Below are 72,089 nucleotides of genomic sequence, written 5' to 3'. Positions count from 1 at the left end.
TCTTAGTAAACAGAACTGCAAACCCTTATGATGTGTAGAACAGGGACTTCCCTGGTGCGTCAGCGGTTAAGAATCCGCCTGCCAATGCAGAGAACACGGGTTCCATCCCACAAGCCGAGGAGCAGCTAAGCCCGTGTGCCACAGCTCCTGAAGCACGTGCGCTCACGCTCTGCAACAAGAAAAGCCACTGCAAGAAGCCCGCGCCCCGCAAGCAGAGTAGCCTCTGCTCACCGCAACCAGAGAAAGCCGCAGCACAGCAAAGAAGATCCGGCACAGCCATAAACCTTCAAAAGAAAAAAGATAAGTAGAACAAATATTCCTCTTTGTTTGCAGCTCTGTTTACCAAGACCACCTGGACAGCTCTCAGGGAGGGACTTGCGTGTCCATTTTCTAAGGAATTGGAGTGAGATGGCCAGTTTCACCTTCTGCTCTCTGAGGTCTTATCTTAGTGGGTTTCAAAGCTCTGCTGACAAAGATGGTCTGTGTTTCTAAGAAAAAAGTTGAGATTGTTTTTAAAAGACAATCTATATCAGGGCTTCGCAGGCTGGCAGTCACCAGAATCACCCCGGGAGTCTGGGACGTGCTGGAGACCAATGACTCTGCATCTCTCAAAATCAATGTTTGAAAAGCCTTCCAGGTAGTTTCAGTATGGACGCAGGGTGAGAAACAGTGGTGTAGAGGGACTCACCTCCTGGTCCAGTGGCTAAGACTCCGTGTTCCTAATGCAGGGGGCCTGGGCTCAATCCCTGGCCTGAGAACTAGACGCCACATGCTGCAAGAAGATAGAAGATCCCAGGCACCAAAAGAAAGATCTGGCGCAGCCAAATAAATCGATATTAAAAAGAAAGAAAGAAATAGCGGAGAACCGTTATTTCATAACTTCAGTGGGCATACACCACACTGGGGATTTCCTGAGACAGGAGTTTCATTCTGGCAGGTCTGGGAGGAATGAAAGTCTGCATGTCTAATGAGCTTCAGAGATGGGGACACTATGAACCCCAGGCTACACATAGGATGCCCAGGGTCTCTAGAGGTACCTCGTCAATTATGGGCATTGAACTAAGAATTCTCATCAATAAAGTACAATTCAAAGCCAGGGATAAACCTTTGCAACATTTTGGGCAAAACCACTTTTCTTATCATGTGTGGGAGAAGACGGGGGTAAGCAATCAGAGCAGATTGAGCAGAAATCAGAACAATTTTCCATATCAGTTGCATTTCTCGGTAAACATGGCTTCAACTGATGAATCAGTAAACAAACTGTGGCATATCCTTACACTGGAATGTTATTTGACCATGAAAAGGAACGAAATCTTGACGCATACTACATGGATAACCCTTGAAAATATTATGCTGGGAATTCCCTGGTGGTCCAGTGGTTAGGACCCCATGCGTTCACGGCCCAGGGCATGGGTTCCATCCCTGATCAGGGACCAGGATCCCACAAGCCACACAGTGCAGCGAGAAAAAAAAAATGCTAGCAAAAGAAGTCAATCACAAAAACCACATATTATATATTCTATTTACATGAAATGCTCAAAATTGGCATATTTATAGAGGCAGAAAACAAAATAAGTGGTGGCTTAGTGCTGGAGGGACAGGGGGAACGGAGAGCTAGCTGACGGGCATGGAGTTTCTTTATGAGGTCATGAAAATATTCTAAATATTTGTGAAATATTCTACAATTGACTACAAAAACCCATTGATTTATACACTTTAAATGTATAGTTGTATGATATGTGAACTCTCTCTCAATAAAGCTGTCAAGAAATTACTGAAAGAAGATCTCTGCAGTGCATATAAGCAACCGGACATACAAAAAGTATAATATATATGACATATATTATTTTCTTCACATACAATCTTCATTATATAGATATATTCTATATAGAATATAAATACAAAGATGATATAAAGACTTACAGGAGCAAGTCTATTTTTTTAAAAAAGGCAAACAACAACAGGAAACCAGAGGATATGCACAGGCAATTTACAAAACAGGGACCCAGAAGGCCAATATACACACGGAAGGAGGTTCAACTTCTTTGGAAGTCAAGGAAATAAACACTAATATATCAACTGGATATCAGTTCAGACCCACTGAGTTGGAAAAAGAACTGCAAAAATTAGTATGATGACAGTCTGTGTGCGTGCTAAGTCACTTTAGCTGTGTCCAACTCTCTGTGACCCTGTGGACAGTAGCCCGTCAGGCTACATTCTTCCATTATTTTGCATATTAGTAAAAAACTTCAACAACTTATATGCCACCACTAGAGAGACAGATAACTTTATTGGGGTTTATTCATATCATGGAAAATTAGCACTTAAAGTAAATGACTTTGAGCTACCATATGTAATATAATCGGAGAAGGCAATGGCAACCCACTCCAGTACTCTTGCCTGGAAAATCCCACGGATGGAGGGGCCTGGTAGGCTGCAGTCTATGGGGTCACTGAGAGTCAGACACGACTGAAGCGACTTAGCAGCAGCAGCAGCATGTAATATAATATTTAAAATATGATTCACCACCGCAGTGAGAAGCGCATGTACTGCACTAGAGAGTAGCCCCCACTCACCACTAGAGAAAAGCCTGCAGCCACGAAGACCCAGCACCGCCAAAAATAAATGAATAAATAACATTATTTAAAAACAAATGTGTGGATGTATAGCAGAAGCCAACACAATCCTGTGGCTGTCTCTCAATTAAAAATAAATTAAGAAAAAAATAAACATTCCTTAAAAAAAAAAAGATTCATGTTATCTCCTAGAAATAGTTGAAAGAGAGCAAAGGTACAGGGGACAGTTAAGCTGGCATTCGTATGTGGCTTGGACCTGGCACTCCATCCCTACTGCTCAGTTACCTTGGCCAAGCCAGTCACAGGCCACGCCCCATCTGCAGGGGCTGGAGCATTGGCTCATGGCCAAGGAATCGGGGTCACAGTGGAAAGAGAACAAAATGACACATGGTGGACTCCCAGGGCGGATCAGTGGTTAAGACTGTGCACTTCCAATCTCGGGGACACGGACTCAATCCCTGGTCAGGGAACTAAGATCCCGCATGCTGCAAAGCCAAAACATTTAAAAAAAAAAAGAAGAAGAAACATGGATTCTGTCCAGGTCTTTTCCCGGGCATCTCAGTTTTATTTTGGGGTTATTTGCCCCTGAATCCCTTTTCTCCGCACCTTACAGACCACCCTGTTGGTACTCCAACCTTAGAAGGGCTTCACCCAACACCATTCTTGTTTTTTTGTCTCCTGGACAACTCCAGGCAGAACAAGCAATTGAAACCAAGTATCAATTTGTCTTTTTCTCCCCAGGTTCTTTCCTTCTTGAAGTTCCCTAAGGTGTTCAGGGAACTGAGAAGCAAATCAGACATGTGATTTGATTTCTCAAGAAACTTGACACTATCTACAGACAAAGAAATGGATGCAGGGAGAGATTAAGTAACTTGGTCAGAGACCCGTAGAGCCAGAACTTAAATCTCTACCCAAACATGTTAAGTCTTGAAAGGAGGTGTTGACTCCACTTAAGGGCCCAGAAGCTCATTTTTTTAAAGATTTTTTTTTTGATGTGGTCCATTTTAAAAGTCTTTATTGAATCTGTTACAATAGTACTTCTGTTTTGCTTTGGGTTTTTTTCCACCACCAGGCATGCGAGGTCCTAGCTACCTGACCAGGGATGGAATTTGTACCCCTGCATTGGAAGAAGTCTTGACCACTGGACCGTAAGGGAAGTCCCAGGGGCTAGCTTTTAGAACCTGGTGATTTCTCTTTAAGAAAAAGAATACAGGGGACTTCCCAGGTGGTGTAGTGGGTAAGAACCTGCCTGCAATTCAGGGGACACGGGTTTGATCCCTGGTCCAGGACGATTCCACCTGCCACGGAGCATCTAGGCCCATGTGCCATAACTGCTGAGCCCTCAAGCCACAACTACTGAGGGCTGTGTGCCTAGAGGCTGTGTTCTGCACCAAGAGAAGTCATCACAGTGAGAAGCCCTTGAACCACAAGGAAGAGGAGTCCCGGCTCACCAGAACTAGAGGAAGCCCGAGTAGCAATGAACACCCAGTACAACTAAAAATAAATAAGTAAATAAATTAAAAAGAAAAGAATACATAGACTTCCCTGGCTGTCCAGTGGTTAGGGGCTACACTTTTGCTGCCAAGGACCCAGGTTCGATCCCTAGTTGGGAAACTAAAATCCCACAAACCTTGCAGTGAGGCCAAAAAAAAAAAAAAGGATACAAATTTAAGAAAACAAACTTAGGTAGAAGGCACTTGTACAAGTAAGGGTCTTGAAGCTTAAATTTTATTCACTTCTTGATAAAACAGCTTCTAAATGGAAATCACACAATCTCCAAAGATAATGAACCAGCAAACCAGGGGGAAGATTAGAATGCGAAAAATTTTTTCCCCCTTCGCTATGTACCACCCTCCTTGTTGAAACTTCTCTAAAGCACGGAAGGTCCATCCTCCAGAAGTATTTCTGCAAAGATATTCCTAGAGTCTTTCTGGAAAACAAAAACGCAGGTATTTTTGCTTTTGCTGGAATGTCAGTGTCAGAATGAGATGGAGAAGAAATCAGGCATCTAATGAAGACGGACCAGGTGGGAGCCCAATGTCAGGGAAGGGAAAGGAATCCAGAAGCAACAAAATCCAGTCAGGTGTTTAAGCGGATACAGGACAGAGTCAAAAGTAAAGCCTACCAACTTACAGTCTGTTTTGAGTTACAACATCAGGATGAAACCTAGATACGGGACAATTGTGCAGCACAAACTTGGCTCAGCTCCTAAGAACAGCGTGACCTTCCCAACACTTGACCAAAGAGCCACTGGAACAATAATGCTTTTTTTTTTTTTTTAAGGCTGCCAACTGCCTGGGGCGAACTCATTTCCAAAGAGTGACCTCTGGTGGACAGGAGGGTCATCGTTCACTGGAACCGGGAATTTCCTGACGAGCGTGGTAAACCCATTTCAACTTGCGTTTTACAAGAGTCTTCTGGGATTTTGTTTCAACTTGTGATGTTTTAAACTTCTTTTTATTAATGTTTCTTGTTTCAATAATCCTCATAAGCAAGTCACTCACAAGACATATTTTGTATGCTTATGTAAACGTTCAGCACCACTATTACAACTACTTGTAAACAGTTCTTTTAACAAAATTGTGGTTTTGAGTAACAAAACTTCTAAGGAGACACTTCTAAATTCTTTTTTGTTTTCTTTTTTGGCCACACCATGTGGCTTGTTGGATCTTAGTTCCCCTACCCGGGACTGAACTGGGGTCCCAGCAGTGGAAGCGCAGAGTCCTAACCACTGGACTGCCAGGAATTCCCTGAATTCTTGATAAATACAACATTGTGCATTTCTCAGATTTATTGGTTCTATTTAATTCTCTTTATAAAAGAATCACAAATATTGGTTATAAAAGTAATCAGGAAATGATAATGAGGTCAGAACCATAAATTGCAGCCTTCCTTTTGAAGGCTAACTTGGCAGGGTCTATTACAATACAAAACACAAATCTTTGTGCCAATCATTGCTCTTCTAGGACGTTATTCTCTAGATTTGCTTACATAAGTGAACAGAGATTCACATGTGAGGATACTTACTGAGGCAATTATCATAATTAAAGAAAACAATCTAAGTATTCATCTATAATAAACTATGGAATAGTCATATAATTAAACATATGCAGATGTTTAAAGGCTATGGGAAATCCATATTTTTTAATATTAAGACTTTTAAAGGAAACTTTAGAACAGTATTATGTTCTAAAATCCCATACATACATGAACAAGGGCTTCCCAGGTGGTGCTAGTGGTAAAGAACCTGCCTGCCAAAGCAGGAGATGCAGGAGACTCGGGTTCAATTCCTGGGTTGGGAAGATTCCCTGGAGTAGGAAGTGGCAAACCACTCGAGGTTTGTTGCCTGGAAGAGTCCATGGACAGAGGAGCCTGGCGCGCTACAGTTCACAGGGCCGCAAAGAGTCAGACACGACTAAGTGACTGAACACAGCACACACACACACATGAACATGGTATATTTATGCAAATTTGCAGAAATAATTATTGAGTGATTACAGTTTTGATCTTTCCAATCACTGATTTTGCTTCACTATGAACAGCCATTACTGAAAGGAGATGACATAACCTTAAAGTTAAGGACACAAACTCTGGGGACTTCTCTGCTGGTCCAGTGGGTTAAGACTCCACATTCTCAATGGAGGAGGCACAGGTCTGATCCCTGCTCAGGGAACTAAGATCACTTGCCCCTTGAAGCAACAACAACAAAAAAACACACACAAACTCTGAAGGCAACCTGCCTGAGTTCAAATCCTGGTTTTATCAACTACAGTCTATTAGGTAAGTTCTTTAGCCTCTTTGTGCCTTAGCTTTCCCATCTGTATATGGGCTGATAAATTTTGAGGATTAAATTAATTCATATATACAAAGTTCAGGCTTCCCAGGAGGCACTAGTGGTAGAAAAATAAAATAAAATAAAATCCTTCTGCCAAAGCAGGAAACACAAGAGACCCGGGTTCAGTCTCTGGGTTGGGAAGATCCCCTGGAGCGGGAAATGGCAACCGACTCCAGTATTCTTGTCTGGAACATTCCATGGACAGAAGAGCCTGGTGGCTATGATCCATGAGGTTGCACAGAGTCAGACATGACTGAGCACACACACAGAGTGCTCAAGGTACCAGAGTAGTAAGCTACAAGTACTTTACCACCAGCATTTTAATATGCAGTCTTTAAAATTAAGTGTTCATATGTTCAGGGAAATTGGGTGGTCCTAGGAATTTTCTGTACTATGTTTGCAACTTCCTGTGAATCTACTGATAAAATTATTTCAAAATAAAGGTTTTTTAAAAGTTGCTTAAAAAAAGCAACTGATGTAAAAGATGGTCAAGACATAATGTTAACTGAAAAAAACCCAAGATGCATAGTAATCCCTATTTTGTGTAGAAAAACGGGAAGGGGAATAAGTATATATTTGCTTATGTAAAATGAAATTCTAGAATAGCACATTAGGAATGAATAGCAGTGGCTACTAAGGAAGTGGGCAGATGGACTTTAATTTGAAACGAAGGGACTGTTTCCCAAATATTATTTTAAAATAAGAGCAGTAACAATAAAGAATCACAGATAACACTTCCATCAAAGCATAAAAGCATTTCCATTTCCAACAAGTTGAATAACACCAACTTGACAAAGCACAAGTACGATGATGAAGTATTCTTCCAATGGGCTCATTTGCACTCAACATGTTAAAATTCAAAGATTTTTTTTCCCTTAGTTTTTTGTTTTTGGTTTCAGGAGGGTTTTTTTAATTATTAATTTTTACTGGAGTGTAGTTGCTTTACAATGTTGTGTTAGTTTCTGCTGTACAGAAAGTGAATCAGCTATATGTTCGATCCCCTTTTTTGGATTTCCTTCCCATTTAGGTGACTACTGATGCATGAGTAGAGTTCCCTTGCACAGTAGGTTCTCATTAGCTCTCTATTTTATGCACAGTATCAATCATCCCTTACTTTTTGAAGGGAGTCGAAGTCACTCTTTCAGCTTCAGCTACACAAGGGTTTTGGAGTTGACAGCTGGCATGCAGACAGGGAAAATCTAAGGACTGAGCAACTGAACTGAACAGAATAGAATGACACTTCTAATTGGAAGCTTCTGAATTGAGGAAGGTAACTTAAGGAGGCTCTAGCATAAGAAGCACACGTTAATGACTTCCCTGGGTGGCCCAGTGGTTAGGACTTACGCTTTCACTGCAGGGGGCCCAGGTTCAGTCCTTGGTCGGGGGAACCAAGATCTTGCAAGCCACAGTTCAGTTCAGTTCAGTAGCTCAGTCGTGTCCAGCTCTTTGCTACCCCATGAGCCGCAGCACGCCAGGCCTCCCTGTCCATCACCAACTCCCGGAGTGCACCCAAACCCATGTCCACCGAGTCGGTGATGCCATCCAACCATCTCATCCTCTGTCATCCTCTTCTCCTCCTGCCCTCAATCTTTCCCAGCATCAGGGTCTTTTCCAGTGAGTCAGCGCTTCACATCGGGTGGCCAAAGGACTGGAGTTTCAGCTTCAACATCAGTCCTTCCAATGAACACCCAGGGCTGATCTCCTTTAGGATGAACTGGTTGGATCTCCTTGCAGTCCAAGGGACTCTCAAGAGTCTTCTCCAACACCACAGTTCAAAAGCATCAATTCTTCAATGCTCAGCTTTCTTTATAGTCCAACTCTCACATCCATACATGACCACTGGAGAAACCGCCACCCACATTCCAACACAGCTTCTATATCCCAACAAGGGATGCCAAAATAGATAGTAAGATGCTGTAGGGACCAGTGAATAAATTCTCCAAAATCTTTTGATATTTCTGTAAGTTCCATCTCATCTTAACTCCGTAAATGTCTTTTTAGCAACTTAAGGAAAATTATGCTAGATGCTATGATAACACTTAAATCTCAGTGGCATAAAGAAGATTTTTTTTTTAACTATCACAGTTCAATGTGAACTGAAGGTTGGGGGAAACTTCTCCACATAGTCATGTAGGAATCCAGGCTCTATTTTAAAACTTTTTATTTCTTTGGTTGCACAGGATCTTAATTGTGGCAAGCAGGATCTTCCATCTTTGTTGTGGCTTGCAGCATCTAGTTCCCCACCAGGAATTGAACTCAGGTCCCCTGCATTGGGAGTGCAATCTTTAGCCACTGGACCACCAGGAAAGTCCCAGAATCCAGGCTTTAAGAGCCAAAGTATGACTTCCAGGTCATTCTGGAAATTGATATCCAAACAGCACACGGGAAATGAGTGGAGACTCAAACCGAATGTAACCCCAGCAAGGTTTTCTTTTTTTGTTTTTTTTAAGAAGTTGGGAGATATGTTTTATTTGGTGGGAATTTTAAGGACTTTAAGCCAGGGAGACAGCATCTCAAGTGACCCTGAGAGAATTGCTCCAAAGAGGTGAGGGGAGGAGCCAGGTTATACAGAAGTTTTTCGACAAAGGGCAAGTAGTCTTAACATCAAAAGGTAGGTAGGTTTAGTCACTCAGTCATGTCTGACTTTTTGCGACCCCAAGAACTGTAGCCCACCAGGCTCCTCTGTCCATGGGATTTCCCAGGCAAGAATACTGGAGTGGGTTGCCATTTCCTCCTCCAAAGAGGTGTTTTTTTCTTCCCTATGTCAACGGGCCAGAATTCAATCACCTAGCTGCAGGGGAGGCTGCGAAATGTAGTTTAACTGTACATCTCAGAAAAAATTTTTTTAATAATTTAGTAAATATATATCATTGTCTCTGCACAAGCAGCTACTAGTATTATGTTCTCCTCCTTTAAAGTTATTATTTCCTGTTTCTCACTGAAGTGAAGTGAAGTGAAGTTGCTCAGTCGTGTCCAACTCTGTGCGACCCCAAGGACAGTAGCCTACCAGGCTCCGCGGTCGATGGGATTTTCCAGGCAAGAGTGCTGGAGTGGGCTGCCTCACTGACCTTCACAGTAATCCTTGAGCTGCATGGATATTATTCCCAATCAATGAGGAAAATGCACTTCAAAAAAGACTTGGCTGACCTGACTAAATGGACACTAAGGCAATTTGAGTGAACTCCGGGAGTTGGTGATGGACAGGGAGGCCTGGCATGCTGTGATTGATGGAGTTGCAAAGAGTCGGACACGACTGAGCGACTGAACTGAACTGAAGGCAATGAAGCAGAATCCAAAACCCAAGTCTTCCCACAGCGCTACACCTCCCATCCAAACCAAAGGAGACACAACTTGCTCCCGTACTCAGATCCATCAGACCTTCAGTAAATTAGTAGCTTACACTTATAGCTCTCTTATATAGTTTATTTCCAAAAGAGAAAAAAGTTCATCATCAACTTATTTTACAAGCAGTCATAAAGTTATAAGGTCTATGTAATAAAATTTTAATGGAGAAAAATTTTAATGGGAATATATTTGGGAGAATAACAAAATTGATTGTACACAATTAACTCTGGACAAATTTCAGACATTATTTTTTTCAAAAATCGCCTCTCCCTCTTCTTTCTTCTGGAACTCCAATCAGATGTATATTGACTTTTATCCTATCCTCGACTTACCTCTTAAATTCTCAGATATTTTCTTTGCTACTTTCTGTTAATATCTTCATATCTATTTTCCACTGTTAACTCCCTCTGCAGCTCTTGTCAAATCTACTCTTTAATCTGTCCAATGACATAATTTAAGTTCATATCTAGATGTTCAAATAGGTTTGTTTACAAGTCTCCTTCTTGATGGTTTAATCTTCCTTGTATGACCTTTGTTTTTTTCTTTTGACATTTGAGTCATTTCCTGCTCATTTTGTGAAGAAGCCCCAGGCTGGTGAATGTGAGGTCTCTGTGCTCATTTGTCTTCATACCTGTCACTGAGTGAGCCTCCAGGAGAGTGGTGGAGCCCCTGGAAATTTGGAGACTTAATCCAGGAACCATTGCCCAGGCCGTGTACACTTCTTCCTAAAAGTACCTTTCAAAGCATCTCTCATTTTGCTTAAATAAATATCTGGAACCTTGGGCATGTAATTCTTCTGTTTAAAAAAAAAAAATCTACTGACCTGCACTCATAATCAACTATTTTGTGATTATAATTTTAAAAGTACATACTCAATGGAGAATACTTACAGGAAGTGCATATTTACGGGAAGCCTTGCAGCCTGGATCCAGAGAGATTTCTGCAGATGTCGCTGATTTTTGTTTCTGTCAGTTACTGGCATTACTGGCCCAAGTTCCGATTTTTATGTTAACTTTTTGCTTGTGACTCCTGGAAGTAAAAATTCAAACCCAAAGCCTGTTTGTGGTGCTGGCATGATTAAGTCTTTAGCAGAGACCTTTTCTCTACCTGGTGCTCAACTTTCTTGCTTGTGCCCATACATGTGCTTTCTTAGTCCATTTTTTTCCTGAACCGTGTGGCCCTTGGAGGGCTGGAGCATAAGCTTTACAGCCCGGACCCCTAGGGATACAGTGGGCACTCCCACGCCCTCTCCCGCAGTCACAGAGCCACCTCAAAGCCTGGCTGCTCTGGCCATCAGTGTCCCCATTTGTTTCAGGATTCTGGGCATTTCCCTTGAGAAAGTCAATTCCTAGGCAGGTTGATAAGAAGTCTGGGGGTCCCCAAGAAGAGAGGGGTCTGGAATTCTCAAGGAGGAGGAAAGGGCTGCCGGGAGCCAGCATGGGAGATCCCACCCATGACAAGGTCATGTGAAGGAGACCTGATAAGCAAGGCTTCAGGACTTGAGGGACTCCCTGGGCTGATCCCACCCATGGCAAAGGTCATGAGGAAGAGACCTGACAGGCAAGGCAAATCAGGACTCGAGGGACCCCCTGGACCTGCTTGAGCATCTACCCCCAAACCAGAGTCTGTCTGTCTTACTATTTTATGCCTTTCACTAACTCCTCTGATACCAGCGGGGGGCTATCCCTGATCACCTTTCTCTAAAGAAAATCAGCTTAGAGCTCTAGTTAATAAATCTCCTGGGCATGAAAGGAGTATTTCAATTCAAACCCCCTGTTAGCATTCTAGCTTACTTGGCAGGTTTATCCAGACTCTTACAACATTGCTGAGCCAATGCTTGCTACCAAGTTCCCACATCCCTTATCCATTGTGTTCCTGGGAGTGCATATAGTTAGGATATAGAAAAAACAAGCAGTAGCCTTAGCATTAGCAACATTAGACTTTGAGTTAATAAGTTCTTTCTTTGCTGGAACCCACTGAACCTTTGCTCCATAAAAATGTAACTCTGTACTTTAAGGGTGACGCAGGCTAGCAATTTAAGAAGAAACACTTCAAGGGAAAATTATTGTTCTGGCTGACCAACCTTTATCAAAAAGGGGTCATAAAATATCAACAGGCCTCCGGGCCAGAAGATAATGTACAAAAAGTAAGACTCTTGGAGGAAGGAACCTGGTATCTATAAAAGTTAATACTGATGGAATGTTGAGTTGACGCTGCATTTTTCACTTTGCTCAATGTACAACTCAGGGTATAAAAGCTCCCTCTGAAAAATAAAGTGACGGGCCTCGCTCACTGAAGCTTGGTCTCCCCATATCTTTCATTCAGTTGCCAATGTCGCCCATCCTGAGGGTATCCCTGGACTCTGCTGAGGCTGGACCCTGGCAAAGGACAAACATTTTTTTTTTTTCCTCTACATTCCTTAGGATTATATAATAATGTATCCTGCTTGAGGACAGTTTCTGGAAAACACCTTCTGGCTAATGCTATTATCTTGAAATGTAAATTATGGGAGTGGGTCTAGTGAGGTCTTAACAACTTCCAGACATTCTTTTGATTCACTGTAATAAGTAATTAAAAAGTATATAACTCCACTGTAACACTAGCAAGGGGGCACTCTTTCTGCCCCTTCTGATGTCTATGTCAGACGCTTCCTCTAAACTCTATCACACAAAATCTCTGAGCGATCAAGCCTCACTTCTGGCCCTGGATTGGATTCTTCTCCTCTGGAGGCCAAGAATCCCGGCATCTTCTGTGGTTTAGCAGCAACCTTTCACCCTCACATTTAATCCACTGAATGGATGGAAGGAGAAGGCCTCCATCCTATGCTTGTAATTCCATAAAAATAGCAGCAAGCAATGGAAAGGAACAGCTACCGACAAATGGAAGCAGATGTGTGTTTGAGGAATGCATTAGAGAGGAAGCCCTTCTTTTAAAATTTGCCTTTTTATTGTTGTCAAGGTAACACAATTTGGGGAGAGAAATAAGAGAGACTACCTAAACAAATAAAACTATTACATAAGCTGATTAAAAAAAAAACAGGATCAGTAGCACAGGTTTGGGGGGATTCAATTTTTATTAAATCAGGCTTTTAAATCATATCCACCTACAGTCTGTAACCAAACACAGTACATGTGTAGGTGAAAGGCTCTTAGAGCTCGTGGAAGAAACTGAAGATTCCTTGGTACAGTGGCATCTCACCACTCCCTGGGCTGACGCCAAGGGGCCGCATGATAGCTAAGACTTAAATAAAAAACCAGGAGGAGTTTAGCTCAATTCCACCTGCTAGGATGGGTTTCAAGATAGATAATGTTCCACATTATAGTAGGCTGGATTATCACAAGGCAACAGTGTAGTTTTTACATTCACAGATTTGGCTGAAACAGTATAAATTAAGCTTCTTTTCTAGATGTCTCCCTCCCCAATTACCATAATTAGTAGTAAGAAAGGTGAATTAAAATAAATGATGGACCACAGGTGGTTATAAAAATAGATAACTCGTAGAGTAATAAATATCTAGTTAGCAAAGCATAAACTTATATAAAATTTACCTTTTTCTATATGTGCAGAATATCATCAGTATGTTCAAAAGGTACAGTCAGAAGACTTCAGAAGGGTGAGAAGGCATTTATAAAGAAAAAACACTCAAGTTACAAAACCCAGAGTCGGAAGCTGAATGCAGATGAAGAATATACGCGAGACAAAAACCCGAATCCTCACATCTGATGATGCTACTTGACAGACACCACAATTAGCTTACAGCCCTTTATGTATCTTAAAAAGTAACTTTGTTACTTATGTACAAACTTTTAAAAAGATTAATTATGAGACAAGCAAAAATTGATTAACAGTGGCACTAAAATCGATGAAACATAGCATTTTGTGTGCTTCCATATTCTTCTATGTATAGGAGTTTTTAAAATTCCCACGAAAAAAAAATCTAGTTTATAATCATTCTGGGCATAGAAGGGGAAAACAAACCCCAAGCTGGAAAATAAAAAAGGTCAAAATCTCAAAGTGACTGAAAATCCAAGAAAATGTAAAAGACATTCATACATTTCCTTAACACTCACCCACTACCATGTAAGGTAACCGCAGTGCTATCTTGACACCAATCACATTTACAAAGATACAGTAATTTCCGTTCTAATTCTAGAATTAAAAGCACTTAGTCCACACAGTGTGCGTTTCAGCGAAGCTGACATCCACTTGGCTGTACCTGATAGTGTCGCCTTAAAGCTTCAGCAAAGACTGTGGCAGACCTGAGCTTTATATAAAGGTGCGGAATGAACAATACCACAGGTAGCCATTCATTCTCATTTCCTGCAGACAGTGAAGTATACTGGCACTGTCCTGTGGTTGCCTCAGCCTGGAATAGTGTTCCTTGGAAACTGGTATGTTTCCTCGCCAAAAAAAAAAAAAAAAAAAAAAATCTCCATAATCTGTCTGGGACTTGCTGGGTTAAATAAGCATGTTCCATGAACACACAGTCTATCCCTTCAGGAGGGGTGTACAGACATGGCTTTTCCCAAACTCACTGGATCTTGCCAGGGAACATCAGGACCACTACTGGATCCTGGGACGCTGGTTTCCTGTGGAACGTGGTTTGAGAAATGCGAATCTAAATAATAAATTTTCTACAGTAGTGGTTCTCAGACAGTAGACAGCATCGAAACACATGGAAGGCATGTCAAGGCAGAGATACTAGACCTCACTTCAGAGGCTGGGGTGGGGGAGGGACCTGAGAACCTATGTTTCTAAGAGACTTCAAGTGGAGCAAATGGAGTGAGGTCCACACTCAGTGACATCCTTCTAGACAAGAACCCATGCAAGTCTCAACTGCAGAAAGCTGCCCACGCCCTCCAGAAAGCCTGGGGACAGCACTTGCTATGACCAGTCAGCGGGTGTTCAACCAGGCCAGTGACGACTGAGCCTCTGGATCTGGCCTTCTTGTCAGATGACCAGGCAGAGAGCCTGGACCTTAGAAGAGGAGTAACAGCTGCCCCCTTTCAGGGGGTCTGTGAGGCTTACAAGAAATGTGTGAACACAAGTACAACCTGACAAAAGGCCTCACACGATGGTAGCTATCGAAGAACACAGCAGAACATCCCAGGTGAGTTCTCGGCCTTCCGCCACTGCTGTGCCTTTACCAAAGTACATTCTGGTAGTTAATGAAGAGGAAAGAGGCTGAAAGTGCAGAAAACTGCGATGAGTGGAATATATCAATGAGTGGACGACCTAATTAAAATACGTAATTACTTTAAAAAAAAGATCAACCTACAATTGAAGCAGTTAATTATGCTGGCTCTGAGATAGTGTTTAAGTTACAGTATGTTGATCTTTGAACCCCCTCACTCATCTACTCTGCCATGTTAATGCTTGTTACATTTTAACCTTAACCTTGAGAATGAGAAAAAGAAATCCTTTGGTGAAACTCAAAACTTTTAGCTGCGATAGTTCCAATCTTGTATGCTACCATGGTGGGAAAATTTCAAAAGTGATTTTTTAAAAGGGCCTTTAATTTTAGTTCATAGAAACATCAATAGAATGAGAAAGGAACACACATTCACATGGCCACATATGTGCGTCCAGATGCTGCCCAGTAACATCTTAGCCAATGAACTTCATCTTGCAATTCAAACGTGAACCTGGTAAAAATTCATACACATCCATGATGGGATGACAGTCGAGCATACATCTTTGTTGCCAAGTCCTGGTTTCCACCAATCTAAATGTCTGATACGAAAGGCAGGCCGTTTCCTGACAGGTTGAATGATTCACTCTATAAATGCTCTGGATGGCTCTGGAGACAAGACAACATCTCTTGAACGGGCCGGCCTTCATAGCAGATCTGGTACACTGCAGTGAACAACGGGAACCTGGTTGGGGGAGGGGGGGTGGGAAAAGACAAGTTAAACCATCTGGTTTACCTCGCAGAACCAACCAGTCTTTCTGCCCGGCCCAACAGACTGCAGACTAGCATGCTACTGTTGGAAAACAAAGCGCCCTCCTTCACATCCCTTCCTTATGTGGTCTGCAGGGAGCCTCTGCACCGTGGCTGCAAGAACCTGGTACAACCTAAACCATCCTCTGGTTGCTTGGAGTGTGCTGTCTACAGACCCGTCCTGGGGTACTCTTTACAGGGACATCTGTGGTCACCGACATCAAGAGTTGTGGCTCAGGCTCTTGACTAAATCTGGAATGGACTCAGGTGTATGTCACTATTTTAAAAGGTTGGAGAATAAATTTTAAACTGTAGGGAGGCACTGCTCTCGCTTCTCTTAAAAGAATCATCCAAGGATGAAGACGAGGCAGCCCACACAGCACCATGAATAATGGAGGCCTGGAACACTCCCACAAGAATCAACAAGGGGACTCATGATTAGTAAAACGCTGATCTCACGTGGGAGGTGGAATTTATTCTGCTGTTTCTTCTAAGATGTGAACACAGGTATAAATGACAGTTTGAAATGGATGAGGGGATGAAGGAGTGGGCTAATAATCCGCTATAAGAAAAGGTAACATTATCCCAGGGTACTGCTAGCTCACTCAGTAAGTATTTTTTTAATGCAGAAATCACTAAGGAAATAACTAAGTAATGTCAACAAGCTTTCAAACCCATACACACTGCCTAAAGTGAGCTTGAAAGAATCACAAGAATCTTAAAAACCATTCTGAAAGTTATCTAGTTAAGCATTCTACAGTGATAACATGATTTAAGAACAGGAAACAGTGCCGATAGGTTACATGTCTTTATGACAGTCTGTGACTGTGGGATTTTTAAGGTGCAGAATGTTCTGGCATTTTTCAGAGTCAGCTAGACTTAATAAAATCTTTGATTTCACAGCCTATTAACTTTGGGCAAGTTTCACAACCCCTCTGTCCCGTTGCTCATCTGCAGAATGGAACTGGACACTCAGGATTGTTGCATTAAGTGACTTAACGTGTGAGGTGGAAAATGCGACACTTGATACATGATGTGTGTAATAACCAGCAGCTTGTAAATGCAGCCACATCGCAGCCAAGGGTTCTAGACTATCCGAGAGGACAGGGCCCAAGCCTAGTTTTGTTCACCTCTGCATCAAAATGGCCTGGCCCAGTGCAGGCAAGAGGCAGGTGCTCAGTGTTTGTTGAATGAATTTTTGTGAATGGGAGTTAAGGGCAGGCGATTTTAACTCCTTCCTTTGTCCTTCCATGACTTAACTTTCCTGTTCATATGGTGAGAACAATTTGCATGGTCCTCAAGCAGAGTGGCAGGTAATGAGTGCCACCTAAAATCATTCCCAGCCCCCTTCTCTCCTTACTGAAATCGGAAATACCCTATCTCAGCCTTTCTTTCACACCAGAATTGGCCAAGAAAGCCAGTTCTAGCCAGCAAGACAGAATACATCTGGGAGGGTTTCTGGGGAAGATCTTTCTCTCCTTGAGAGGCACTAGACAAAAATATCTGCTAGACCGCCCTTGCTCCATGCTGCTGAGTACAGTTGTGAGTATGCGATGCCTGGAGCTGCTGCAGCCACCTTGAGGCTTTAAGGAATGGCCAACAGGATCACTAAGATTCTAACCCAGAGACACTCAGACAACACCAATAACATCTACCTCTGGAATCTGTTATGAGAGAAAAATAACCATATTGTTCAAGGTGTTTTAATTGGCTGTTGCTCGTGAAGCCAAAAAGTACTCTCAATTTTCACAACTAGCATTTTAAAAATGTGTTCTGCAGATGAGATGATGACAAGTGATACAGGGTGGGGGGGGTACATTTCTATTGACAAGTAACTTGTTTAACCTCACAACCACACTATAAGTAGATAATATTATCCCTATTCTATATATGAGGAAACTGAGGCACAGTTTCTGACTTTTCTAGCTAACACTAAACCACTAGGCTATAACACCCATCTAAATGCTATTTTCTATCATTTAAAATGTTATGGGCTTTCCAGGTGGTCCAGGGGTTAGGAACCTACCTTGCAACGTAAGGGACACCAGTTTAATCCCTGGTCTGGAAGGATCCCACATGCTCTGGAGCACCTAAGCCTGTCACCACAACTCTAGAGCCAGCACTCAGAGCCCTTGAGTGACAACTACTGAGCCCAAGTGCTACGACGACTGACGCTCGTGCACCCAAAGCCTGTGCACAAGCCCAAGTACCCTGACGCAGAGCAGCCCCTGTGCAACAACCAGAGAAAGCCTGCATGCAGCCGCGAAGCCCCACCGCAGCTCAAAAGCAAAATCTGTTTTTTAAGAAAGGACTTATTTCAGGCCCACAGGACATCCAAAAATTAAGACTATAAAGCCAATTAGATCAGTTTGAGGAACTCTCTAAAGAAGGTTAAAAAGTGGGAGGAGGACATGGAAACCATTAACAGAATGAAGACAGCCTACCGGATGGGAGAACATATTTGCAAATGCTATGACTAGCTCATACAACTCAACAGCAAGAAATAAACAACACGATTACAAAATGGGCAAAAGAACAGAATATTCTCCCAAAGAAGAAATCCAGATGGCCAACAGGCACAGGAAAAGATGTTCAACATCACTAATCATCAGAGAAATGCAAGTCAAAAGGAACATAACCTCACAGTTGTCAGAATGGCCATCATGAAAAAGAACACAAATAACAAACGTCGGCACGAATGTGGAGAAAAGGGAACCTTACTACACCGTTAGTGGGAATGTAAATTGGTGTAGCCACCGTGGAAAACAGTATGGCTGTTTCTCAAAACACTAAAAACAGAACTGCCTTATGTCCCAACAATCCCACTCCTGGGCATATATCTGAAAAAACAAAAGCACTAATTTGAAAAGGTACGTGCACCCCAATATTCATAGCAGCATTATTTACAATTGCTAAAATATGGAAGCAACCTAAACAGCCATCAATAGATGAATGGATAAAGAAGATTTGGTACACAGAAACAATGGAATACTACTCGGCCATAAAAAAGAATATTAATGAATAAATATAACCAAAAAGATGCAGACTCACATATAGAGAAGAAATTAGCGGTTACCAGTGGGGAGAGGGAAGCAGGGAGGGGCAAGAGAGAGGTGGAAGAATGGGGTGTACAAACTATTATGAATTCAATAAGCTACATGGATATATTTTGCAACATGAGAAATTTAGCCAATATTTTATAATAACTGTAAATGGAGTATAAACTTTAAAAGTTGTTAATCACTATTTGTATACTTGTAACATACAATCCTGCTGCTAAGCCGCTTCAGTCGTGTCTGACTCTGTGCGACCCCATAGACGGCAGCCCACCAGGCTCCCCCGTCCCTGGGATTCTCCAGGCAAGAACACTGGAGTGGGTTGCCATTTCCTTCTCCAATGCATGAAAGTGAAAAGTGAAAGTGAAGTCGCTCAGTCGTGTCCGACTCCTCGCGACCCCATGGACCGCAGCCCACCAGGCTCCTCCGTCCCTGGGATTTTCCAGGCAAGAGCACTGGAGCGGGGTGCCATCGCCTTCTCCGGTAACATACAATGTTGCACAGCAACTATACTTCCAAAAAATAAACTAGTTTAAAAAAAAATGAAGGTCTTCCCTAGTAGTCCAGTGGTTAAGACCCCACACTCCCAATGCAGGGAGCCTGGGTTTGAACCCTGGTCAAGTAACTAGATCCCACACGCTGCAACTAAAGATCCCTAAAGCTCCCACATGCTGCAACTGAGATCTGGCATAGCTAAACAGAAAAATAATTTTAAAATAACAAAAAGTGAAAGGAGGACCAAAGACAATGTTTCATTACAAAATGGACATAAACCTATCAGTCAAGTATCCCACTAATGGAGACTGAGGGCTTAGATGTTTCAGGCCTCGGCAAGGCAGAGATGTATGTGTGTTAGTCGCTCAGTCGTGTCTGACTCTGTGTGACCCCATGGGCCGTCAGGCTCCTCTGACCATGGAATTCTCCAGGCAAAAATACTGGATTGGGTTGCCATTTACTTCTCCAGGGGATCTTCCAGACCCAGGGATCGAACCCGGGTCTTCTGCATTGCAGGCAGATTCTTTACCACCTGAGACATCCTTAAGGCACAGAGGTGTGTAGTATTATATATAAATGAGGCCCCAGCCCTTTACAGCACTGTTACCAGCTGACTGTACCCCAGCCTCTTCAATTCCCCCAATGCCCCAGCACCTCAGAGTGACTGTATTCAGAGATGGCGCACTTAAAGAGGAAATTAAGTGAACAGGGTTCATTAAGATGGGCCCTAAACCAATATGGCTGGTATCCTTATAAGGAGACTGGGACAGACCCCAGAAGACACGGGGGTAAGACGCCATCTACAGGTTGAGGAGAGACACTTCGGAGAGGTCAATCCTGCGGACAGATATCTGACTTCGGCCTCCAGAACTGTGAGAAGAAATTTCTGTTGTGTGAGCCACTCTGTCTGAGACATTTTGCCTCGGGAGCCCGAGCGGACAAACGCCCGATACTCACACGTGGTCGTAAAGACAGGCACAAGGACACTGAAGAAAGCACATTTCAAGACAGCATTAAAACCCAGACAGCTTTAGCATTTATCAAGGGGAGACTGGTCAATAAACAGAGGTTCTCCCGCACTGTGGAATGTTCTGCAGACAGTAAATGAGTTGAACAATCTTCCAAACACACCCTGAAGTGAAGAAAAGGGACAGAGCAGACTGTGGAGTCGGTCACTGTTACACCGATGAAAGCACCGTGTGGAAAGGTCAAGGAACCTTGAGAAAACGGCTTCTGTCTGTGGTGGGGATCAGGGCCCACTTTTCTGTGTGCGCCTTTTTGTATGACTGCAACGGTTTTTTCTCCCAGAAGCGTGGTCCCCCTCCCAGACTTGAAAAATCAAAGTAAAATTGTAAGTTTAGCAGCAACACCTTAGCAGCAATAGTGTCTAAACCAGGGATGTGGCAACCACGGCCAGAAATACAAGTCTTGCCTGCGACCTGTTCTTGCCCCACCTGCAAGCTGAGAATGATTTTTACATGTTTAAAGGGCTATAAAAGGAAACAAAGACACACAGGCAGAGGCCTGTGTGTGGTCTGCAAAGGTGAAATTTTGTTATGTGATTCTCTGTACAAAAAGTTGGCTGACTGCTGCTCTAAAGAGTAATTTCAAAGTACAGGAAGTGATTTAAGTCTACAGGGTATGGAAAAGGTTCTCTGAGGACACACCCAGGCTGCCTCATGGGCCGTGATGGTTGAGATGCTCATGAAGGGGGTGTCCAGGCAGGTCAAACTGCCAGGGAAAGGCACACAGGAGTCTGAGAAAGAGGCGCTTGGGGCAAGGGAGGTCCACTTCCACTAAACAGGGCTCACAGGACATGCTGTTAGAAGCCAAGTTGGTAACTGGACTGAGATGCCAACCTAAGGCCTGTGAACTTCATTCTCAAAGAACAGGAGGTCTCTGAGTTAGAGGTAACCACGGCAGTCATCTGGTCTACCAGTTTGAGTTTGTAGATAAAAGGGCATAGAACAGCTAAAAATATGACCTGCCAAGACCACTCAGCTGGTGAGCCATAAGGCCACTGGCCTCCCCCTCAGCACTCTTTCTACAGCAGGGAAGGGAGTAGGAAGGGAAGGAAGACAGGGCGATGACGGCTGGAACAGCAGAGAAAGAAATGCGGGTGAGAGGTGGCGCCAAGTGAGGATGGCAGGACTTAAGCTCCGCCTGAACACTGAGGGACTCGACATTCAGCCTGGGAGAAGGGTAGGGACCCCAACCCAGCTGTGACCTCATTTAACACAGGCAGGACACGGTCCACGTCTCAGTTCAGTCGCTCAGTCGCGTCCGACTCTGTGACCCCATGAACCACAGCACGCCAGGCCTCCCTGTCCAACACCAACTTCTAATCAGTTAGAAGGTCCACTTCTAATCAGAAGGAAATGGGACATGACTACAGAGAGGCAGGCTTCTCCTGCTTGGTTACATCTGCTTTTACACAGGCAGGTACTGATCCCAGAATGCCTGTTTCAGCCTGTATCGTCCTGCAGTTAGAGGGCACACACAGATTCACACCGGCCAACGTGTCAGTTCGGAATCCTATCAAAGGACTGGACCCTAGCCTCTCCCATGTGCTGTCCTGGGATCCTAGGGTTCGATCTTGGTTGCACACAGGTGGTACTTTTTCCTTTTAAAGCAGAGTATGGATGGGTACACCTGAAAGGCAAGGAGACGGCAAGGTTCCTCATTGCACCTTAACACAGGGCGCCTCCGGTGCTAGAGTCCTAGGGGGACTCGCTCTTCCTTTTTCTCTGAATTGCTTGACATTTCATTAACAAGAGTGATCTTTTTATTAAAAGGACAGAGTAACCTTTATTTTAAATTTTTAATTAAAAATATATGACACGTTGCTTTAAGTCATGTTAAGTCATGCTTTAAGTCAGGCCAACTCTTTTGAGACTCCATGGGCTGTAGCTCGCCAGGCTTCTCTGTCCATTCTTTCCTGGCAAGAATCCTGGAGTGGGTTGCCATTTCCTACTCCAGGGGGTCTTTCCCACCCAGGGATCAAACCGGGTCTCCTGCTTGGCAGCCAGATTCTTTACCACTGAATGACCTGGAAAACCCATGAAACTCTTACCAAATACCCGACAGGGCAAGCCAGAATCTCAAACTCCTATTTTGTCCTGGGTTGGCCAAAATGTTAGCTTGGGATTTTCCACTGATGGACAAACCCGAGTGAACTTTTTGGCCAGCCTGATACTGTGCCTAACAGCGCTCATTTCCCCTCCCTCATTTCGGACTTTGGGTAAATGCCTGTTTTCAGGGCAGGCAGACGTTTCCTGCCGTAGACCCTCACAACACACGAAGGACGGCACTGCTCTGCTAACTTTCTGTCCATGCCTGGCAAGTGCCTGAGTCGAACGCGGACTGTGCTCATCAGCGAGGAGGATGACAGCTGACCCTCTGGCTTCGCGGAAAATGGGGCACTTACTTGTCGAGCAGCCCCTTCTGTTTGAGGATTCGGTACACCTCGGCTGAAGTCTGAGGTCCTTGCAGTTTCTGTCCATTCAGCATCTCCTTCTCCAGTTCTTCGATGGTCTTAAAAACAATGGATGAACATAATCTCCTGTAACATCTAGAGCATCACTTAAAAAAAAAATCTGGTGGTGCTGCATGGCATGTGGGATCTTAGTTCCCCAACCAGAGATCTACCCCATGCCTGCTGCAGTGGAAGCTCCAGTCTTAACCACTGGAATGTCAGGCAAGTCCCTAAGGCATCACTTATTTTAAAAGCAGGGTAAGGGGAGGGGAGCAGCAGGCCAAGGAAAGGTGATAACACACAAGGTAGAGGGCGTAGGCCTGAAGCGCATGTGCGTGAAGGCAGGTGGGGGTGGGCAGGACAAGCCCGGCACACACAGCCTCTGCGCCCTGGACAGCGGCTCTTCCCCAGCCCGGGACGCCCCCCACCCCGGGTTACCTTGCCGGTCCTGGCGAAGGCCTCGGCCACCTTGCGGTTCCGGCCCCCGTAGCAGGTGGTGATGAGATCGGCCACGCCGCAGCTCTCCAAGAACGTGGCTGTGGACACCTGGCCTTTGCAGAAGATCCGGGCGAAGGCGATCATCTCCATGAGCCCCAGGCGGATGACGGCGGCTTTCGTGTTGTCGCCACAGAGGAGGCCGTCACAGAACCCGGCGCCGACGGCCACGATGTTCTGGGGAGGAGACAAGAAGCAGGGAGATGCCGTCATTCACATGCACACTGCGGGAAAGTGTGCGGGGAGGTGGGATGGGCAGAGGCAGGGATGCTGGCCAGCTTCCCCGGGTCCCACAGGACCCAGGAGGGACCAGCTCCCATTCATGGGGCAAACAGCCCAGAGCACTCTGGAACCTGGACTCAGAGGGAAGCATCCACCAAAGAAAGGGAATGGCGCAGAGCCATCTCCAGTTAAACACTGTTTGTACAGACTTTTTTTTTTTTAAAAATAAATCAAAGGCTTTATCCAACTATAACATTGAAAGAAAAGTAGTCAAGTCTTAAGTACAGGGCTTGATGAAGTTTCACAAACGACACACTCATGTAACCAGCACCCTGATCAAGGAACAGAAGGTAACCGGTGCCCCAGAAAGCCCCCGTCGGCCCCCCGACCCAGTCACCCCAGCACCAAAGGTCACCGCTCTGCTGACTTCTAATGGCACACATTTACCTCCCCTGACCCAGCACTATGTGAGTAGAATCATACAGGATATAATCCTTTGTGTCTATCTTCTCTGTCTCAATTCCACATCACATTTGTGAGATTCAGCCGTATTTTAAGACAGGACACATTTATTTCCGTTGCCACACTGTATTCCACTGTGCAAAATCAATGCAATTCACCCCTTTGGGTAGTTGGCACTGGGGTAGTTATCAGTTTGGAGCCACTGCAAATAGCTCTGCTTATGGCACTAGGCACGTGGCCTCTGGTGACCCCAGGTGGGCATTTTTGTTGTGAGCATCCTTGGGGTAGAAGTACTGGGTAATGACGGGTGCATACGTGTAGATCAAGTTTCCGCCTTTTGTTTCATTTGATAATCCCTAAATTAGCATTCGGAGAAGGCGATGGCGCCCACTCCAGTACTCTTGCCTGGAAAACCCCATGGACGGAGAGGAGCCTGGTGGGCTGCAGTCCATGGGGTCGCTAAGAGTCGGGCACGACTGAGCGACTTCACTTTCGCTTTTCAGTTTCATGCATTGGAGAAGGAAATGGCAACCCGCTCCAGTATTCTTGCCTGGAGAATCCCAGGGAGGGAGGAGCCTGGTGGGCTGCTGTCTATGGGGTCGCACAGAGTCGGACACGATTGAAGCGACTTAGCAGCAGCAAATTAGCATTGGTGAAGTGCTGGCTTATTATGTGGCTCTCTGCTGGACACCAGGCAGCTCGGACACAGACCTGCCTCTTCAGAAGCTGATTGCCTAGTTCGGGGATCAGCAAATTAGGGCCAAATGCCTGCTTTTGAAAGTCACACTGTGCTGGAAACTCAGCACCCCTGTTCAGTAACGCACTGTCTGCGGCTGCCTTTGTGCTGTCAGTGCATGTGAGTGGTTGTGCGGAGACTCATAAGGGCTGCAAGACCCACATCTTCTATGAGGCTCTTCTGGAAAAAGTTAACCACTCCCGACTTAACAGGAAAATAAAATGTGTGCACAAGTCACCGTGATGCTCAGCAGAAAGTGTTATTCCATAAGAGGCACTGAAGGCCAGGTGTCAGTTCAACTCACGTGTACTGAGCAGGGCTGTAGGAAGCCCCGCTGGGCCCTGGAGGGGCGGAGGCTGCCCTGGGGTGGGGGTGGGGTGGGGAAGCTGCATAGACATAGAGCTTGCTCTCAAGGAGTTGACAGTATCATTGGGAAAAGACACAGAAAAGCACATCAAGAGACAGAAGGATCAGAGTATGTGGAGAAGCTTCATTACAAAGCAGGGCAGCCTGCACAGAGGAGGTGGCATCTGAGCTGAGCCTCAGATCCTATGTAAAACCACACAGTCACATACAGCAAGTAATGCCTGGCGTGGTAGTGGGGGACACTCTTCGGGACACCAGTCGAGCCCTGAGGTTTCTGGCCCTTTTTACGCTACCGGTTTCTTCTTTAAAAACGCTCAATGCAGGAAAAATCCAAGTATTCTGTCTCCATCTAACCACACAAGCATTTTCTTCCATAACGCCTGAGGCCTGTATAGGGATTTGTGCCTTAAGAGATCTTAAAACATGAATCCAGTTAGCAACAAATGGGAAATAAGCTCAAAGAAACTAAGCCCATTCCTCCTCCGTTCACCTGTTTGGGCCCAGCTCTGGGTGTGCCCTGGCTTCTGGTCTCTGCCCAGTGTCCCCTCTAAAAGGTCCGGCTGTTCCATCTCAAGTTGGCGGCGCTGAGGAATATTTCCCAGTTTGCTATCGGCCTCTCTCCAGTTCCTTCCCTCTGCCTCTCCTCTCACCTCTGCCCACAGTGTTGCCGGATGCCAAGCGCGCCTGGCCAGGGGTCAGCCTCCCCGCCCATGGCTGCACACACAGCGGCTGCTTGGGGCTGGAAGCTGCCGCCCGGGGGTCTGTGACCCTCAGACGGCACTGCCCGTGGCACCTTTCCCGCCACGGCAGCCCGACGGAGGAGGCCACGTGAGACGTGAGAACTACGGGCGTGACTTCCAGAGGGCCTCCGGTCCCCAGTCTGCTTGGCTGCTGCGTGACCCTGGGATACTCACGCCACCTCTCTGAGCCTTCCTGGTCTTGGTTGTTAAATTGGGGGCTTGGGTAAGAGCTCTCAAGGCCTTTCTGGGGGTGGCATTCCTCCAGGGAAGCTGGCTCAGGTGTGGCCCTGCCCTGGGACTGCAGACAGCAGGACGGCCCTGGGGCAGCAGAGAAACCTAAGGACGTGCAGCGGGACTGACCGCAGAAGCCACGAGGGAGAGCCCACCGAATGGGTTTATGGAAGTTACCACGGCAATGTGCCCAGGCCTAGGTCCCAAATGGTCAGACGGCTACGACGGCTCTCTGATGCCTCTTGGGCTGGGCGCCTGGCGTCCCCCCTTCCCTCATGACACAACCCATTCTGGGGGTCACTTGACAAACCAGCTCCAGCCAACGTGTATGGACTGGAGGGGAGACACCAGGGACTTCCTTCCAACAAGGGGTTCCTGTACTCAGAGGAGAGAAAGACTATTTACAAAGTGCCTACAGTGAGCCCACCAGGCCACCGCCCATGCGGTCTCATCTGAATTCTCACTGGCAACCCCAGAGGAGCCTGGTGGGCTGCATTCCACAGGGTTGCAAAGAGTCAGACACAACTGAGTGACCAACACTACACTTTAGCTGGTTCACAGGGTCAACAGCTTGCCAAGAACATCCCTCTGGTGACTGACATAGTCGGGACATGCCCCCAGGGCCTGGCTCCACAAGCCCCCTGTTCCCCTGACTCTGTTCCTTCCACGGTGTGGCCACCGTGCCCTGGCCATTCCCACCAATCTTGGGGTCCGAGAGACCTTCCTGAGACACCCCTGCAACCAGATATCAAAGAGAACTGGCCCTGGGAATTCCTTGATGGTCCATCCAGTGGTTAGGACTTGGTGCTGTCACTGCTGGGGCCTGGGTTCAATTCCCGGTTGGAGAACTAAGATCTTGCATGCTGTGTGGCAGGATTGGAAAAAAAATAAGTATTGAAAAAAAAAAAGGACTGCCTCCCAGGCCTGCAGAGAGACTTGGGAGGTAAAAGGGGGAGGCCTGGGAGGACAAAAGATTTATGGGAAAGAATAGTAAAAATAACAACAGCTTTCCTTAATGAACTGTTTCTAAGCACTTCCTATATTATTAACTCATTTAATCTTCACAACATTCCTACAAGGCAGGTTCTGTTACTATGTATAATGTGAGGTGAGGACCCTTGGGCACCTGGGGTAAAGTAGCTCACCCAAGGTCCCACAGTCAGGACCAGTCAGGAGCTGGGTTTCGAACCCTGACAGCCTGGCTCCGTCATCTCTCCTGGGAGCAGATCATATGAGGCTGCTCCAGCCAGCAAGCGGAACACACAGTGGGGCTGGGACAGCAAGATCTGAACTTTCTAACAGGAAGAGCTGACCCCAATCAACAGGAAATACTGAGGTGAAGGGGTGAGTTCTTGGTCACTGGAGGCACCCAAGGAGGAGCTATATGGATGAGCCCTTAGCTGCCAAGCAGTGCTTCTGACCTTCTGTGTCACTCTGCTCAGAGAAAAGGCAGAGGAGAGTGCCCCCCCACCGTGGTCTGGGGGCACACAGGTAGGGACCACTTCCCAGTTTCCCCTGGACGTCTGACCTCCCCACCTCGGGGAGCAGCGGGCCACTGCAGAGTCAACCCCTCCCTCCTCAGGGGACTCAGGGCCAGCTTAATCACCTTACGATGGATCTTGAAATCTTCCCTCTCCCCCACCACTTATCACTGTCCAAAGAAAAATAAACACACTGAGGCAGTCAGATCGTGTGTGAATAGCACTCAAGCAGATGTCCTCTGAGATCGCTCAGCGGTGAAATTTATCATTATCCGCTGTACATTCAAATCTGCTTTAGACTATTCTGGAGCTAAAAATACCGTGATTTTCAGAAGACAGACGTGCTGAAGCCCTTGCTCATTTCCCGGGGGGTGGCAACACTCAGAGGCAGTCTTCCCGACGTGTTGTCTTTGCAATCCTGCGTCACAGCGGGTCGAGGGGCTCACTGTCTTTCGTTCCCACCCAAACTGTAAAACTGGAGGAGCAGCCCATGCTACCTGCAGGCTATGCAAACACTCCCACGCCCTCGGAAGAACTGCCCCACTGAAACCCAAGTCAGATTTTCTGAGTCCATCTGGCTCTCCCCAAGGCCACCTTCAAGTGCATCTAACCTAGAAGAAACCTGCAGAGTGGAGGCTAACCAACTGCAGGCAAGGTACCACCTGTGGTTTGCAGGTCAAGCCCCGAGTAAGGTCACCCATCTGAGACGTCCAGGAGGTCCAAGGTCAAGTCCACACTCAGCCCCACAGGTTGGGCACCCTGACGAGATGTACATGTTTGATATCTGCTCGTCCAGCAGACTGGCCACTAGACCTTGAGACTCATGAAAGACTCATGTGACTACTGAGTCTGAAATGGTGCTACTGTGACTCTGACACAGAATTTTGAATTTTTTAAAAAAGTTTTAATTTGCATGTAAATGAAAACAGCCACATAGGCTACTGGCTGCTAGCTGGAGCCCCGGCTAGAGACTCGGTACCAGACTGTGACCCACAGCACATTCATCACAGCTAAAGGCCTGGAGGAAACCCGCACACCCTACAGCTAGGGTGGTGAGCCTCAGCACAGACAGCCCTGCGGAGAACACCATGCACCTGTGGCAGAAGTGATGGGTGTCTCTCCCAAAACACTCTCCTCTTCTAGAGCCTGAGTCCTTGATTTTCAGGCAAGTGTATTTTTCCCAGGCAGGTGGAAAAATTCTCAACCTCCCTTGCAGCAGGGAGTACAATTAAGTACTAACTGCCTATTAAGATGAAGCCAGGTCTTCCCTGGCAGTCAGTGGTTATTAAGACTCTGTCTTCCCTTGCAGGGGGTGTGGGTTCAATCCCTGGTCAGGGAGCTAAGACTCCACATGCCAGAGGGTATGGCCAAAAAAATTAAAAATAAAGCCAAATGTTACACTGCAACTCCCCAGAATGCCTCAAAAGACAGCTGCCACATGCCCTTTGTCTTTGTTTCTTTTTCCATCCTGTTGCTTGGAAGGCAGATGTGATGGGTGGAGCCCTGGTCACTATCTTAGAACATGAGGACAAGGGTCATCTCTCATGAGCTGGAGGAAGCCTGGGTCCCTGAGAATTTTGTGGAGTGGAGTTTTCATATGGAATTAGGATTTCTGCACAAGAAAGAAAGTTCTACCTTGTTCAGTCCCTATTATTTTGGGTCTCTGTTAATGAAACAATCTTGATAAACCATTTATTAAAAATAACAGGTTGAGCTAAATACTTATGATTTTTATACTTTTCTGTATGAAGAACATCTTAAAATTTACATTAAAAATACACCCCAAGGGAAAGAAGCCAGACACAGAGGAGTACATACTGTATATGTGTATTATAAAAATTCTGCAGTGAACAAAAACAGATTGGTGGCTGCTGGTTTGGGAGGGAGGAGTAAAGTGTAAAGACACTGATGGAGTTGCCCGGGGTGATGGAAATGTTCTGTATTGGAGTGATGATGTTCAGGGTGTATATACCCAACTGTTAAAACCTACTGTATCATGTATTTAATCAATACAGTTTAATGTACATGGATTATACTTAAATAAGTTCAATTCAGTCACTCAGTCGTGTCTGACTCTTTCCGACCCCACGGACTGCAGCACACCAGGCCTCCCTATATAAAGGTGATATTTAAAACAGAATACTCACTTACCAATTGAGAGATTAATGTAGCTAAGAGATGAAGGACATTCTGAAGGGTGTAAGATGCACTGGTACAAAATGATTTCATATAATTCCTTTGACTGTTCCTTTTCTTTCAACATTGTAGGGAGCTGTTATCTTTCTTTCTCTTCCCGCCCCACCTTGCCCTTTTTTTTTTCTTTTTTGGTAACTCAAATGCCCTCACGTTTTTAGGCACGAAAAAAGTGTACTTAAAAATTTTTTTAGAATAGAGATGACTAAAGGTTGTTAATGTGAAAAAAGTAAAACATCCAAAAAAGAATGATTGTATGTGTACAACTGACTCACTTTGCTGTTTAGCAGAAATAAACACAGCACTATAAACCAACTATAGTTCAAACAAATTTTTTTAAAGGTAAAACAAACTACTTGAACAGTAAGATGCACTTTTTGTTTTAAAAGGGGGAACATGCACATACTTGTGCTTGCTAAAAAGACTGGAAGGATAGACAGCAAGCATTAACAGCAATTATCTCAGGATGTGGAGATCATCAGTCATTTTCACTTTCTTCTCTACGCCTCTCTGTAGTATGGGAGAATACTACAGAGAGGTATAATCAGGAAGAAAACAAAACTATTCATTATGTAATCAAGGAAAAACAGGCCCATGTGCCCTTGCTGGGGCAGGCTCTAACAAGAGAGGACTTAATTTCATTCAACCGCCTGGACATAAATGGGAAAAGTCAGGTCATCCAGAGTAACCAAAGAACCCTGGACTGATTCTTCAAACCCGCGTTCACATTCCGACTGGACTAGTATTTGCTACATTTGAGTCATTCACTTTTTGGCACTCTGCCTCCTTATTGATCCGATGGGATGGTTAGCCTCAGTTACTGCCCAAGAACCTGCCTCTCAGTTTTTACAGCTCCCAGCTCTGATGCAGGCTGGCAGGAATGATGGTAAACACTCCTGGTTGAAAGGAAAGCCAGGGGCAGGATAAATGGTCCTCAATCCCCATCTACCTCTGCCCCCAACGAACCACTCTGTCACGGTAGCAGGAGGCTTCCTGCCAACAGAACTGAAAAGCCGTGCCCAGTTCAGAAGCAGGGCCAGCAAGCGGTTCCACCCAGAGAAGCTTCTCCAGGGCCCTCAATCTAGACTCTTTCTTCTCTCCCACCCCCTTCCCCTGCACCTTTGTTCTGGGTGGGTTTTCACAGCTTCTCCATCCACCACCCAAAATAACCCAGTCACTTCATGACAGTTTTGGAGCACACAGGCCGTGCTGAGCAGTGAGACCGCCCATTAGTTTAATGAAGGACTATTAAAAACGCATAAAAATCTCACCCGACAATAATAAAGAATGCAGCAAAGCCAGCATCTTCAATGTATAACAGGCTGCGTGCAACGTGAGAGTTCCCTGCCAGCATTCGGAAAGATGAACGTGGGCTGCCTGGGGGCCCAAGTCTCTTGTTGGCTTCAATTTTTAAAACTCTCATTGTATGGAGAAGTGACTACCCATACACACGCGACATTAAGTGGTTTTAAATTATGACTAGAAGAAAAGACGCACAATTTGCAGACAGCATGAGGAGGTGCCCTGTGGATGGGTCTCCCTGCCTTCTTTTGATCTTTGCAATTTTCACCTGACAAAGTCAGGCGAATGTCAGATTAATTTCCTTCCCTCGGTGCTCAAATTCCTGAAAAGTAGCTTCTGCTACAGAAGAAATGACTCAAAAGTGACTCAAAAGGGTTATTCTTTCACAGGGAAGCTCTGTATTTTTCCTTGTTTTTGAGATGGCAGCTAAGGCAGCTCTTCTTCCAAGAGGAGAATGTTCAGAAGTTACAGCCCATTGTCAGTTCAGAGAGGAACCCCAGTCATGACTTCCAAGATTTCTTTTTTCATGTGGACCATTTTTAACATTTTTATTGCATTTGTTACAATATTGCTCCTGTTGCTTATTTTTTGTTTTTTTGGCTGCAAGGCATACGGGATCTTAGCTCTCCGACCAAGGAACCAGCCTGTACCCCCTGCAGTAGGAGAAGTCTTAACCACTGAACCACTAGGAAATGCCCCTGACCACAACTTTTAAAGGCAGAGGGTTACACGTCAGGAGCTCAAGTCCAAACGTGGAAATTTCCCTTGACTCTCTCAAGTCACTAGCCAACAGAAGCTGCCTTGTTAATCTGATCTTTCCCCTTTACAGGCAAAGATTAAGCTATTCTTAGAAAAATCTGCCAGTAGCAGAGTGCTTTTTCTTCTTTAAAAACAACAACCAAGCATACCGTCAAACCAACAGATCCGCCAGAGTGACCAAGCTCCTCTTCCTGCTCAAGACAACACGCAGGGGAAATGTAGGAATTATAGAATACTTGGCTCCCAGGTAAGACTCTACAATCAGAGTATGCCCCTGGCTTTCCAAACGCTCATGCCGTCCACTTCCCAGAGAACAAACTAGCTCACTGCTCCCGGATTTACAAACAGAAGCCCACCATGACTTCGACAGGAAATCTAACCACCCGGGAAAGGCTGGGGCCGAGCAGGAAGTGACGGACAAGGCTGCCAATTCACTGTTCTCCCCAGAAGTATGAGTGCAGAACACAGAGCTCATTCTTAGAATGGGGCGCAAGGATGCCTGCAGGGGTCCTGCGCGAGGACGCCACGTGCAGGCAGAAACGACAGGGCTGCCTTACCTTCAGGGCACCACACAGTTCAACCGTGTCTGCGTCATCCACCACTGTAATTCGAAAATTTGGAGTCTGTAGGAGTTCTTTGAAGAGAAGGCCGTTCTCCATGATCTTGCTGCCTATTGAAAGGTTAGGAAAAAAAAAAGGAAATTAATAATGGCCTCTCATCTTAACTTTCGCATCTAACACAGTTTAAAGTGAGTTTTGGACTTCCCTGTGGTCCTGTGTTAAGACTCTGTGCGCTCAATGCAGGGGGCACAGCTCCATTCCTGGCTGGGGAACTAAGATCCCCCCATGCCCTGGGGTGAGACCCAAAATTTTAAAAAAAGGTTTTTTAAGCCAATAAAAAATCTTTTTAAAAAGACCTTTTTTCCTCATTACAAAGGTGACAATACGTTCCTGATGGGAAATTTCATAAAGTCACAGGACTAGACATAGAAAATTAAAATATTCCACAATCCCACCACAGATAAAATCAACAATTTGGCATATATCTTCAAACTACCAAACTTGAAATATACATAGTTTTCCTCAATTGCGAACATAACATGGATTCCACAATCAGCTTTCTCCCATTTATGGCAGGAATACTTTTCAGTGATATCCTGCATTTTCCACATTATTTTGTTAATAAATGGCTGCTTTGTATTTTATTGCATACATGCATTATATTTTATCCAAGTGTCTTTCTATTGTTTGAGATCTAAAATTGTTGCAACTTTTTGCTACCATAAACACTTACGGGCTCCCTCCACAGGAAGCACCTCCCTTTCCAACAATGTGAGGCCTAACCTCCAACGTGCCTGGACTCAGCGGATGAGACAATTTCCCCACCCTTCGGGCTTAGTCACATGACTGGCTTTGGTGAAGATGAAGTGTTAGCTGCTCAGTCGTGTAGATTCTTTGCGACCCGTGGACTTAGCCTGCCAGGCTCCTCTGTCCATGGAATTCTCCAGGCAAGAATACTGGAGTGGGTAGTCATTCCCTTCTCCAGGGGATCTTCCTGACCCAGGGATTGAACCCGAGTCTTCTGCATTGTGGACGGATTCTTTACCACCTGAGCCAGTTACGTGACTGGCTTTGGCTAATGGGACCGGACCTGACACAGCAGAATTTGAAGCCCATTTGTGCAACAGCAGGGCCGGTTCCCATGTCCACCTGCCTTCACTGTGGGAACACACCCCAGCTGGCCTGCTGGACCCCACAGGAAGGTAAGACCGGAGCACAGCACTGCCTCCCAGGGGACCAAAGATGTGTCAGCTGTGCTTATTCTGGATGCCACTAAGAATTCAGGATTATTTGTTACGTAGCATCACTATGGCAACAGAGAACGGATACAACATCAGCAAACATGTTCAGGGACTCAATTGGTGGAGGATGGAAATGCATTCAAGGGCTCCTTATTTCTGCTCCCCACTGGGGCCATGCCTGGAATGATGTGGAGGATCAGTACTTTTCACATGTTACTTTTCTATTTATAGAGACTTTCAGTTCAAAACAAAACTAAAACTTCACACATAGAGCCTGATGTGAGATCTGCTCTGGTTGGTGGGGTGTGGGGTGGCGCTCAGCTCCAGAAATCAGGGTGATAAAATTCGCCAGCTTGGTCCTGGCTCCCTCGTCATGCTCTCCACACAGAGCTGGCAGAAAGCTCCCCCAGGGACCATGGCACTTGGGTTCTTCCAGCCTTGAGTTTCCTGAGCCTGTTTCCCAAGCTTGTCTGCACATTACAATCACTGGGAGATCTTTAAAAAACACCCCAGCATCCATTGAATCACAAGCTCTGGGGTCAAGCAAGGTCTCACTAAGTTTTGACATTCTCCTAGTGACTTCAATGGGCAGACAAGTTTGAAAACCTCTGATGTGATCTCTAACCTCATGAGTAAAACACTATGGCACATTCAGCACTGTCATGAGGTTAAGTAAGAATGAGGTGTGGAAAATGCCTATTAGTTACAACAAGCATGCAAAGGTCTATATAATCACAACAGGATGGTGATATTTATGTGCCTATGATTGATTTGCCCCACTCACACACAGGAGGCCCCAAAGAGGTTTACTGAGTTGCCCTCGGTCATACAGCTAGTAAGAGGCAGAGCCCAAATCTAACCCAGATGCTCTGGCTCCAGGACCTAGATGACCTCTCTCTATGCTATGCTCCACTCAGGGGCAGGAAGAGAGGAGCAACAGACAGACATTACGGTTAGAGCCACAGGCGTCCACTGCAGGAAAAAACAGCAGGATGTTCAACAAAGTACACTCGGAAGCAATATCATATCAAAATGACCAGGGGAGCCCTTCCCCAGTGGTCCAGTGGTTAAAATTCCACCTTTCCAATCGACAGGATGTGGGTTTGATCCCTGGTTGGGGAACTAAGATCCTGCACGCCAAAAATTAAAGCAAACAAAGTTCAGAGACAAGAGAGGATGGGAAACAGATGAATAAGACTACCCAGCAGTTAATCATTGCTAAAGATGGGCAGTGTGGGGTCCTAATACAGTTCTCTCTACTTTTGTTTGGTTTAAGGACATATGCCATCATAAAATGTTTAAGATAGCTACACGGGATACTTAGAAACATTTTCTATTCTACAGGCCATTGCTATGATGTCATTTAGCTGAATGCTCGTTCATCCAAATACTAGAACCCCCTCTGTTTGCGCAAACTGTCCTCTTCCTTTGATAAACAGCCCTCCAGACCAGCAGCGCCGACTCGTCACCTGGGCTGGGTAAGCCAGCCCCAGGGCCCCACCATGATGCAGTCACTGTCTTTCTCTTCTGTCCCGCACCGTGGGCCCTGCCAGGTGCCTGCAACCCGAAGGGGGCTCACCAGCAGCACAGAGAGGCCCCCACTCCCTCCACTAAGCTACTTGGATTGAGCCAGCAGCAGCTCCGAGTAACCGGACCTGTGGAGGGGAGACGAGCGTTCTCCATCTGCCACTGACCCAAGGTGGCGTCTGCTGGTGCCTCTGTGCTGCAAATTACGCACGGGGTTCATGAGAGAGGTGAGCTTGATTTAAAGGAGCCTTACATTCTCTCAAACGCACCTTTTGTTTATTCTATTCTCCTCCATTATGGTCTATTACAGGATATTGACTCTAGTTCCCCGTGCTACATAGTAGGACCTTGTTGTTTACCAGTTTTATATAATAGTGTGTATATGCTGACCCCAACCTCCCAGCTTATCCCTTCCGCACCCCTCTTTTCCCTTTGGTAACCATTGTTTTCTATGTCCGTGAGTCTGTTTTCATTTTATAAATAACTTCACTGTGTCATATTTTAGACTCTACATGTAAGTGATATCAAATGATATTTCTCTTTCTCTGTCCAACTTCACTTGGTATGAACCTCTCGGTCCAATCATGTTGCTGCAAATGGCATCAAATGTTGACCCTTTAAAATTTTTAATCTTGTAAGTCATGGGTAAGAAAACATTGATCATATTATTATTACCAGTCTGAGGCAGTAATGAGGCAAGAAGGGACCCAGGACATGTGATCCAGAACAGGGAATGCCCATCGGCCGTGTGGAAGGGCTTGTCAAACTCACTATGAACCAAGAGACAGGAAAATCCCCCTTCTCTTCCACACCAAATTTTGGAGATAATCAGCCTATTTAATAAGACTCCCTCACATCCCACGTCTCGGTCCATAATTCTCTGCTGTTTGTGTGCTAAGAAGCTCCTTCCACAAAGAAGGGGCTTATGTATCCTTGACATTCAGCACCACCACTGATACAGAACAGACTGTGAACAGTATTTGCAGGCTGAGCAGACATCTCAAACTCCGTGCAGTCAGTCCCACAAAGGGGGCTCCCACCACCAGGGGGCACCAGGGCTCACAGTGCCTGTTTGACCCACATCCCGGGTTACTTTCACGGCCCGGGATCCAGACCAGGATCCTGAACTGCACTTAGTAGCCAGGTCCCTCTAGATTTCTCTTTTAGACTTGCAATGTCTCCTATGACACTGACATTTTTCAAGAGTGTGGGCCAGTTGTGGGACTTCCCTGGCGGTCAGCTGGTTAAGACTCTGGGCTTCCAAATGCAGGGGGCGAAGGTTTGACCCTTGGCTGGGAAACTAAGATCTCATATGTCACAAGGTGCTGCCCCCCAAAAAAACACTGTGGGCCAGTTGTTTTCTACCATGTCCCTTCCTTTGGCCTTGTCTAATACTTCCTGTTGATTAAATTCAGGTTACATAAGAAAATTTAGAAAATATCACTTTCCTGTTCTATCTCACTTTGAGTATTTTATCTAATTTAATTCAGATCACTCTTGCCAGTCATGGTCCAACCCACAGAAGGCAGCAGAAACAATGCGTAAACAGAAGCCAGAGAAACAGATGTGACTTCTGTGCGTTTGTCTGTCTTTACAAAGTAAAAAAGCCTGATGCACCCAAATGGGAGCTTTCCTATAACAAGGCTAAGGGGCAGGCAGAAATCCTAGCCAAAATCTATCAGCTTAAATTTGGAGATGAAGTCTGTCTCAACCCTACAGAATGACTGGGGTTAACTGGCCAATCCCAACCAAATAACTAGCAAATTGATTACGAGCAAATAGGATTAAGCTGGAAAAAGTAGCTAATAATTATTTTTGAAAAATTAAAGTGATTACATAACAGTTTCACAGGCTACATTAAAATCATAGATGAATAAAAGAACTAAAAGAATAGAATAAAGAAAAGAATAAAACCTAGTACAGCCTAGCATACATATGCAATTTTCTTTTTTTAATGGAAGGATACTTAGGAACTACCGACAGTGATTTCCTTTGAGAAGAGGGAGTAGGTCTTAATTCCAATTCCATACCTTCTTGTATTGTTTGAATTTTCTTTAGTGCTTAGCTGCTTCAGTAGTGTCCAACTCTTTCGTGACCCTGTAGACTGTAACCCACCAAGCACCTCTGTCCATGGGATTCTCCAGGCTAAGAATACTGGAGAGGGTTGCCGTGCCCTCCTCCAGGGGATGTGCCTGACCCAGGGCTGGAATCCAGGTCTCCTGAGTCTCCTGCGTTGGAAGGCAGGTAATTCACCACTAGCACCACCTGGGAAGCCCCTGAATTTTCTTAGCTGTGCTTATTGCTTTTATAAAGATCAACCTGGGTAATGCTATTATGGGTCATTTTGTTTCCTTTCTTTTACCATTTGTGACACCTCTGCTCTCCAAAATTATTATTACACACACACACACACACACCCCTAAGTGCCCAGATATATGGGACTGTCAATGAAATGCTATGCAGCTATAAAGATATATGCTGACTGAAGTAAATGAAGCAACTGCAACCATAGTTCAGCACAAGTAGAAAAAAATAACGAAAATTAAATGAAACTTGGAATGGTTTTTCTAAATCAGAGAAAGACAAATATCATATGATATCACTTATATGTGGAATCTAAAAAAAGAATACAAACAAACTTATTTACAAAACAGAAGCAGAGTCACAGACATAGAAAACAAAGCAATGGTGTATGGGGAGGGGATAAATTAGGTGATTGAGTAGGGCCTAGACACACTGTTACATATATAATAGGTAACTGACAAGAACCTATTATATAGCATAAGGAACACTACTCTGTACTCTGTAATGACCTGTATGGGAAAAGAATCTAAAGAAGAGTGGATATAAATAAGTGATTTACTCTGCTGAACAGTAGAAATGAACACAACACTGTAAATCAATTATACTCTAATAAAAATTAAAAATCAATGTGCTGTGCTAAGTTGCCGATTCTTTGTGACCCTATGGACTAGAGCCGGCCAGGCTGCCCTGTCCATGGAATTCTCCAGGCAAGAATTCTGGAGTGGGTTGCCATGCCCTCCTCCAGGGGATCTTCCCAACCCAAGGACTGAACCCATGTCTCTTACACCTCCTGCATTAGCAGGTGGGTTCTTTACTAGTGCCACCTGGGAAGCCCCTAAAATAATTAAGTTTTAAGAAACGGATTTCTTTTGATTATCTCTGTGGCCCATGGTAATCAGGTAATGTCTGTACAATTACAAATAAAAGAGAAAAATTAAAAAAATTAAAAATGTCCTAACTTACATGCAGGCATAAAAACATTTTCCCATCCATCCCATCTTACTCAAGAGAGCCTGATCTCTCCCAGAGTTTCCTTTCATGAAGCTGCCAAGGAGAAATGACTCCCATCACCAGCGTATTTGATAAGAGTGGAAGTTAAGTCCTGGAGTGGTAGATAAACTTAAATACACCCTGCAAAGCATTCTATGACCCCTATAACATGGTATGTGGGCACTTAGGAATTCTGAAGCCCTTTTTAAAAGAAACAGACATGTTCACAACACTGATGTGTAAGAATAGAAAGGGCTTTCTGTTTCAGGAACCAGGAGACCCAAGTTCTTGTCTGGGTTCTATATTAGCTGCGTGATCTTGGGGCAGGGAGCTTACTCTCTGAGCCTTGGCTTATTCCTTTGGAAAGCGGGGGTCACTCCCATCAATTTCTAGATCTCCGAGGCATCCAATGAGGCTCCAGACACTGGCATTTATGAGTAAAGAAAAGCTACGTTTCCCTTGGACTGCACCAGACCAGTCAATTGTAAAGGAAATCAACCCTGAATATTCATTGGAAGGACTGATGCTGAAGCTCCAAAACGCTGGCTACCTGATGCAAAGAACCGATTCACTGGAAAAACTCCTGATGCTGGGAAAGACTGAAGGTGAAAGGAGAAAGGGGGAGCATAGGATGACATGGTTAGATAGCATCACTGACTCAATGGACATGAACCTGAGCAAACTCTGGGAAATATTGGAGGATAGAGGAGTCTGGTGTGCTGCAGTCCAGGGAGTCACAAAGTTGGACATGACTTGCTTTCCCTGACCCCCACAACCTTCATGCAAGGAGGCAGCTGTCTACAAGCCAGGAAGAGAGCCCTCACCATAGAAAAGTGTTGGCTCAACCCTGATCTTGGACTTTCTAGCCTTCAGAACTGTAAGAAATAAATTACGGTTGTTTAAAGAGAAAGAAAAAGAGAAAAGCTGGGTTTCTAAGGCCTAGGGAGCTCCAGCATGGACATAACCATCTGCCTCTTGGTACAAGCAGGCACCCTTGCGTTTTTGTGAACAACCTCGATGATGCACTACTGGACTGTGGTGGGCCACATGGTCTCCTTGGCTTTACGTTCACTCCAGAGTTTGCAGAAACGCTTCATGCCCACAGAAAAGCCTCCTAAGATAAAATTTCCACCCCACTGAATGCCCACCCCAGGAATGTTAAGGGAGCAGGGAAGAGTTCACTGCGGACAATTCCAGAAATGGAATATGTGCCTGTTAAGACACACAATGTAATGTCCCTTTCCCCAGCGGCCCTCACCGATGGTGGTCTCGCAGAACTTGCCGGCGGCCACCTCGTTGGCAATGTTAGCTCCCATCAGCACGCTGATGTCAATGCCCATCTTCTCTCGGATGATGTCAGAAATGAGCTTCAGCCCCTCAGGACCCTCGTCTATGCCCTGCAAGGACGTCAGTGGGTTAGACGAAAAGAAACCCCCAAGGACAAGAGGCTGGAGACTGCTGCTTTATAAGTCATCTAGATTCAGACCTCCAGTGGCATAGGCAACTGAAAAATCTCGTTTCTAAACAGACACAGCGTGCATGTACCATTTAAAGAGTAACACATAAAGTGAAAATGAACAACGTCACCATCCAGGCTGAGAAAAAGAACATGACGGACACCACTGAAGTCCTCTGGGTCCATTCCCAAGTTCACCCTTCTCCCTACTAGTGCTTCCTGGTCCCTGCCAGGGTGAACCCCTATCCTCAGCGCCATTTATGCCCTGTTCCCCTGTTTTTCTTGTTCATTTTGTCACATGAAACTATCCCTATACAGTGTGTTATAGCACTATGCCTGTTTTTGAAAGCCTGTAAATGAAACGGCGCCTCTCATCTGTGATGTGCCGCTTGGTGCTATATCATTATTTGGGAGATTCACCCATGTGGCCGCATGAACGTTCTAGTTCACTCCTGCGTAGCTTCCCATCATTCATTTTTCCATCCTATCAGTGACTGACATTTGAAGTGTGCTTGCTTTCCTAAACATCCACCTACAAACAGAGTCTCTCAAGAAGGTTCTTAACCTTTGTTACAACACGGACCTGCCCCTGGCAGTCTGGTGAAGTTTATGGATTCATTCGCAGACTCCATATGCATAAAGCGAAATACAAGATTACTCAGCAAGGCAATTATTTTGAAATACAGTTATCAAATATTAAAAAAAAAACCCTACATTTGTGACAAAGTAATATATGTATTTTCTTATTCCAATTATAAAAAGGTGCCATAGCAGGTCGAATTACTATAATTCCCAAGTAGTTGGGAATAAATGGTATCTTGAGATATCTGAAGCCATTGTAAGGTAACATGAAAATACCTATAATTTGTATCCACCACAGGGTCAAGGTCCTGCTAACATACTGTCACTGAAACTCTGGCTTGTGGCCTACATTCACAAGTCAAGGAGATGCTCATTTCAGTTAGAGGTTAAAATAAATAAAAATGCAACTCCATCCCCATATTTAGGTCCATGAACCTCCTGAATTCTGTATGTGGGCCTCTGGGGATGGTTTGTGGACTTCTGGTTAAAAATGTCCTCTCCAGGGAATAAATCCAGGAGTGGGAAATTAAAGATGATCAACTTCGCAGCCAATGTAAACCACGTGAGATTTCCTGGGCAAGGGCGGAGCCCCGTGTGATAGACAGGAAGTTCTTTTCTTGCAGGAGCCCAGCACTGTGAACCCCTCCAGATAGGAAGCAGCCCTTCGTAAACCTGAGTAAAGCGAGGCTCAGGAGGGTACGTGTGGTTTTGATTCCCTTCCAGGCATCCTTAAAAAACAAACCCAAAGCAGCCATCCCCTCCCCTCAGCTCCTTTTCCCCAGCAGATGAAAGAGGTACGGAAGTTTCCAGGAGCCCGGCGTGGCGAGGGGCCGCCTCACCTTGATGAGGGTGATGCCCAGGGCATCCTTCGGCACCCTCCCCGTGATCTCGTCGCAGATCCGGTGGATGAACTGGTGGGGGATGACAAACACCAGCAGGTCTGCGTCCTGCACGGCCTCGCCAAGGTTCGCAACAGCAACCTGCCAGGGCAAGGGTGACATGCTTACTTCCGGCCTGAAACACACCTGTCCAAGCCACACACGTGCTGCCCGGGCATCAGCTGCTGCCACTGCACACAGGAACAGTCAGGTCAGTGCACGGGTGTGCCACCTTCCCCGCTCTGCAACCCAAGCCAGCAGTGCCCTCCCGTCTTCCCCAGCCCGGTTCTGCTTTCCTTAAAATGGGGTTGTAACCATCCTGCTTGGTGGTTCTCTAGTGTTCCCCAACCCCCCGCCGATTTCTGCCCTTCTCTGTTCCCAGGAGGCTGCGCTCTAGGCGCTGTTTCCCTGGCACCCTTGCCCTCTGCCTTCCAGGTGGCCTCAGCCCAAGGCCGGCGCTGCCAGGAGCTCCAAGGTGGGAGGAGAACCAGGTCAGGGCGTGTAACTGTTCCTGGGGCCACTGCTGCCTGGCTCGCAGGGGTGCTGGCCTGGGCTCCCGTCTAGAGCCCCACTTCCTGACCTGATCTGTGGCAGACCCCGTTCACACCTCTAAGCACGGCACTGGTCTGTCCCCTTGCCCTTTCAGGGGGGGCTGTGGCTTCCTCCCGCTGCTAATCTCTGGCCACTTCCCGAGCCCTTCTGGTTCCCTCAACTCTGCCTACGCCTGTCAACAGCCCCACACTAAGCATTTCTATGTGAGTACTTCTGAGAGCACCGTTGTGAAGAACAAAATGACACAGAACAGAGTCTGTCACTTGACAGGCCCTGAATAAATGTCAGCTATTCTGATGGTTACCCTCCAGAGAAGTACAAAGACGGGTTTTCGAATTTCACATGGGCAGGACTTCCCTGGTGGTCAGTGGTTAAGACTCTGTGCTCCCAATGCAGGGGACGAGGGCATGGGTTCCATCTCTGGTGGGGAAAATCCCATATGCAGCGTGGCAAAGCCCAGCCCACCCCCACCAGAAAAAAAAATTAATAAATAACATGGGCAGAGAAACACAGAGGCAGAGGTGAGGGCACCGACTATGGACACGGGGGCATATGATCTCTAGCAGAGACTGCCCCTTGTTGCCCAATGTCCGTTCTCCCCTTCTTCCTCAGCAAGAGAACCCCAGTTTGGGGTAAGGCTCATACCTGCCAGGAAAGAAAGCTACACTTCAAGCTTCCCTTGCAGCTAGGTGCCTTGTGTGATAAAGCTCTGACCAATGGCGTAAATGTGCTTATGGTTTCTGGGAGATGTCCTTGAATTCCTCTTTTGGCCAGAAAAATGCTGAAGAGATGGCTGGAGTTTGGGCAGCCATCTTGGACTAAGGAGGAAACCAATGCTGAGATAGTGGAACAGAGTCCCTGTCACCATGATGAGTCATTAATTATGATGAACGTCCTTCACATAAGAGAAAAAAAGTGCAAGCGTTTCCTTTGCTTAGGTTACCACTGCCTTAGGTTTTCTGTCATATGCATTTGAACCTAAGACTTCCCTGGTGGCTCAGATGGTAAAGCGTCTGCCTACAATGCAGGAGACCTGGGTTTGATCCCTGGGTTGGGAAGATCTCCTGGAGAAGGAAATGGCAACCCCCTCCAGTACTCTTGCCTGGAAAATTCCATGGAAGGAGGAGCCTGGTAGGCTACAGTCCACGCAGTCACAAAGAGTTGGAAACAACTGAGCAACTTCAATGTTCAATGTGGTAGCTGACATAGTTTCGATTAAACATTCCTGGTTCCCCGAATGAAGGAAATTGGATGTGGGTTCTTCTCTGAGGAAGTGCTATCTGCCACAGGAACATCATTCAGAATGGATAAGCCTCCTAGGAAATCTAGTGTGGGAGTTGTGATGGAGGTGCCAACTCCTCGATAAAATTTCTTTTCCCCTTTCTCCGTAACTGCAGAGCTGCAAGCTGGTCCCTGTGCATTTCCCAGCAGCCTTGCAGATATGCAAGGTCAAGGACCAAGTTCCCATCAGTGGAATGAGAGATGGAGCAGTGCATACCACTTAAGATCCAGAGTCCTTCAAACAGCAGCTGCTTCCTCCACACTTTCCCTTCTCCACTTTTGTGCTATTTGAAAACCCAAGTGGGACCAAGAATAACGGTGTGAAGCAAAGCTGCTGGACTGCTGTTATGTGAGAGGGAAATAAATCTTTGTTCTTTAAATTACATTAGTGTGGTCTTTACAGCTTAGTCCAGTCTCTTAACTAATGCATGTGCAAGAGTTACTACCTCGCTCAAAGAATTCCCCAAGAAAATCTACCTGGCATCATTTCACTCACCGCTCCCTTTGGCTGGTATGGAAGACCTGTAATTTACCACCTAGCCTCCATTCTCTTTCTTTCTGGCAAAAATGCCTCTAAATTTCATTTCAAAAGCTACTGCTTCGCCACTTCAACTATGTAGTTTGGGTGGAAATGCCCACCCCACCCCCTCCATGAATGGTCTTTTTAAGTTATTCAGGTCAATGGACAAACAAAACGATGGGAACCAATGTTTGCTGGGGTTTCTGAGAAACAGTTGCTTCTTTACTCTTGTGCACCAGCTACTGTGTCTTTCCTTGATTAGTAGGGAATAATGGTGCAAGGTCTGGAACACTTGCAGCCATTTTACAAATGTGAGGGGCAGAACCTAGACCTGCCAAGGGGCTCCAGTGTGAATGAAGGCAGAGTAGAGAAACAGGAAAAAACAAAAACAAAAAAACACAAAAAAACAGGGCCTTGTTGATATTACTTAATCTACTGTTTTAGGCTGCACCTGAAACCGGCCCTACCTGAATTTTCAGTCACATGACCCAAAACATCAGCTTAAGCTGACTTGAACAGCAACGCAGAGTCGTCCCCATAGAACGACTAAACTCATAACCTGAAGCTTAGCACTTCTCTCTTTATTCACACACCCAAGGTGGAGGGAAACCTGCCTTCCTCTTCAGAGGGGCTTCTCCTGTTTGCTAATCTAGGCTAGGTGGTAAGGATTTCCTTGGCATCTGGATATTTCGCCCCCTCCAAAAAGAGCAGTTTCTTATTCTAAGCCATCAACCTTGATGCCTAACCACAATTGCTGTCTGCCTCTTGTTGACAAGGCTCATTATGCTCTTAGATATTTGCCTGTGGTCCCAACCAGTCTCCGCCCCCCAGCCCTCCTTAGAACTCGGACCCCCCCACTCCGCCTGGGGTTACTGGCCTCACTTAGGCAGGGATTTCTGTTCTTGACCCCCTTCTCACACAGAGCCTGGCAGCCTGAATTTTAACGAAAACCTTTCTTCTCTAGACCTATTGTTTCTTCACTTCCCCATCCACCTCCCTGCCCCCGCAGCCCCGGGAAAACACACACCCTTTTTCTCTTCAGGGCATTTCCTGACCTAGTAAGATGTAAAAGACACCAGAACCAGAGAAAAGATGGAAAAGATGAACATTTGCGTCGCATGTCAGCAACTGATCAGCTATGGGACCTGCACAGACGACTCCTGTTCACTAAGCACAGTCACCCTGGCTACAGAACGAGATAACAATCACTCTTCTGGGACTTCGCGGTGGTACAATGGTTAAGAATCTGCTTCCAGTGCAGGGGACCTGGGTCTGATTCCTGGTCAAGGAACTGAGATCCCACATGCTGTAGCGCAACTAAAGATCCTGCATGTCTAAATTAAGACCCAACACTGCCAAGTAAATACTTAAAAAAAAAAATCACCTTTCCTGGGGTGAGACGGGGAGGGAGGTGGGAGGTAGGTACAAGAGGGACGGTTTATATGTATACTTACGGCTGATTCATGTTGATGTACGGTAGAAACTGTAAAGCAATTATTTTCAATTAAAAATAAAGTTAATTATTAAAAAACCCATCACAATATTGTAATTATCCTCCAATTAAATATTTTTAAAAATCACCTTTCCTACCAGCTATTTCACAGAGCACTTTCAAATTAATATAGATAATAGCACTCTGCAGTGATATGAAATACGTGAGAGACATTACTCATCAGAAAAATCCACTGGCCTATCAATTCTTAACCTTTAAGGCATCAGCCCACGCTATGTCCTCTGTGACGGCGAAACACTCCCATGGAAGCTGCCAGCTGGCCCGGGATTTCTTCCCATCTTTTCCGATTCCTTTTTCAACAAATCAAAGAAGACTGCAGCTGGCTGGGCGTGTCGGGTCTCTGGGACAATGTGCCTGGGGACTCCCTCAAGCACACACACATGTCCTTCCATTGTCCTTGTCCGAGCACTAAGGGTTTAACCCACAGAAGCAACATGTGACCCAAGCTGTGTTTATACGGTGCACACGGCTGTCATTCCTGCTACACAGAGTCAAAACAAGCTCTCCTCAACAAACACAATAAATTGAATATCCTCTTTCAGAATGACAGCTTTAGCTAAGCCTCTATCCTATCTTTTACTCTGAGCCAAATCAGGACACTGCTTTGGAAACGCTGACCTATTTCACGGGCCTCCTGCCAAAATCTTCCTGAGGGTGTCCACCACTAAAGGTTCCCGAAATGCTTTGAGCAAGACTATTCAGAGCAAACGGGCTTGCCTGTCATTGGCCAGGAGGGCAGGAAACCCAATTAGAATGAAGGCATCACGGCTGGTCCATCTGATGCCCAGTCTTTCAGGAATCCAGGGCTCTTGGTTCATGTTAATAAAAATGTTTAAAAACTAATAATAAATAAAATAAAGTCATTTAAAACAGAGCCAATAAGGGCTTCCCTAGTGGTCTGGGGGTTAAGAATTTGCCTGTCAATGCCAGGGACGTGAGTTTGATTCTGGGTCCGGGAAGATCTACAGGCCACAGAGCAACTAAGCCTGTGCACCAGAACTTCTGAGTCCACACTGTATAGCCCGAGAGCCCCAGTTACTGAAGGCCGCTTGCCTAGAGCCTAGAGCCTGTGCTCTCCAAGAGAAGCCCCTGCTCTCCACAACTAGAGAAAGCCCGTATGCAGCAGCAAAGACCCAGCACAACCAAACATAAAAGCAAATAAATAAACCTTTAAAACAGAGCCAGTCAAGTCTATGGGCCCAGCCGGAAGGTTCTTCTCTTCCCCCCTGGGATAGCTACCACTGTGCAGCCCGTGGGCATGTTGACCCAGTTCCACCACCAGTTAAGTACCTGGGCACCCCAGGCAACTCGCCCACATTGTTGAGGGGACGAGCATTTAGATCAAACACAGCAGCATGAGTAATGTAGATAGCAAAGCAGAGCTGCCACACAGCAGAGGCTCGAAAATATTGTGGTTTACTCCAGTTCTCCTAAGCTCAGCTTGGGCCAAGATGAAGTGAAGTTCACATCCTTGGCTCCAGAATGATGGCGCGCCATCCTTGGCATCAGAAAAATGATCCTCAAGTACAGGCAACTTGATCTGAGGATTCCTTTTTGTTGTTGCTGTTTGTTCACAGATTTTTGATGTGGACCATTTTTCCAGTATTGTTTTTGTTACAATATTGTTTCTGTTCTATAGTTTGGATTTTGGGCTGTGAGTTACGTGGGATCTTATCTCCCCAACCAGGGGTCAAACCTGCACCCTCTGCAATGGAAGGTGGAGTCTTATCCACTGGACCACCGGGGAAGCCCCTCTCAAGATTTTTATATAAACATACCACTTTAGTAAGTGAGGCTGCCTCCAGAAGGAAAAAAATAGAAAGCTGCTTATCATGTAGATCAGCAGGGCCCAAGGTGTGGTTCAGCATTCCCACCACCCAGCACCCCCATCACCCAGGAACTTGTTAAAAATGCAAATACCTGGACCTCCCCTGAGACCCAGTGACTCAGAAACTCTAGAGGTGGATCCACTAATCCCTGGTAAACTCTCTACGTAGTTCTGAGGAACACTTCAGTTTGAGAAACACCAACGAAGATGAATCCTCTAAGGAAAATAAAAAAGCTAAACCCAGGGAGGAAAGAGTTGATGCAGTTGCTTCTACTAAACTGATATTCTAATCTTCAGAAGCCTTAAAGCTAAAATTAATAGGCAAAATCACAACCGTATTACCCAAAAGTCAATGGTCATTTTTTAAAAAATTATCCTGGCCGAACCTTCTATCCCATGGGACACCACCTAAACCACTGAAACGAAACTGCCCAGTCTAGTTGGTTCTCCCGATCCACTTGCACTGTCCCTGGCACTCAATCAGACCACAAACCACACCCGGCACTACTCCAGGAGCTGAAGACATATCGGTGAATGGAGGCCTGTGCAAGGAACAAATCCAGCAAGTTAGCAACAAAGGAAAATATCTCAGTTGGATTTCAAAGCTTAAAATGGTTATGCTTCAAAGGATAGCATCAAGGAAGTGAAAACTCACAAAATGAGAATATACTTCTACACTATATACTTGAAAATGGATTTGCATCTAATAAATACCCCTTGCAACTCAATAATAAAAAGACAACTCAATTTTTAAAAATGGGGTTTTTAAAAAAACATTTCCCCAAGGAAGACATAAATATGTCCAATAAGCACATGAAAAGATGACTAATATCGTAAGCCATCAGGCAAATGAAAATCAAAACCACAATGGAGATGCCACCTCAACCTAACCCTAACCCAGAAAGTTAGTTAGCTAAGGGGCTTCCCTGGTAGTCTAGTAACTAAGACTCTGCACTCTCAATGCAGGCGGCTCAGAGTTCAATCCTTAGTCAGGGAACTAGATCCCACATGCTGTAACTAAGAGTTCACATGCCACAGCTAAAGATCCCACATGCTTCAACTGAGACTCTGCAGAGCCCAATAAATAAAGTATTAAAAAAAAATGTTAGATAATAACAAGAGTTGGTGAGGATGTGGAGAAATTGGAACCCTCATACAACACACTGGTGCAACCACTTTGAAAAAGTCTGGCAAGAGTCCCTCAAAAAGTTAAACAGTTTCTATATGACCCAGCAACTGTACTCCTAGGTATTAAGCTCCAAAGAACCAAAAACATGTTCACACAAAACACTTTACACAAACATTCCCAGCAATACTATTCGTAATAGCCAAAAAGTGGAGACAATCCAAATGTCCACCAACCAGTGAGTAAATAGGCAAAACATGGTACATCCGTAAGACGGAACACTGGTCAGCCACAAAAAGGAGTGAAGTACTGATTCGGGACCCAGCACGGATAACCCTGAAAACATTATGCTAAGTGAAAGAAACCAGGCACAGAAGGTGAGGTATTTATGGTGACATTTACATGAAAAGTCCAGAACCGGCAAATGGCAAGACAGAAAGTAGGTTAGTGGTTGCTTAGGGCTGGGGATAGGAGGAAGTAGGAGGTGACTGCTAAAGGATATGAGGTTTCTCTGTAAGGTGATGAAATATTCTAAAATCAATTGCAGCGATAGTTGCCCAGTTTTGTGAATATACATAGAAAGCACTGAATTGGAACATCTGTGTAAAGTGTTTTGTGTGAACAAGTTTTACCTTCTTCTGAGTACAAACCTAGAGGATAGTCCCTGGGTCATATGACAGCTTTAACCTCTTAAATGGTACACTTTAAGGGGCAAACTGTATGCCTGAGAATTAGATCTCAGTAAAGCTGTTTTTGAAAAAGAAGCGGTGAGATTTAGAAGACACAAGAGGAGAGCCGTGACAACTACAGTTCACAGAAGATGCGGCGATGATCAATCCCGGTGTCACACTGAGGGTGGTGAAAGCTGAACCAAGGCAGAAGAGCTCTCTACCCGGGCGAGCTCTAAACACAGGCCCTGGAAAGACGGCTCTAACAAAGGACCAACACTGTTTATCCTGCAGTGACAGGAAGTAAGAAATGTTCCTCCATGCGAGTCTCAGGGGAAATCACAAACCCAGTCGGCCCCAGATTTTAGTGAGAAGTTGATGACCTGGTGAGGACCTTGCTACAGAAGCTTCCCCTGTGGAGGGGTCACGCGGTAAGCACGTGATGACCTGGAGAAGGGTCAGGCGGGCAGCAGTCTGGGGCCCCCAGCAAGAAGACCCCCGGTCTCAACCAGCAAGCGGCAGACGTCATAAATAACACTGCCATGTGGATGATATGCGGCAAGTCTCTCCTGCTTGAATCCTCAAGACAGAAGTGAGTAAAGCCGGCTTTTAGCTCTGGATGGACATTCATCGAGTCAATTAAGCTTATGTCTGACTTTTTATCTGAAACAACCATTGGTCTTGTCTAACACTGCTACTGCTACTGCTAAGTCGCTTCAGTCATGTCCGACTCTGTGCGACCCCAGAGACGGCAGCCCACCAGGCTCCCCCGTCCCTGGGATTCTCCAGGCAAGAACAGTGGAGCGGGTTGCCATGTCCTTCTCCAATGCATGAAAGTGAAAAGTGAAAGTGGAGTCGTTCAGTCGTGGCCGACTCTTCGCAACCCCATGGACTGCAGCCCACCAGGCTCCTCGGCCCATGGGGTTTTCCAGGCAGGAGTGCTGGAGTGGGTGCCATCGCCTTCTCCGTGTCTAACACTAGCTTATGTTTTACATGGCCAAATGAGGTATTTGAAAAACTCTGGAAAAAAACCCCAAACTTTTAAAAACCCGATAGAAACAAAGCCGTAGTTTTGTAAAAGATTCTCGACACTCAACAATTTATGTGGACCATCTCATTCACTCCTTGCAACAGCCCATCTTACCAGGAGGAGCAGGGCTGCCCAGACTCATTCAGAGTCGGCCCTCAACTTCATCACTGCTCAACTTTTAAAATCACTTATGAGACATTTTGTGTGTGTGCATGCATGCTCTGTCGTGTCCAACTCTTTGGGACCCTACAGACTGTGTAGCCCACCAGGCTCCTCTGTCCATGGGATTCCCCAGGCAAGAATACTAGAGTGGGCTGCCACACCTTCCTCCAGGGAATCTTCCCCACCCAGGGATCAGACCCGAGTCTCCCACGTCAATCACCTGCATTGGCAGGTGGACTCTTTACCACTGTGCCCCCTGGGAATCCCACATTATAAGACATTTCATACATACAAATGCTGGAATCTAGAAAGCCTAAACAAGAAACAAAGAAGCAAATGCCAGTGTACCTTTGGCCAGCTTAAGAAATAAAACTTTTCAATACCGTCTGTGTCCTGCACCAAGGGCCAGCAAGGGTGTGGAAGGATGTGAGTTCTCAGACCCTGCTGGGGGCGTGGAGATGGACACAGGGAGGAAGGGGGCAGGGCACAGCCTTTAAAAGAAGGACAAAGCTATTAAGGATACAACATAAACTGGTTAGAACTGACTAACACCGACCAGGTCCAAGATGACAGAATATTCCACTTCTGGTAGACCTTGGCCTCATTACACACTCATTATAACACATTCAGTTCAGTTCAGTCGCTCAGTAGTGTCCGACTCTTTGCGACCCCATGAATCACAGCACGCCAGGCCTCCCTGTCCATCACCAACTCCCGGAATTCACTCAGACTCGCGTCCATCAAGTCAGTGATAGCATCCAGCCATCTCATCCTCGGTCGTCCCCTTCTTCTCCTGCCCCCAATCCCTCCTAGCATCGAAGTCTTTTCCAATGAGTCAACTCTTCGCATCAGGTGGCCAAAGTACTGGAGTTTCAGCTTTAGCATCATTCCTTCCAAAGAAATCCCAGGGCTGATCTCCTTCAGAATGGACTGGTTGGATCTCCTTGCAGTCCAAGGGACTCTCAAGTCTTCTCCAACACCACAGTTCAAAAGCATCAGTTCTTTGGCGCTCAGCCTTCTTCACAGTCCAACTCTCACATCCATACATGACCACAGGAAAAACCACAGCCTTGACTAGACGGACCTTAGTTGGCAAAGTAAAGTCTCGGCTTTTGAATATGCTGTCTAGATTAGCATATGCTAAATAACATGCCCACAGACACCCAACAGTTGTGATGACAGTCCTGATGTGCTCAGTTGCTCAGGCATGTCTGACCCCTAGTGACCCCATGGACTGCCAGACTTCTCTGTCCACAGGATTCTCCAGGCAAGAATACTGGAGTGGGTTTCCATTTCCCCGCCAGGGGGTCTTCCTGACACACGGATGGAACCCGCATCTCCTGTGACTCCTGCACTGGCAGGGAGATTTTTTGCCACCTGACAGTCCTGAGGCTACCCATAAAAGGCCCCAAAGTGGGCAGTACCCCAATTCATGGAAATTCCTGCCCCTTCTCCCCCAAAGTGCTAGAATAATCCTTCGACTCATTAGCCTATGAAATTACCCAGCCCATAAAAACCAACCACCCCCGTACTTCGGGGCCATTTGCCTTCTGAGCAGGCCCAGATGGCCCACACTCAGCGTGGGAGTGGACGTCTCTCTAAACGCATCCCCTTCTTATCTATCCCTTTGTCTCTCACTGAGTTCCTTCTGCACCGAGACATAAAGAACCTGAATTTCAGTAAGTCCTGAGAGCAGGTATATGATCTTCATGAAAGGACAGAGGGTTCAGTCCCAATCTGGGTTTCAGCTGGGTTCAAGTTCTCATCTGAGTTGTATGGTTTCACACCCAGGCTGGAAACCAGTGGCGTGACCTGGAAGATTACAGGCTGCACTGGCTGTGACCTTGCGATACGCACCTCAGACGTGAATAAGGCCGTTCCCGGGAGCACTGTCTGCAAAAGCAAAGCAAATGACCAGAGGCCATACAAACGTCCAGTCCATGGACCAGATACACTCACTGTCACAAGGCTACAACCTTCTAGGAGCAGAGAGCTCCTCCCTCGTCCACACCTGGGCACATGGGCTAGGCTTTGGGGGATGTGGTTTTTGGCTCCCTCTCCGCCTCCTGCCCCTCGATCTCCATGCAGACAGTGAACACCTAGCAGATTCATCTCCCGCTGTGTTTGCTGAGCACCTTGCTGGGCATCATGGGAGAACAAAACCCCGGCAGGTCAGGTGCACACACCTGGGGCAGGTGGGGTACAGAGGGTGCAGACGGAGCTGGCTCAGAGCACAGTGAAGAGCCCACTAAGGAAGCATGCGGTCTACAGAAGGGAAGGAGCGGTGGATCCCGACACGGATGAGAAGGGACGCTCGGAGGACCAGTCTGCCCCAAGCAAGGTTAGACACGACCTCAGAGGCCTTCCAGGGCCGTGGGAACAGTGCCATCAGATAGTTGGGCAACTTCACTTCTCAGCTCGGAACCCTAGGGAACCGCCCTCTCCCCACCCACAGCACCAGGAGGAACCCCAGGGAAACGCTGCCTGCAGGGACACAGGGAATCCAGTCATCGCTGTCTAGAAGCCATGACTCAGCAGGCCTGCCAGCCGACAGCTCCGTGACCGGGGCAAGTTCATTAACCTCTCTGAGCTCCGGCTTCTTCCGCTGTAAAATCAGAAGCATCATCATAATACGAAAACTAATGGCACCATCCTAAGAGGGTCACTGGGAACATTCAGTGAGACTGTAAGGAGAGCGTAGGAGGTCCCCACGAAAGGAAAACCAGGCATGGCTCTCTTGACAGAAGAGAAGCCATCTCTGGCCTAAGCCACTCTGGGACCTAAGCCTGGCTTGCCCTGAACAGTAATAAAGGATCTTAAGGGAGCAAAAAGACAAACTTATCAGAGGACAGAATAACAATAGCAAAGATACCAAATCAGTTGTAATGACTCCCAGTTAGAATAGCCTAAAGCTCTGTCTTAAGTGTTTTGAAGGATTTAAACCCATCTTGGGCACTCCACCTCCAGATCAATTAGACCCTAAGGAATGATGAGGTTGACCTTCTCTGACCTTCACGATTTCATTCCACTGAAGCTTGGACTCACTATGTCTAACACCCAAGCCCCTGTGTGAATATGCGTGTTTTCTTAGATTATAGCGTCCACAGTTTTGCTGTTGGGGAGGCTCTGCTTTGGGAAAGACCCCTGAGGTTCTCCTTACTTGATGCAAATAATAAATCCTTCCTTTTCCCTTGACACCTACCAAGAAGCGATCTCAATTTTCAGGTAACCAATATGATAAATGTGAACACTTGATGCCAAAGCCATCTATAGCCAAAGCCCATCGGCAGTCCTCGGTGAGAAGGACTGCATCTCCAAACTTGCTGGCATTCATCAGCCTACAAATCTGCCTCCCCGGCCAGGAGTCAGACAGCCATGTGGGCTGGCTTTCATTTTCTTTCTTTCTTTTTTGGGTCTGCAGCTTATGGCATCCAGGATCCTAGTTCCCTGACCAGGGATCAAACCCGTGGCCCTGGCAATGCAAGTGCAGAGTCCTAACCACTGGATCACCGAGAAAGCCCCTGGGCTGGTTTTCTAACAGACTCTTCCAAAAAGCCACCCAGGGGTGAATCTGGAACAGACATTCACGAATTCTAGGCTCCCTGGGGGTCCAGTGGTTAAGAATTCGCCTTGCAATGCAGAGGACACTGGTTCGATCCCTGGCCCGGGAAGATCCCACGTGCAATGTGGCAGCTAAGCCTGTGCACCACAGTTACGGAAACTTGAGCACCTAGAGCCTGTGCTCCACCACAAGAAAAGCTACTGCAACAAGAAGCCCACGCACCGCAACAAAGACCCAGAGCAGCCAAAATTAAATAAATATTTTTTTAAAAAAGTTCACGAACCCCACTTACACCAGTAGCCGGGTCACCATTTTCATTCTCATCTCATTTCTTCTTTCCTCTACAAGTCACTGCAAGGAGGCCAGGCAATAACCTAGAGTTTTCTGCTCAAGACTAATAAGCTGGAATTTTAAACTATCATTCTTCCAATTTTCTATTTCCTCCAATCCCCTTCAGTGATTTAGGTCTTAACCTTGATTTTAATTAAAGACCAGGCCATTCGCTGGCCTAGGGATGGCAAGCTACAACCATCCTAGATAGCATATTAAAAAGCAGAGACATTACTTTACTAACAAAGGTCCATCTAATCAAAGCTATGGTTTTTCCAGTAGTCATATACGGATGTGAGAGTTAGACCATAAAGAAGGCTGAGCACCGAAGAACTAATGCTTTTGAACTGTGGTGTTGGAGAAGACTCTTGAGAGTCCCTTGGACTGCAAGGAGATCCAACTAGTCCATCCTAAAGGAGATCAGTCCTGAGTGTTCATTGGAAGGACTGATGATGAAGCTGAAAGTCCAATAATTTGGCCACCTGATGCAAAGAACTGACTCATTAGAAAAGACCCTGATGCTGGGAAAGATTGAAGGCAGGAGGAGAAAGGGATGACAGAGGATGAGATGGTTGGATGGCATCACTGAATTGATGGACATGACTCTGAGCAAGCTCCAGGAGCTGGTGATGGACAGGGAAGCCTGGTGTGCTGCAGTCCATGGGGTCGCAGAGTTGGACACAACTGAGCGACTGTACTCACCTGAGACCCGGCACACACCCTCATCTGGTTGGCAACCCCACTCTGGAAGTATTGCTATAAAACTCCTCAGCAAGTTCACCCAGACTGGGAATCACAGTTTTCCAGGACAGAAACCTACTGTGTCCCCCTCTGCCTGGCCAAGCAGTAAAGCTATTCTTTTCTACTTCACCCAAAACTCTGTCTCTGAGATTTGATTCAACACCGCTAAACAGAGAGGCCAACCTTCCAGCATCACCGCTGTTCTTCGCCCGGGCATCCCTCCCCAACAAAGCCTCTTGCTTTGCCAGTTTGTGTGTCTCCTGGGACAATTCATTTCTGAGTGTTAGACAAGAGTCCCCTTTCAGGCCCTGGAAGTTGTCCCCCTTCCTGGAGTGGGCATATTAATTACTATTGTTATTTATAAAGTTATTTTATTTATATATTTATTGGCTGCAGCCCACAGCTTGTGGGATCTTAAGTTTCCCAGCCAGGCACCCTGCATTGGAAGTGAGGAGTTTTACCACTGGACCACCAAGGAAGTTCAGCATATTAGTTATTTTAAGGTACTGGGAAAGATCTAGGGCAGGAGGAATAGGGGGTGACAGAGGATGAGATGGTTGACCGGCATCACTGACTCAATGAAAAACAAACAGGAGGTGTCCTTATGTAAAAACATTTACATTTATAAAGGAAATCTCCATTTGTAAGGGGTGGGGGGGTTCTCCCTCCAAGGGAAGAAGAGGAGGGCCAGATCTCTACAACTCCAAAACTAGGAAGGTAAAGATTAGATCTGCATAACAACCTCACCTTTGTTTCCTGTGCTTCCCAGCTCACCTCCCAAAATTGACTCTCCCCGTCATGAAATTAAAAGATAAAAGACGCTTACTTCTTGGAAGGAAAGTTATGACCAACCTAGATAGCATATTCAAAAGCAGAGACATTACTTTGCCGACTAAGGTCTGTCTAGTCAAGGCTATGGTTTTTCCTGTGGTCATGTATGGATGTGAGAGTTGGACTGTGAAAAAAGCTGAGCGCCGAAGAATTGATGCTTTTGAACTGTGGTGTTGGAGAAGACTCTTGAGAGTCCCTTGGACTGCAAGGAGATCCAACCAATCCATCCTAAAGGAGATCAGCCCTGGGATTTCTTTGGAAGGAATGACGCTAAAGCTGCAACTCCAGTACTTTGGCCACCTCATGTGAAGAGTTGACTCATTGGAAAAGACTTTGATGTTGGGAGGGACTGGGGGCAGGAGGAGAAGGGGACGACAGAGGATGAGATGGCTGGATGGCATCACTGACTCGATGGACGTGAGTCTGAGTGAACTCCGGGAGTTGGCGATGGACAGGGAGGCCTGGCGTGCTGCGATTCATGGGGTCACATAGAGTTGGATACAACTGAGCGACTGAAGTGATCTGAACCCTCAACATCCTCTTTTTCTTGCTTTCTGGCCATGCCCTGAGGCATGTGGGATGATCTTAGTTCCCTGATGAGGGATCAAAGCCACGTCCCTGCATTGGAACCTCAGAGTCTTAACTACTGGACCACTGGGCAAGTTCCCACCATCCCCTTTTTCTCTTTAGCTGAGGATTATCTAAGGTAAGGGCTTCTATATTTTTGGTTACAAAGTTTTCCTGGGTCTCTCCTATGCATTTTTTTTTTCAATTGCTGAGGGGTATCCAACTCTTTGTGGAGCCCACCAGGCTCCTTTGTCCAAGGAATTCTCCAGGCAAGAATGCAGGAGTGGACTGCCATTCCCTTCTCCAGGGGATCTTCCTGACCGAGGGATCGAACCCGTTTCTCCTGTACTGGAGGAAGATTCTTTATGACATGTTGTTCAGACTTGTGTCAACTTAATTGCTTAGGCCAGACAATAGAACCTAGAAGTGGAGAGAAAAATTCCTTCCTCCAGACAACCTGGAGTCTCTTGAATTATGAGAAGATTCATTCTTGTTGTTTAAGACACCCAGTCTATTTCGCTTTGTCATGGCAGCCCCAGCAAGGCCCACATTCTCAATAAAGAAAGTGAAGTCGCTCAGTCGTGTCCGACTCTTTGCGACCCCATAGACTGTAGCTCACCAGGCTCCTCCGTCCATGGGATTTTCCAGGCAAGAGTACTGAAGAGGGTTGCTATTTCCTTCTCCAGAGGATCTTCCCAACCCAGGGATCGAACCCAGGTCTCCTGCATTATAGGCAGACATTTTACCGTCTGAGCCACCAGGGAGGAAAACCAAAACAGATCAAGCAATGAACTTGGTGGGAGAAAGGAACAGGAGACTGGGGAAGCTGTTTTCCCATCCCCTCCCCAAAGTCCTAGGTGCTCACTCAGTCAAGCCTAACTTTCAGAATGAGCCAAATGAATTGGGTTGGCCAAAAGGTTCATTCTGATTTTTCCATAAGATGTAGTGGGAAAATCTGAGTGAATTTTTTTGTCAACTTTCTACCCCCAAATCTTACCACATTTTCTGGCAGCTTGTGTCCAGGGAGGTATTTCACATTTTCATGGTCGTTATTTATGATGTCTGTCAGTTTTCTCCCATTAACTGTTTCTTCAAAGACCCACATCTTGACCGTGGAGGCAAACTTCTGAAGTTTCTTGACATTATTACCAATTATTTTTGCAACAGCTGAACCCCTGCAAAAGAAACGATGGAGAAGAAAATGTTTAAAAAAATAATAAAAAATGTTTTAAAAAGAAAAAACATGATAAATTCCCTCGAGCAGAAGGGAAAAAGCACCAGATTATAATTCAGTAGACTTGAGTTCTTATTCAAGCACTGAGCTTAGAACTCAAGATATGATATTGCCTCAGCTGAAACTTGGTTGTTTTCACTTGGAAATACCACCCTGTGGTCAGGAAAGCCTCAGAATTTGGTACAAGGTCAAAAAGTAGCTCCCCTTGAGACTAGAAGGCATCAACCTTTCTTGGAAGAGACTATCACAGGTGGAAGAGAAATCCACCTGAAAGATGGCATAAAAATAACACTTCAGGGCTTCCCCAGTGGCCCAGTGATTAAGAATCCACCTGGCAATGCAGGGGACCCAGGTTCAATCCCTGCTCCAGGAAGATCCCACATGCAGTGAGGCAACTAGGCCTGTGCAACTCACAGGCTCTAGAGCAACTACTGAAGTCCATGTGTCTTACAGCCTGGGCTTTGCAATAAGAGAAGCCTCCACAATCAGAAGCCCGACCACCACAACTAGAGAGTAGCCCCCTGCTCACCTCAGCTGGGGAAAGCAACAGAGACCCAGTGTAGCCAAAAATAAAATACAGAAATTTTGAAAACAAAAAAGCAAAAACAAACAAACAGTTCAAGGGTTCCCAAAGTCTCCAAGGCCATTAGGCTTTACTTCAAATCCATCAAAAGACAGTTCATACGCAGTTACTGTAGAATAAGCTGTGTTCTGGTGAACTCCACCAGGGCCCAAGTGGAGTCATAAAGGAAAGACAAGATCCAAGTGGATTCAAGAGAAAGAGCCGAGCAAGGGCTCCAGGTCTGGTCTCCCCACCAGACACCCAGCAGCCTCTAAAAGCTCCCTTTTCTCTGCATCTCTATTCACCAAACATATCCTGGGAATGAATCAGTCACCCATAGGCTTTCCCCCGAGGGAAGAGAAGATGCCAGTTAATGCAGTTGATGCCAGTCCTCTGCACAAGAGCCGTGGGTGTGCAGCTGGTCCCTACAGCAGAGATGTTGCTGGTTAGCTTGGGCACCTGTGCCCATTTCAGGGATGTGCTAGGTGCAGCAATTTGGGCCAGGGGTGGTACCTCTAGCTAAGCCAACCAGTTTCTTTTTCAGGACTTTGAACGGAAAAACAGTTTGTTTCTTAGACAACCTTCCTGGTGTAAGGAGCAAAGGAAAGAAAGGCCTGGAGCACCTGGAAAATTCACATGTCAGGGCATTCAATATTTTTTCTAAGATTATTCTTAAGACAGTTTGGAAAATGAGTAAGGGGTAATGACAAAAAGGGGGCAGGACCAAACTGATACAGAAGAGACGGAGAGTGTTATCCTTGCCTTTATCTTTGGCTGCACAATAGATTACGTGCAACTGTGGCTCTCCCTGTGAAATCCTTATTCTATGCCAGCAGGACAGTTTATTAGCTAAATAGCCATTCACCCAATTCTCCTCTGATACTTGATAGAAGAAAAGGCCAAGAATCTCCCCACCATCACTATCACCTTTATCCAAATGTTTATCCTGACAATTCACACAAGGTCAAAGGGACCAAGTGTGATTCTGATGAACCCAGCAAACCGAGATGGGTGGGGATCTCTAAGACACTAGGAATCCAAGTCTAGTAAAGCTAGTGAGAAAATAAACTAGAACCACAAGCGCCCTCCCCACCGTCCAGTCTTACTGGAATACACCTGCTTCTCCCTTCAGTTGCCTCCTTAAGAAGTCAAGCATTTGCAACCAGGGACAAACCTACTGTAGTGTCTGCTGAAAAGTTAGTTAAGAGAACTTAAATAACAATCGGAACGATTAAGAACTAAGCCCACCAGACAGACCCTGTCCTATGGTGCTCAAAGGAGCTTAGGACAGAAAAAAAATGAGAACTCCGGGTATACTGTTCACTCCTGGAAGCTCATCAGGACTGCATTCTACCTGCTCCTTAGCGTCATCAACGCCTTCATTCAGTCTTTCATTCACACATTGATCTTGGTTGCAAAAAATGTCCTGAACACCTATTGTGTATAATGCATTTGGCAGGAAGCTGGCAATACAAAGCAGTGCTCCCCAAAGCTTCCCAACCACTTTGGGACTTCACTGGGATCCAGTGGCTAAGACACCACACTCCCAATACAGGGAGCCCAGGTTCAATCCCTGGTCAGGGAACTAGATTCCCACACACCACAACTAAGACTTGATACAGCCAAATTAAATCCATATTTAAAGAAAAAACAAAAAGCTTCCCACATGAGGCAGGAGGTAGAGGGCCTCCCAAAGTAAAGCAATTGGAGATTCATTCCCTTTGGACCAAAACTCCAAGGTGAGAACAGCAGGACAATTAAAGGAGGAAGTTGGACCCTGCCCAGATGACATATTTCTCATTCTCGAAGTCAGGAAACCTCCCCGACCACGCATGTGCAGCGAGGCTCCTTAGAGGCTACAGGGAAGTAATACCAGGGATGTTCCCTACCATACGCCTTTTTGGTACAATCCATCTAGGCTTAGTGATGTACGCACACACATGCGAGGATCCTGAGATACATCAAATATGGACTGTGAATGCAAACCAAAATGATCAGCCAAAGGAAAACCATTAAGAAATGCCCCATACGGAGAAGGCAACGGCAAACCACTCCAGTACTCTTGCCTGGAAAATCCCATGGATGGAGGAACCTGGTAGGCTGCAGTCCATGGGGTTGCAAAGTTGGACACAACTGAGCGACTTTACTTTCACTTTTCACTTTCATGCATTGGAGAAGGAAATGGCAACCCACTCCAGTGTTCTTCCCTGGAGAATCCCAGGGATAGGGGAGCCTGGTGGGCTGCCGTCTATGGGGTCACACAGAGTCAGACACGACTGATGCGACTTACCAGCAGCAGCAGTATTCAACTGTCCTATCCTTCTGAACTTGGACGGCGAGTACTGCTGGAGAGACATATGGACTGGCACCATCACAAACTTATTATCTCCATTCAATCTTATGAGCTTTCCATACCACCTGTCAACATTCAGCTTTCTCTGCTCTACTCTTCAATGACTATTCCAAATTCTCTTGAGCATTAACTTAAAACTTTCATTCTCAGGAGGTCATCTCTTTGCCCTGGAAGACTGAGGAAGTAGGTATCATTTTTCTCAACTATCTTCCTATCTTCTTGTAAGTTTACTCACACCAGCTCATTTTTAGCAACTTGATTTTAATATGCTGAAACCTGTCAGGGTACAGTTTAAACTCTGAAGAGTCAGTGAATGAAAATATGCAGATTAAGGGTGAGGGATATTTTTGTGGGCAATGTGCTTTATTTAATTAGCTCAATTCTTTTCTGTTCCTGATTATAGGGGATATGCATATTAAACATTTTCATCAATTTCTTGGGTATGAATAAAATAAATATCTGTGGTTTGTGAAAAAAAAAAAAAAAAAAAGAAATGCCCCATAAAAGTAATTCAAACTGCCAGGAGAGTGCGCCTCAGGGACTCTCCCTCTGAGTCTGCCGTGTCTGTCCATACACACTGCACTCGCTTCCTCTTAATGAATACTCGCCTCACTCCTTTCCATCTTTGTGGAGTTCTTTTCTGCAGAGCTGAAGGACCAGGGCTCCTGCCACTGACCACTGGCTAGGATCTAGTTGACCTCGATCTGGACTCAGTCTCCAACTGGGAACTCAAGCCCTGCTCCAAGCCCTTGCAGGCGGAGGCCACCCGAGATCACACCCACTCAAGAGAGAACAAAGTAAAAGGAATTCACAGTCCTGTGTGTGGTAAGAGGTGAAGGGGAATGAGGGACACATGATTAGAAGGGTCAATTGCGACAGACTCTCAACACAAAGGACTCCAATGCAACCCAGTTCATCCACGAAAAGTCTCGCACACCCAAGATTCAGCTGAGAGAAACGATGGACAGACCTGGCATTGGGGGTGGGGTGGGGGGCGCGGGGAGGGTGGTCCAGGGAGAAGACATGGGAACAGTCCCTACGTCTGCAGAGAAGCAAAGGGGCTTCACACTCTAGGGGTGGAAAGAACAGGCAAAGGAGAGCTTCCAGCCAACACTGAGCCAGTCGCAGGCACGTGAGGAGTGGGGCCGAGCCAAGAATGAACCAGCGGATTCAGAGACGCACAAGCAACAACACGTGCGTGTTATTTTCAGCACTGCGTTGGGGGAGAGTGGGCTATTTTGCAGCAGGAGCAAAGGGATGTATCAGATACGCAGCTAGAGGTAACTCCAGGTGACTCTGGGCCAAGCCGGTTCTCTGTCACTCATGGATGGGGTGGGGAAGGGACAGGAAGAGATGCGACTGGGGAAGCAAGAAATTCAATTCACTGAAGAATCTAGGGAGATGAACAAAAAAGATCTGCAACCTAGCCATGTTTTCACCGGGATTCCCTAGTGGCTGAGCTGGTAAAGATTCCGCCTGCAATACAGGAGACCTGGGTTCGATCTCTGGGTTGGAAAGATCCCCTGGAGAAGGCTACCCACTCCAGTATCCTGGCCTGGAGAATTCCATGGACTATATACCCCGTGGGGTTGCAAAGAGTGGCCACGCCTGAGCAACTTTCACTTCACATGTCTTCACCACTCTGCTCTCTCTCCCTGGGTCCCAGATGGACAGACACTCACCTGCTGGAAGTGCTAACCTCCACTAGGCAACACCCTCAACCCCTTGGTGCTGGCTCCTCGCTTCCTCTCCAAAAGAAGTGATATTTTAATCAGCTGAGGGACAAGATATCTATCCAGGCAGGCTGACAATTCCCAGAACTGCACGGTGCAGAAGCTTTCTGGTCCAGAAAGGAACCCACAAGACCATCCCTCTTTAACCAAGGAGGAAACTCTTCAGGGAGAACAAACAAGGGTTCAGCTAGACTCTTCTCATCCCAAGCCCAGAGCTGATCCAGCCTACGTATTCAAGGGAAGAGAATGGTCAATTTTGGTCTGTGAGTCATGTCCAACTCCTAGCGACCCCATGGACTGTAGCCCACCAGGCTCCTCTTTCCATGGGATTCTCCAGGCAAGAATACTGGAGTGGGTTGCCATTTCCTTTTCCACAATTTTGGTTTAAATAACATCTACTTTCTTATTTCTAAAAGCTATTCACGAAAGATGAAAAAGCCAATTACAAATAACTCACTACCAGAGAGAACCACTGTTAACATTTTGCATAATTTTTTGCAGCTAAGGGCTTTTAGAGAACAATCAAATGCCAGAGTATTTAGATGCAAATGTGAAAAATGAAGTATTTTAAAAATAGATTCAATTTGGTGAATGCTTATTTGATCTCTGGATAGGGAAGCTTCCTAAGTTTAAAATCAAAGCTAACAACCACAGAGGTGCGAACAACTTCACACAGAAAAAGGAGAGGGAGAAGGAGATGAAAAAAAGAGCCTGTCGATCAAACTCTAAACTGCAGGTGAAAAGCCTAAGATAGAATGCTACATTTAACAGAAAACAGGATGCAAAAGTGTACCTAACACATGATCACATGCAATTAATATAATACATACTACCTCACACCTGTCAGGGTGGCTACTATATTAAAACAAAACGAAAAAGCAAGTGTTCAGTGAAAAGACATGTGCTCTGCTGGTGGGAATGTAAAATGGCACAACTGCTATGAAAAATAATACAGAGGTTCCTCAAAAAACTAAAAATAGAATTACCATCTGATCCAGCAATTCCCCTTCTGGGCGTACACCCAAAAGACTTGAAAGCAGGATCTTGAAGAGGTATTTGTTCATCAATGTTCATAGCAGAATTATACATGAGAGCCAAAAGATAGCGAGTGTTCACCGACAGAGAAAGAGAAGGTGGTGTATATATCCCATCATTCAGCCTTAAAAAGAAGGAGATTTTGGTACATGGTACAAGTGAAACATGAGGACATTATACTAAATGAAATAAGCCAGTTACCAAAAAAAAAAAAAAATCACTGTATAATTCCACGTATGTGAGGAATTCATATGAACTCTTTCTGGAAGTTGGAATCCAGTCACCACACGGAGGAGCCCAAGCTTGCCTGCTACAGACAGAGAAACATGTGGCTTGTCAGCCCCATCAGCCTGGCCAAAGCCCATCCCCCATGAAAGGGGGTTTGGAGGACCGAGAGCCCCAGCCCACTCCCCACCCGAATGCTGCCTTACCAGTGAGCCCAGGAGAGACCAGCACAGACCCACCCCGCTTAGCCCAAACTGCCGAGCCCCAGACTCAGAAGCCAACAGTGACGGCTGTTTGAAGTCAGGAAGTCTCAGGGGGAGATAGCTGGGCAGCAGCAGATAACTGAAGTCCTGGCCCCCAACTGCGAAAGGCGCTGAGCCCCAAAGTGCAGAAGGGTGGCAAAGCGCCGCGAGGAGAGCCCCAGAGGAGCTGGAGGAACGCCAGGCTTAGCTCCTGATGCCATCAAGCCCTGGGAGTCAGGGATGAGGGGCAGAAGAAAGATCTGGAGGGGAGGCGCCTGACACAACTTCCCACCGGCAACTGCTGAGAAACCTGGAGATACTACAGAGAAGAGCTGGTGGATCCATGACTCTCTAAACAATGGGACGTGTCTTCAGAAAGAGTGGGCTCACCTGGCCGCTGCTCTGAGGCTAGCGGGCGGAAGCTGGTCTCCCACATACAAGGCTTTTCTAATGATTAATTTTCTAGATTCATTTTAAGGTCGGGCAGCTTATTAACGGGGCTTCCTTGCTGGCTCAGTGGTAAAGAATCCACCTTCGAGGCAGGAGACGCAGGAGATGCGGGCTGGATCCCTGGGTGGGGAAGATCCCCTGGACGAGGGCATGGCAAGCCACTCCGGTATTCTTGCCTGGAGAATCCCGTGGACAGAGGAGCCTGGCGGGCTACACTCCATGGCGTTGCAGCGTCAGACATGACTGAAGCAACTGAGCGCGCACACACCTTATAAACAGCAAAGTGTGATCCGGCCGTAACTGCAGGAGAAGGGATGCCTGCTGCGGAGGGAAACTGAACAGGATCTTTTTTCCCAAGACTTTTGCCACCAAGGAAGTCCCTCTGGGACACTTTTTAAGACCTCACTTCAATTTGATTTTTATACTAGACTTTTTTAGGGAGGGTAAGATATTCACTTTTTTTGTGCAGATGGGATTTGTTCAGATAAAAGTATGCTTCTCACTAAAAATGGTAAGAATTAGGAACTTCTCTGGCAGTCCAGGGCTTAAGACTCCACATTTCCACGGCAGGGCACATGGGTTCGATCCCTAGTCTGGGAACAAAGATCCCACATTCTGCTTGGTCATGGCCAAAAAACTAAATAAAAATGATAAGAATTTCTAGAAACAAGCACACTGAAGTTAGAGGGATCTGCGTTTCAATTCTATTGTATTAACCACTGACCTTGAAAAGTTTTCCGATGTCAATTTCATCATCTAAAATAGGGATGATAATAATAGTACCTCATAGGCTTATTATTAGATATACATGAAATAGCACATATCCCAGACACAGAAAATGCCCATAAGTGGTAACTACTATAATGATTATCCCCCTTAAAGACAAGGAGGAAATGAAGAATGGTGAAAGAGGGCTCAGATAGGAAAAGCGGACTCACCCCCAGAATAGCTGTGATGTTTTTACTGCACAGAAATAGAAATAGGTGTATCAGCCTGGAAGGTGTTTTCGGCCTGGCTGGTCGGGGAAGTGGGTCTCCTCCCAGGTCGCCCCTCCCCATCACTACCCACCCCTGCTTCCAGAGCAGAGGCGTGTCAGTTCCGCTGCCTGTGGACAGGGAAAGGGTCATTTTGACTTCAGAGGAGCTCACATACCGATGCTCAAATCCGTTCAAGCTCTCCATGTCAGGATACAGCAAGAATCATCACTGACACTAAGTAACACAGACGAAAAAGGACGACACGGGGGATGAAGAGCCAGCCAGGCTATATTCAGATGCTTCCAGCAGGGCAAAAAGAGCCACCCACATGTCCAGCTTCGGCCATCAGTGCAAAGCAGGCCAAAGGTCCCCCTGACCTTCAGTCCCAGGAGTCAGTCAAGCTGTGAGGTGACAGTGTAAACAAGGGCAAAAGATAACTTCTAGAAACTCCCCTGCTCTCTGATCTTTCCCCTCCTCTGCCTCTGTTCCTTGGCATTTTGTGATTAGCATTGGCTCTCAGGTAGAAGTATGCTTCTCACTGAAAATGATAAGAATTTACAGAGACATGAATTGGAGTTAGAAGGATCTGGGTTCCCACTCCACCTTATTAAACATTGACCTTGAAAAGGTCCGTTGTGTGACTTGATAACAGTGCTGGTCAAAGGTGACCCAACTAACGAAAGTAATATTTTCTCATCAGCTGACATTGACTGAGTGCCAGTGGCTCTGCACGCTCCTGAAGCGGTGAAAGCCGCTCAGTCCTGTTCAACTCTTTGGGACCCCATGGACAATAAGTCCATGGAATTCTCTAGCCCAGAATACTGGAGTGGTGAGCCTTTCCCTCCTCCAGGGGATCTTCCCAACCCAGGGATTGAACCTAGGTCTCTCCTGGATCACCACACTGCATTCTAACCATGATCCTAAACAGCAGGTACCAAAGTCAGAACCTGACCCTTGGAGAGCAGTTTGCTCAAGGACCTAGACTGACAGGGTAAGAAACCAGGACATCAGGGTGGAATCCTATTACTGCTGCCTCTTGCCTCACCTGAGCTCCCAAGGACGTTTGGGGTGTTTCTGGACTTAGCTCCCAGGCACAGAGGTGGGGCTGCAAATACAAGTGAAACCGAGTGGGGCCCTGTGGGGCTCCCAGGCACAGAGGCCTTTCTGTGTACCGTTTCTGGTAGGCAAGACTCCAGCCATTATACCTTTCCTGAGTTCCAAAGGGTGGATTTGAACAGTTGGCTAATCAACTGAGAAACCACCTAAGGCAAGATTAAAGGGACTAGAGCAGCTCATCAAGGTTAGAAGACCTGAGATCCAGCATACTCCCTGATCTTGTCAGCAACCCCACCTTTGACCCACTGTTATGAAAACCCTCATCAAGTTCTCTGGAAGATACACACAGCTTTTCCAGGCAGAAGCCTGGTGTGTCCCTCTTTGCCTGACCAGGTAATAAAGCGGTCCTTTTCTGCTTCACCCACAGCTCTGGTCTCCAGGGTTTGGTCCCGTATCGATGCACAAAGAGGCCGAGCTCTCACTAACACAACCCTGAGGTTTTAGTTCTCAAACTACATCTTATCCCTGTATCTGGGCGGTTGTCCCAAGGAGAGATCTCCTGGAGATCTTTTTGCTGGAGGAACTTTGTTTCATCTTTGCAGGAACTTAGGAGGCTTTTGTTTTTTCCTTTCAGTTGCTTTTATGAGTCATCGGGACCAGGCCTATGAAACGCAGTGCCGGTTTCCCGCGGCGGGCAGCCCAGCAGGGCTCAGTGAGGTGCCCCAGCTTCCACTCTCAAAGTGCAGGAGGGTGGGACAGGTCCTGTTATTCTTCAGGTATCTGCATAGTTATAGATGCTCATTTAAATTGCAGGACGAACTTAATGTGAGCCACCTTATAGCTACAGATATAACACCTTTATTTGCCTGAGCATTCTCAGCAACTTCAAGTTCCCAAGTGTAAACACTGCTTAGGCAACTTCCTATTCCTGAGAATCTGGAAGGGCCTGTCTTTTGGTAATCTGTTTTATTTTTTTTATTTTTTTATTTTTTGGTAATGTTTTAAAATTAGTGGAAGATTGGGTTCAGTGTTTATGGAAAAGATTGTGGCTCAGTGTTTAAGACTCTGTTCTAATGCGAGGTTATGGGTTTGATCCCTGGACTGGGAACTGGAACTAAGATCCCACATGCTTTGTGGCAAGGCAAAAAAAAAAAAGTTAGCAAAAGGCTTAAGTCCCTGAGGGGAAAAAAATCTGCCCTGCCCTCAGGGAATGTGATTCAGCAAGTTCAGATTCCTTGGTACTAATTCTGGTTCAGCTGGTAAAGAATCTGCCTGCAATGCAGGAGATCTGGGTTCAATCCCTGGGTTGGGAAGACCCCCTGGAGAAGGAAATGGCAACCCACTCCAGTATTCTTGCTTGGAGAATTCTATGGACAGAGGAGCCTGGAGGGCTACAGTTCATGAGGTCACAAAGAGGTGGACATGATTGAGTGACCAACGCACACACACAATTCTGATGCAAGTGGTCTTTGAACCATGTTTTAACGAACACTATTAAAAACACTGCATTCCACTTTGCTGTCAAAGGTCTGTATAGTCAAAGCTATGGTTTTCCCAATAGTCATGTATGGCTTTGAGAGTTGGACCAAAAAGAAAGCTGAGCGCCAACGAACTGATGTTTTCAAATTGCGGTGCTGAAGAAGACTCTTGAGAGTCCTTTGGACAGCAAGGAGATCAAACCAGTCAGTCCTAAAGGAAATCAACCCTGAATATTCATTGGAAGGGCTGATACTGAAGCTGAAGCTCCAATCCTTTGGCTATCTGATGTGAAGAGCCAACTCTCTGGAAACGACTGTGATGCTGGGAAAGACTGAAGGCAGGAGAAGGGGATGACAGAGAATGAGATGGTTGGATGGCATCACTGACTCAATGGACATGATATGCACAAATTCTGGGAGGCAGTGAAGGACAGGGAAGCCTGGCGTGCTGCGGTCCATGGGGTTGCAAAGAGTCACACATGACTTAGCAACTGAACAACAACATTAAAAACACTATTTAAAACATCTAATCTTGGGACTTCCCTGGCAGTCCAGGGGTTAAGATTCCATGCTTCTACTGCAGGGGCGTGGGTTTCATCCCTGGTCGGGGAAATAAGAACCCACAAGCCACAGGAGGAAAATAAACCCAAAACGTCTAATCTGTGGCAGATATTTCATTCCACTTTGTATTTCTTTTGAACGTAATCTTCCAAGTCCTTATCTGTCTGTGACCTGAAGGCGGAGACGGTGTCCACTGCATTCCTACCCCTGGAAAGACCACTATATCTGTATGGAGCAGACAGGCAAATGTCTATGACCAGAGCTGAACACTCAGTGGGCCCCTGGGCAGCCTCTCTGTGTCATTTTCTGTTCCTAAGTTCCTGAATCTCTCTGCTGAGGTCGCGGAACCTCTCTCTAGGACTGGCGTGGCTCTGTACCCGGGACAGAGCCTGGGAAGCCAATGACTGTTCCCATCTGCTCCCATCATTAATGGAGCCCGGCAGCCAGGCCAAACCATCGGCGCATTTCTCAATTGCTCTGCTCCAGTGTCACTAGCCAAGTTCCACTCCATTTCCTCGACCCGGAGCAAGCCAAGAAGCACAGTTAAGAACATCAGAGTGAAGCTGCGGGAAGGCAGCCAAAGTCAGAGATGGAGGCAGGAGGGTCATTTCACAACTTTAGCTCCAGGCCCAAACCCCGCATGGCCCAGCCATTCTATTTCTCCTGCACCTTGCCAAAGAAGGAAAAGGTGCTGTTACCTGTGGTTCTGGGGCCTCTTTCGGAAGAGGAAACTAGTGTTAAAGAACGCACGATGAATGGGCGTGTTTCCAGGCTCACAGTCCACGAGGCAGCCGGCATTTCACTCAAGTGCCTGGGGATAAGAACCGGTAAAGTCCAGCAGCAAGTCCAAATGAAGCTCTCCCGTGGATAGTTACTGACTCAATTAAATGTAGGACAGAACATTTTGTTGTGGTTGAAAAAAGTTTACAGAAAAGTGCAAAATATCCTAGTATTTGCAGGGATGTGAGATAAATTACTACTTGTAAACATTCTCTTGCATCTGATGGAATTCTTCCGGAAAGAAGAGAATAAACTGATAACACTGGTTTTCCTCCAGGAGGTACCTTGGGAGACAACTGTGGGTTGTCTTGGAACTTGGAAAATAATTTTTTTTTTTTTGGTGGGTTATGGGGTACGTTTCAAACAATGTGAATATGTGAATTTTTGCTAAATCATACATAATTACATTTCTTCGTTAAAAAATGAGTTTGGGGTGACTTCCCCAGTGGTCAAGTCTCCATGCTGCCAATACACGACGGGGGGGGGGGTGGGGGGGGTGGGGGGGGGTGGGGGGTGGGGGGGCCATGTGGCGGCGCCAGGGGGCGGGGAGGGTTGGATCTCTGACTGTGGAACTAAGATTCCACAGGCAGCTCAGTATGGCCAAAAGATTTTTTTTAAAACTTAGTTTGTGTTTATTCATTCAGTATTTACCAAGTACATGCCTAGCTCTTGCTGTTCTCAAGAGCTGAAAGGGGAGGAGTGGAAGCAGATATGACAGATGTTAGCAACAGGGCACAGGGCTCCTGGCCTCGCTGGGATGGAAAAGTGGCGAATCCGAAAAGGTTTCCTCCAAAAAGTACTTTCTGGGCCAAGTCTTAAAGAGGAAGACCGAGTAACTAGTACCAATTTCTGTAGGACTGCTACAAGCGTGAACTTGCGAGCTTGATGAGTGTGCGGCCACAGGACTTAAAGGACATCAGTCTTTTAACTATTCTTATACCAGTCCCTCAAATGTGGGAAAAACAGCGGGCAGCCATGGAAAAAGATTGAAAATATCAGATGCTATACCATATTCCGCCTCCTCGCCCCCAAGCCCACTTTCCTCTACAGTCACCCAAACACACCAAATAATCCAACTGTATTAAGTCTGAGAAAGGGAACTAAAAGGGCTAACGTTTAAAGTTCTTAGGAGAACTCCTAGCACAGCGGGGACGCAAAGCTTCGCAAACATCCCCCCCCCCTCCGCCCCGGCCCCCCAGCTAAGAATTCCCAAAGCCCTTGAGCTACTGGAAAAGCCCAGGCTGTAGGCAACTTGGTTTTTCTTCCCGATATGTTAGTAAGATACCAGACTTAGCAGAAGCCTGGAGCCGGACTTGCACTTGGAAGGGCAGAGCCGGCCCCGCCCTCGACCAGCATGGCAGGCACCCTTCATCCCCCTCTGCCTCGGTTTCCTTGACACGGAAACCCCAGGAAGAATGCTCGAGCCTCCTACAACTCCTCTACCCAGGCGATCTGCCCAGGAGAATGGAGAACGTCCTGAGGATGTTGCCCAAACCCCCGGGGCGTGGCGAGCAGGTGGCCCCCGTGCGTCCGCTGCCTGGTGCCGCGAGCGCAGACAGGTGCCCGCGGGCACCCGTCCCCTCTCTCTGCGCCGCCTCCATGAGCACGCGGGCTCTGGGCCTCCCCAGCTGGTGCCTCGGCGCGGCCTCCCCGGGTGCGCGGTGCCCAGCCGGGCCGCGACGCTGCCCGCCCCGCCTCCCCACGCGCGGTGCCGGGTGTCCTCGCCGCGGCGGGGACGCGCATCCCCGCTCGCCCTGGAGAGGGGCTTCCTGGAGGCGGAGTCCGCGCCGCCCGCCCGCTGCCGCTCACCAGTTCCCCGAGCCCACGATGCACACTTTCAGGGGCGCCGCTGCCATGGTTCAGGCCGTACGCTGCAGACCGGCGCGCGCCTACCGGATCGGCTGCCCGCCTCCACCCGCTCGGCATGAACCCGCTGCGGCGCACGACGGCCCCGCCCCGCCGCCTCTCGGCCAATGGCCGCAACCACCCCCGCCCGGGCGCCCGGGGCCACAGCTGACAGCCCGGAGGGCCAGCCCCGCCACTCCCGAGAGCCACTGCGCACGCCCGGCCCCGCGAGGCCCCGCCCATCCCAGCGCGAGGCCTCTCGGGACTTGTAGTCCGCTTCCGCAGACCTCCTCTCCCGCCGCGCCACGTGCAGCTCTGGCTGGTTTCGTCCGGGCGCAGGGGACGCACCGCCTTCCTCGCGGAGCAGGCTTTCTCTAGTGCCTCCCTCTCCACCTGTCTCGGGAGGTGCTGCCAGGCTGCAATTTGAAGCCAAGAGAGGACTCTGGACTAAAGTCGACCCGGCTTGGCCCAGAGCCCCAAGAGGCCACTTTAGTTTCTTCAGACTCTGCCTCACCTGTGGAAACAAGAAACCGCCTGGCACCGCCAAACTTCGCGGTGGCCGTGTATCTTCTGAGGCCTTTGAGAATTGACCGGAGAGTACCTGCCCTCCAGGGTGGGAACTTTCTAGAGTCGGGGCAGTTGGGGAGAGACCTGGGCACGGGGGCGTCGCCCTCGCCCACTAGCTTGGCAGGACTTGGCTCCTCAGTGGTCTTCGCCCCAGGGCACCCGAAGGGTTTGAGGTTCTGAGGCCTCGCTTCCCCCCTTCCTGAGAAACTGAACGTTGTGTATCCATTCTGAGCATCACTTTCCACCAGGCGCCGCGCTGGACCCTGAGGAGGAAACGAAGTGGTGTGAACCAGAGATTCTCAACTCCACTACATCTCTGAGTCTCTGGAACTTTTCAGAACCTCCATGCAAGGGCATCACCTCAGACCGATTGCATCAGAATTTCCCGGAATGCGATACAGACATCCAAAGTTTTTAATGTTCAGGGGGGTGACGACAAAAGGACTGAAAATTGAGAACCAGAGAACTAAAATATCAGAGACTGACGGAGGAAACAAATACTCTAGTACCTAGAAAAATATTAGGCCTGTTAGTTTGATGCCCAGAGGAGTAACTGTTATTTTTGTTCCGTCTACATTATATGAAAATTTTACTTCTATTACTGACGGTACTAACTCAAAAAACTCCCTAGAGAGAGAGTGGGTGAGACAAAGCCTGCTTTCCGCTCCTCATGTGGACACTCGGTTTCCCCGATGTTGCAACTGCGTCTGCGTGAAAATGAGTGGTCTGGCTGTTCTGTGAACTCATCTTGCACAGCATCATCATAGAGGGTTTATCGGCCACCCGAGATACACAACACATTGTGCCAGGATGGACATAGTGAGTAGCCATTTATTTGATAGACCGGTTGCAAAGATGGAAACCAAAACCACAGAGGTGAAACCCATGGGTAGAACGTTGAGAGAATAAAGCAAACTGCAAGAGATTGCACACGGTAGAATTCTAGTTCTGTCAGTTCAGAAACAAGCAAAATTACCTGTATCACTGTAGATATATACATACATAGCATAACTGTAAAGGAAAAGGGAAACG

At 46.5% G+C, this 72,089-nt stretch overlaps 1 protein-coding gene across 1 annotated transcript; it reads right to left on the bottom strand.

Moving 5' to 3' along the window:
• Nucleotides 1-12,683: 12,683 nt before the first annotated feature.
• GPD1L (glycerol-3-phosphate dehydrogenase 1 like) lies at nucleotides 12,684-70,701 on the bottom strand. The gene is made up of 8 exons (XM_069561314.1): nucleotides 70,455-70,701; nucleotides 56,957-57,134; nucleotides 41,210-41,350; nucleotides 39,591-39,729; nucleotides 32,268-32,380; nucleotides 23,162-23,395; nucleotides 22,676-22,782; nucleotides 12,684-15,632 (listed from the first exon to the last, which is right to left on the bottom strand). The coding sequence occupies exons 1-8, from the start codon at nucleotides 70,499-70,501 to the stop codon at nucleotides 15,536-15,538; spliced, it is 1,056 nt and encodes a 351-aa protein (XP_069417415.1). The 5' UTR covers nucleotides 70,502-70,701; the 3' UTR covers nucleotides 12,684-15,535.
• Between the last annotated feature and the right edge of the window lie 1,388 nt (nucleotides 70,702-72,089).

Source organism: Ovis canadensis, chromosome 19 (assembly GCF_042477335.2).
Source record: "Ovis canadensis isolate MfBH-ARS-UI-01 breed Bighorn chromosome 19, ARS-UI_OviCan_v2, whole genome shotgun sequence".
Lineage (NCBI taxonomy): Eukaryota > Metazoa > Chordata > Mammalia > Artiodactyla > Bovidae > Ovis > Ovis canadensis.
Note: the sequence above shows the minus strand (reverse complement) of the source record. Positions and strands in the feature narration are given on the sequence as shown.

What these genes read in the sequence shown, in the direction of transcription:
- GPD1L (XM_069561314.1), bottom strand. Translation starts at nt 70,501, where the DNA reads ATGGCAGCGGCGCCCCTGAAAGTGTGCATCGTGGGCTCGGGGAACTG. An exon ending in ATCGTGGGCTCGGGGAACTG is followed by an intron (nt 57,135 to 70,454) that starts GTGAGCGGCAGC and finishes TTTCTTTTGCAG; the next exon opens with GGGTTCAGCTGTTGCAAAAA. An exon ending in AACTGTGTGGTGCCCTGAAG is followed by an intron (nt 23,396 to 32,267) that starts GTAAGGCAGCCC and finishes TCTCCTCCCCAG; the next exon opens with AACATCGTGGCCGTCGGCGC.